At 35.4% G+C, this 72,089-nt stretch overlaps 2 protein-coding genes across 3 annotated transcripts; one reads left to right on the forward strand and one right to left on the reverse strand.

Annotated features, from left to right (window-relative positions):
- The first annotated feature begins 30,291 nt into the window (after positions 1-30,291).
- On the forward strand, positions 30,292-32,885 carry LOC112722461 (pectate lyase-like). Its single transcript, XM_025773485.3, has 4 exons — positions 30,292-30,549; positions 31,539-32,193; positions 32,274-32,516; positions 32,605-32,885. The coding sequence occupies exons 1-4, from the start codon at positions 30,371-30,373 to the stop codon at positions 32,821-32,823; spliced, it is 1,296 nt and encodes a 431-aa protein (XP_025629270.1). The 5' UTR covers positions 30,292-30,370; the 3' UTR covers positions 32,824-32,885.
- Positions 32,886-33,072: 187 nt separating this feature from the next.
- On the reverse strand, positions 33,073-42,601 carry LOC112722460 (uncharacterized). Of its 2 annotated transcripts, none has more exons than XM_025773483.3 (13): positions 41,574-42,601; positions 41,302-41,458; positions 39,777-39,889; positions 39,589-39,690; positions 38,916-38,985; positions 38,356-38,411; positions 37,481-37,531; positions 37,113-37,217; positions 36,932-36,976; positions 36,734-36,833; positions 35,745-35,950; positions 35,037-35,123; positions 33,073-33,556 (listed from the first exon to the last, which is right to left on the reverse strand). In XM_025773483.3, the coding sequence occupies exons 1-13, from the start codon at positions 42,450-42,452 to the stop codon at positions 33,392-33,394; spliced, it is 2,136 nt and encodes a 711-aa protein (XP_025629268.1). In that variant the 5' UTR covers positions 42,453-42,601; the 3' UTR covers positions 33,073-33,391. The 2 variants fall into 2 exon arrangements, with proteins under 2 accessions (XP_025629268.1, XP_025629269.1); XM_025773484.3 differs by having other exon boundaries at positions 35,828-35,950; positions 41,574-42,597.
- Between the last annotated feature and the right edge of the window lie 29,488 nt (positions 42,602-72,089).

The raw sequence follows: 72,089 nt of genomic DNA on the forward strand, positions 1-72,089 counted from the left end.
GGCCCCGGAAGTGGATTTATGCATCAATTACTTACTCATGTAAACCCTAGTAGCTAGTTTATTATAAATAGGACCTTTTACTATTGTATTTAAAATCTTTGGTCTCAGTTTTAATCCATTGTTCATCTTAGGAGACTATTGATCATGTTTTAGGGGGCTGGCCATCTCGGCCATGCCTGGACCGTCACTTATGTATTTTCAACGGTAGAGTTTCTACACTCCATAGATTAAGGTGTGGAGCTCTGCTGTTCCTCAAAGATTAATGCAAAGTACTACTGTTTTCTATTCAATTCATCTTATTTCGCTTCTAAGATATCCATTCGCACCCAAGAACGTGATGAAGGTGATGATTATGTGTGACGCTCATCACCATTCTCCCCTATGAACACGTGCCTGACAAACACTTCCGTTCTACATGAAATAAGCTAGAATGAATATCTCTTAGATCTCCTAACCAGAATCTTCGTGGCGTAAGCTAGAATGATGGCGGCATTCAAGAGAATCCGGAAAGTCTAAACCTTGTCTGTGGTATTCCGAGTAGGATTCAATGATTGAATGACTGTGACGAGCTTCAAACTCGCGAGTGCTGGGCGTTAGTGACAGACGCAAAAGGAGGGTGAATCCTATTCCAGCATGATCGAGAACCGACAGATGATTAGCCGTGCTGTGACAGAGCATGTGAGCATATTTTTCACTGAGAGGAGGGGATGTAGCCACTGACAACGGTGATGCCCTTGCATAAAGCCAGCCATGGAAAGGAGTAAGACTGATTGGATGAAGATAGCAGGAAAGCAGAGGTTCAGAGGAACGAAAGCATCTCCATTCGCTTATCTGAAATTCTCACCAATGAATTACATAAGTATTTCTATCCCTATTTTATTATATTAAATTCGAAAACACCATTATCAATTTATATCTGCCTAACTGAGATTTGCAAGGTGACCATAGCTTGCTTCATACCAACAATCTCCGTGGGATTCGACCCTTACTCACGTAAGGTATTACTTGGACGACCCAGTGCACTTGCTGGTTAGTTGTATCGAAGTTGTGAACCATGGTATTGACACCATGTTCTTGGCGCCATTGCCAGGGAAAGAAAGAGCCATGAATTTTACATCATTAAAGTGTAATCACGATTACGCGTACCAAGTTGCTCACATTGCCAGGGATTGTTCGAGCCTGGACATCACAATTTCGTGCACCATTGCCCTGACGCTAGGTGACGCGGTCGCGTGATCCACGCGGACGTGTCGCAGTGACGAAAAACCAGCGTGACAGATTTCGCAACCAGCGATTTCTGGGCTGTTTCTGACCCAGTTTTCGGCCCAGAAAGCACAGATTAGAGGCTATAAAGTGGGGAAATGCATCCATTCATAAACACAAGCTTTCACATTCACAATATTAGGATTTTGATATAGTTTTTAGAGAGAGAGGTTCTCTCCTCTCTCTTAGGATTAGGATTTAGGATTTCTTTTAGTTTTAGGAGTGCCTCTCAATCCCAGGTTCAATGTTCTTTAAATTTATATTTATCTCTTACTTTCAGATACTTTAATGCTTATATTAGTTATGTTGCCTATTTGGCTTATGCTACATTCATGTTATAATTTTCTAAATTAATATTAATTGAGGTATTTCAGATTTATGATTGTTCTTTCTTCTATTTATTATATAAATAATTTGCATTTTTCTCTTTTGGCTTTGGTTGAGTCATTGGAGACACTTGAGTTATCAAACTCATTGTTGATTGAAAATTGGAATTCTTCAAGAATTAATTCGGGTTCCAATAACTCTAACTTTTCCCAAGGAAAGACTAGGACTTTTTTTGAGGAATCAAAATTAATTCATCCACTTAACTTACCTTCATAGTTAAAGGTTAACAAAGTGGGAGAAAAATCCAATTCTCATCATAATTGATAAAGATAACCAGGATAGGACTTCCAGTTCTTCATACCTTGCCAAGAGATTTTATTATTGTTAATTTATTTTACTTGTTATTTAAATATACCTGTGCCCATTGCCTAAACTCCAAAACCCCAATTTACAAACTCATAACCAATAATAAGAACATACCTCCCTGCAATTCCTTGAGAAGACGACCCGATGTTTAAATACTCGGTTATCAATTTTAAAGGGGTTTGTTACTTGTGACAACCAAAACATTTGTACGAAGGGATTTCTATTGGTTTAGAGACTATATCTACAACGCGACTGTTTTTATAAAATTCTTTACTGGCAAAAATCCCAACGTCAACGGGCTCTGCAGCATCTCTTGGATGAGGCTTCTATTGTTGCCCCCTGGTTTGGTGCTGGCTAATTTTGAGAGTACATCAGCTCGAGCATTCTATTCTCGGGGTATGTGACGGACCTTATATTTCCCGAGTTGTCCGAGCTGTTCCTTGGTTTTGTCCAAGTACTTTTTCATGGTGGGATCCTTGACTTGGTAACTCCTTGCTATTTGTGAAGTGACCACCTGTGAGTCACTGAAGATGATAAGCTTTTGAGCTCTAACCTCCTTAGCCAGCTTCAAACCAGCTAGTAGCGCCTCATACTCAGCTTGGCTGTTTGAGGCAGGGAACCCGAATTTGAGGGAAAGTTCAATTTGGGTTCCCTGGTTGCTTTCAATTATCACACCCGTGCCACTTCTAGTTTTGTTTGAGGAACCGTCTACATAGAGATTTCATTCTGTAGGAATTTTCGGGATGTCTGTAAATTCTGCAATGAAGTCGGCCAAATATTGCGATTTGATGGCTGTCCTAGGTTCATATTGAAGGTTGAATTCGGACAACTCGACTGCCCATTGTAAGATTCTTCCTGCTAAATCTGTTTTCTGCAGAATGCCTTTTATGGGCTGGTTGGTCCGAACCTTGATAATGTGGTTTTGTAAATATGGACGAAGTCGCCGAGATGTTAATATGAGAGCATAGGCGAATTTTTCTATTTTTTGGTAGTTCAGTTCGGATCCTTGTAGTGCTTTACTGATGAAGTATATAGGTTGTTGCCCACTGTCATCTTTTCGGACCAGTGCTGAGGCTACTGCCCAACTTCCTACTGCGAGGTACAATACAAGTGGTTCTCCTTCCTGTAGCCGAGTTAGGATAGGTGGTTGTCCCAGGAATCTTTTGAAATTTTGGAAGGCCTGCTCGCACTCCGTTGTCCATTCGAACCTCTTTCCCTTCCTTAGAGTGATGTAGAAGGGTAGAGATCTTATTGCCGATCCGGCTAGGAATCTGGACAAGACTGCCAATCTTTCATTGAGTTGTTGTACCTCTTTTATGCAAGTCAGGCTTTTCATGTCGAGTATGGCCCGACATTTATCTGGATTTGCCTTGCTTCCTCTTTGTGTAAGCATAAAACCCAAGAATTTGCCAGCTTCTACTACGAAGGTTCATTTTGTAGGGTTAAGTCATATGCCATGCCTTCTTATAGTGTTGAATACTTGGGTGAGGTCGAACAGTAACGTCTCTTCACTTTGTGTCTTTATTAACATGTCGTCCACGTAGACTTCCATGATTTTCCCGATGTGGTCTGCAAAGACCTTATTCATTAATCTTTGATAAGTAGCTCCTGCGTTTTTGAGTCCGAAAGGCATGACGATGTAGCAGTAGTTTGCTTTTGAGGTTAAGAATGAAGTTTTTTATTGATCGGGTGGGTACATCAGGATTTGATTGTATCCCGAATAGGCATCCATAAATTAGAGGTATTTGTATCTGGAGGAGGCATCCACCAGAACGTCGATACTTGGGAGTGGATAAGGATCTTTTGGGTAGGCTTTTTTGAGATCAGTGTAGTCGGTGCACATCCGCCACTTCCCGTTTGATTTTTTCACCAAGACGACGTTAGCTAGCCATAGCGGGTACTTGACTTCTCTTATGAATCCTGCCTCTAGTAGAGCTTGTACCTGCTCTTCCACAGCCTGGGATCGTTCTGGTCTGAGCTTTCTACGTCTCTGCTGTACTGGCCGAGATCTTGGGTAAACTGCCAGCTTATGGCACATCAACTTAGGGTCTATGCCCGGCATGTCTGCGGCTTTCCATGCAAAGAGGTCGACATTGTCTCTTAAGAACCGTATGAGCGACTCTTTTATGTCTCCTTTTAGGATTGTGCCAATATTGGTTGTTTTGTCTGGGACATCTCCAATCTGGACTTTTTCTATTTCGCCTTCGGGTTGTGGATGGAGTTCTTCCCGCCCTCGAACTTCACCAAGCTCGATGGTGTGGAATTCTTCTTCTCTGCCTCTGAGGTTTAGACTTTCATTATAACAGCGGCGTGCCGTCTTCTGGTCTACTTTTATTGTAGCTATTCCTTCTGTGGTTGGGAACTCCATGCACAGGTGTGGAGTCGAGACTACCGCGCCGAACTGATTTAACGTTGTTCGACCTATTAGGGCATTGTAGGTTGAACTCACGTCGACCACGATGTAGTCTATATTGAGTGTCCTTGACCGGTTTCCTTTTCCAAAGGTTGTGTGTAGTGAGATGTACCCAAGTGGTTGGATTGGAGTGTCTCTTAGCCCGAACAAGCTGTTCGGATATGCTCTGAGTACTTTTTCATCCAGGCCGAGTTTGTCAAAGGAAGTTTTGAACAAGATGTCGGCTGAGCTTCCTTAGTCTACCAGCGTGCGGTAGAGATTTGTGTTGGCCAATATGATAGTGATGACTGATGAGCGGATATTTTATACGCTTTTTGGGGATAATTTCATATAGTTTTGAGTATGTTTTAGTTAGTTTTTAGTCTATTTTTATTAGTTTTTAGGAAAAATTCATATTTCTGGACTTTACTATGAGTTGTGTGTTTTTCTGTAATTTCAGGTATTTTTCTGGCTGAAATTGAAGGAGCTGAGCAAAAATCTGATTCAGGCTGAAAAAGGACTGCTGATGCTGTTGGATTCTGACCTCCCTGCACTCAAAGTGGATTTTCTGGAGCTACAGAACTCGAAATGGCGTGCTTCCAATTGCGTTGGAAAGTAAACATCCAGGGCTTTCCAGAAATATATAATAGTCCATACTTTGCATAAGAATAGACGACGTAAACTGGCGTTCAACGCCAGTCCTCTGCCCAAGTCTGGCGTCCAGCGCCAGAAAAGGATCAAAGACTGGAGTTGAACGCCCAAACTGGCACAAAAACTGGCGTTCAACTCCACAAATGGCCTCTGCACGTGAATTGCTTAAGTCTCAGCCCCAGCACACACCAAGTGGACCCCAGCACACAGAAGTGGGCCCCAGAAGTGAATTTCTGCATCATCCATCATAGTTTATCCAATTTTTGTAAACCTAGGCTACTAGTTTAGTATTTAAACAACTTTTAGAGACTTATTTTGCATCTCATGACAATTTTAGATCTAAACTTTGTATTCTCTGACGGCATGAGTCTCTAAACCCCATTGTTGGGGGTGAGGAGCTCTGCTGTGTCTCGATGAATTAATGCAAGTATTTCTGTTTTCCATTCAAACACGCTTGTTCCTATCTAAGATGGTCATTCGCGCTTAACTGTGATGAAGGTGATGATCTGTGACATTCATCACCTTCTTCAAACCACGAACGTGTGCCTAACAACCACCTCCGTTCTATATCCGATCGAATGAGTATCTCTTAGATTCTGTAATCAGAATCTCCGTGGTATAAGCTAGAACTGATGGTAGCATTCATGAGAATCCAGAAAGTCTAAACCTTGTCTGTGGTATTCCGAGTAGGGTTCAAGGATTGAATGACTGTGACGAGCTTCAAACTCTTGAAGGATGGGCGTTAGTGACAGACGCAAAAGGATAGTAAATCCTATTCCAACCGGATCGAGAACCAACCAGTGATTAGCCGTGCTGTGACAGAGCGCGAGCGTAGTTTTCACTGGAAGGATGGAAGGTAGCCATTGACAACGGTGATCCACCAACACACAGCTTGCCATAGGAGGACGTGCGTGCGTGAACAAGAAGACAGAGGAAAGCAGAGATTCAGAAGACAAAGCATCTCCAAAACTCTAACATATTCTCCATTACTGCATAACAAGTAACTTTTAATTCATGCTCTCCTGGTTATTCGCAATTCACTTGATAAACATAATTGACTTCCTGACTAAGATTTACAAGATAACCATAGATTGCTTCAAACCAACAATCTCCGTGGGATTCGACCCTTACTCACGTGAGGTATTACTTGGACGACCCAGTGCACTTGCTGGTTAGTGGTATGAGTTGTGAAAAGTGTGATTCACAATTCGTGCACCAAGTTTTTGGCGCCGTTGCCGGGGATTGTTCGTGTTTGAACAACTAACGGATTATTTTGTTGCTTAGATTAGGAAAAATCTTTCTTTTTTGGGTTAGAGTCTTTTATTATTTATCCCTTGTTGAAACACTTTAAATTTATAACTCAGTTAGTTAGAACGTGGTGTTTATGTTCATGGTAATTGGCTATCACATTTTTTAAACCTTTTTCAAAAATAATTTTCCTATTAGATCCTGTGCCAAACTTTAAGTTTGGTGTTTTCTTGATTGATTTTCCTTAAAATTTTCGAAAATTTTGGTTTGGTTTTCTAAAAATTTTAAGTTTGGTGTTCTTTCTTCGTGTTCTTGAGTTTTCCTTGTGACTTGATCTTAAAATTTTTAAGTTTGGTTTTCCTTGGTGTTTTCCCTCCAAAATTTTCGAAATTAGGGAACACTAGATCTAAAAATTTTAAATCTTGTGCTATCTTATTGTTTTTCTCTTTCCTCACTAAATTCAAAATTATCTTTTCTCTCTTCTCTTTTTTAAAAAAATAAATTTTCGAAAATTATATAAAAAAAAAAAATTTAAAATCTTTTCCAAATCATATCTTTTTCAAAACCTTCTAACCACTTTTTCTCTCCTCACTTTTTCGAAAATCATAATTTTTGTTATTTTTATTTTTGGTTAAGTTGTCCTCTTTCCATAAAATAAAATAATTAAAAAGGTAAATCAATCCAAGTTATATCCCTTTGTCCATCATGGACATAATTGGAAATGAACAGTCCAGGAGGACTCTGGGGTCATATTCTAACCCCTCTACTGCTTCATATGGGAGTAGCATATGCATACCCTCCATTGGAGTTAGTAGCTTTGAGTTGAATCCTCAACTCATTATCATGGTGCAGCAAAGTTGCCAGTATTCCGGTCTTCCACAGGAAGAACCTACAGAGTTTCTGGCACAATTTCTACAAATTGCTGACACAGTACATGATAAGGAAATAGATCAGGATGTCTACAGACTATTACTGTTTCCATTTGCTGTAAAAGATCAAGCTAAGAGGTGGTTAAATAACCAACCTAAGGCCAGCATAAGAACATGGAAACAGCTGACAGAAAAATTCCTGAATCAGTATTTTCCTTCAAAAAGGATGACACAGCTAAGGCTGGACATCCAAGGCTTTAAACAAGGAGATAATGAATCTCTTTATGATGCCTGGGAGAGATACAGAGAGATGCTACGAAAATGCCCCTCTGAAATGTTTTCAGAGTGGGTTCAGTTAGACATCTTCTACTATGGGCTTGCAGAAGGAGCTCAGATGTCTCTAGATTACTCAGCTGGTGGATCTATCCATATGAGAAAGACAATTGAAGAGGCTCAAGAGCTCATTGATACAGTTGCCAGGAATCAGCATCTGTATCTAAGCAGCAACCCTTCCATGAATGAAGAGGTTAAAACAGTAACTGCTGAATTCAGTACTGTAAAACAAGCTGCTGAATTCAATCAGCAATTGGATTTTCTAACAAAGCAGCTAGCTGAATTCAAAGACAGGCTACAGGAGACAAGGATAGCTAATATACATATGGACAAACAGTTTAAGCAAACAAAGCAGCAGCTATCAAGGCAAATAGCAGAAGAATGCCAAGTAGTTCAATTAAGAAGTGGGAAAACATTAAATACCCCACCTCAAGGCATCAAAAATTCAAGAAATGAGCGACCCTCTCTAAAAAGGCTTCTTTAACCACTAAGGTTGAGGAATATAAAGCCAAGATACCTTATCCTCAAAAACTCCGGAAAGAGGAGCAGGATAAGCAATTTGCTCGCTTTGCAGATTATCTAAGGACTCTTGAAATAAAGATTCCATTTGCAGAGGCACTTGAGCAAATACCTTCTTATGCCAAGTTCATGAAAGAGATCTTGAGTCATAAAAAGGAGTGGAGAGAAACAGAAAGAGTTCTCCTCACTGAAGAATGCAGTGCAGTCATTCTGAAAAGCTTTCCTGAAAAGCTTAAAGACCCTGGGAGTTTTCTGATACCATGCATATTAGAAGGTGATTGCACCAAGACAGCTTTATGCGATCTTGGAGCAAGCATCAACCTGATACCTGCATCCACTATCAGGAAGCTTGGCTTAACTGAAGAAGTTAAACCAACCCGGATATGTCTCCAACTTGCTGATGGTTCCACTAAATACCCATCAGGCGTGATTGAGGACATGATTGTTAGAGTTGGGCCATTCGCCTTTCCCACTGACTTTGTTGTGCTGGAAATGGAGGAGCACAAGAGTGCTACTCTCATTCTAGGAAGACCCTTCCTAGCAACTGGACGATCCCTCATTGACGTCCAACAGGGGGAAATAATCCTGAGAGTCAACGATGATGAGTTCAAGTTGAACGCTGTCAAAGCCATGCAGCATCCAGACACATCAACAGATTGCATGAAAGTTGATCTTATTGACTCTTTGGTAGAAGAGATCAACATGGCTGAGAGTCTCGAATCAGAGTTGGAAGACATCTTTAAAGATGTTCAGCCTGATTTGGAGGATTCAGGGGACATGAAAGAGCCTCTAAAATTTCTTCTGATAGAAGAAAAACCTCCCAATCCCGAGCTCAAGCCACTACCACCATCCTTGAAATATGCATTTCTGGGAGAAGGTGACACTTTTCCAGTGATCATAAGCTCTGCTTTAAATTCACAGGAAGAGGAGGCACTTATTCAAGTGCTAAGGACACACAAGACAGCTCTTGGGTGGTCCATAGGTAACCTTAAGGGCATAAGCCCAGCTAGATGCATGCACAAAATCCTATTGGAGGATAATGCCAAACCAGTGGTTCAACCACAGAGGCGGCTAAATCCTGCCATGAAGGAAGTGGTGCAGAAAGAGGTCACCAAGTTACTAGAGGCTGGGATTATTTATCCTATTTCTGATAGCCCCTGGGTGAGCCCTGTTCAAGTCGTCCCAAAAAAGGGAGGCATGACAGTGATTCATAATGAAAAAAATGAACTGGTTCCTACAAGAACAGTTACAGGGTGGCGCATGTGTATTGACTACAGAAGGCTCAATACATCCACCAGAAAGGATCATTTTCCTTTACCATTCATAGACCAGATGCTAGAGAGACTAGCAGGTCATGATTATTACTGCTTTTTGGATGGCTATTCAGGCTATAACCAGATTGCAGTGGATCCCCAGGATCAAGAGAAAACAGCATTCACATGTCCATCTGGAGTGTTTGCTTATAGAAGGATGCCCTTTGGGCTATGTAATGCGCCTGCAACCTTCCAGAGATGCATGCTCTCTATTTTCTCTGACATGGTGGAAAAATTTCTGGAAGTCTTCATGGATGACTTCTCAGTATATGGAGACTCATTCAGCTCCTGTCTTGATCACCTGAAACTTGTTCTGAAAAGATGCCAAGAAACCAACCTAGTTTTAAACTGGAAAAAGTGTCACTTCATGGTGACTGAAGGAATTGTTCTTGGGCATAAAATCTCAAACAAGGGAATAGAGGTGGATCAAGCAAAGATAGAGGTAATTGAGAAATTACCACCACCTGCCAATGTTAAGGCAATCAGAAGCTTTCTGGGGCATGCAGGATTCTACAGGAGGTTTATAAAGGATTTTTCAAAAATCGCAAAACCTCTAAGCAATCTGCTAGCTGCTGACACGCCATTTGTGTTTGACACAGCATGCCTGCAGGCGTTTGAAACACTGAAAGCTAAGCTGGTCACAGCACCAATTTTTCTGTACCAGACTGGACATTACCATTTGAGCTAATGTGTGATGTCAGTGATCATGCCATTGGTGCAGTATTGGGACAGAGGCATGACAAGCTTCTGCATGTCATTTATTATGCTAGTCGCGTTTTAAATGATGCCCAGAAAAATTACACAACCACAGAAAAGGAATTACTTGCAGTGGTTTACGCCATTGACAAGTTCAGATCCTACTTAGTAGGATCAAAGGTGATTGTGTACACTGACCATGCTGCTCTTAAGTATCTACTCACAAAGCAGGATTCAAAACCCAGGCTCATCAGATGGGTATTGCTTCTGCAAGAGTTTGATATAGAAATAAGAGACAGAAAAGGGACAGAGAACCAAGTAGCTGATCATCTGTCCCGGATAGAGCCAGTGGAAGGGACGTCCCTCCCCTTTCTTGAGATCTCTGAGACGTTCCCTGATGAGCATCTATTTGCCATTCAGGAAGCACCATGGTTTGCCGATATTGCAAACTATAAAGCTGCAAGGTTCATACCCAAGGAGTACAATAGAATACAAAAGAAGAAATTAGTTACTGACGCAAAGTACTACTTGTGGGATGAACCCTATCTCTTTAAGAGATGTGCAGACGGAATTATCCGCAGGTGTGTCCCCAGAGAGGAAGCACAGAGAATCCTATGGCATTGCCACGGATCTCAATATGGAGGCCATTTCGGAGGTGAGCGAACAGCCACCAAGGTCCTCCAATGTGGCTTCTATTGGCCCACACTCTATAAAGATTCCCGAGAGTTTGTACGTAATTGTGACAGTTGCCAAAGAGCTGGTAATCTGCCTCATGGTTACGCCATGCCTCAACAAGGAATCTTGGAAATTGAGTTGTTTGACGTATGGGGAATTGACTTCATGGGACCTTTTCCACCATCATATTCAAACACTTATATTCTGGTGGCAGTTGACTATGTATCAAAATGGGTTGAGGCTATTGCCACACCCACCAATGATACTAAAACAGTGCTGAAGTTCCTCCAAAAACATATCTTTAGCAGGTTTGGTGTCCCTAGAGTGTTAATCAGTGATGGGGGCACTCACTTCTGCAATAAACAGCTTTACTCTGCCATGGTTCGGTATGGAATTCGCCACAAAGTGGCCACTCCATATCATCCACAAACCAATGGGCAAGCTGAAGTCTCTAACAGAGAATTAAAGAGAATCCTGGAACGAACAGTAAATACCCGTAGAAAGGATTGGGCAAGGAGCTTGGATGATGCTCTGTGGGCTTACAGAACAGCATTCAAGACCCCTATAGGGACCTCTCCATACCAACTCGTGTATGGTAAGGCATGCCACTTGCCCGCGGAACTGGAACATAAGGCCTACTGGGCAACCAGATTCCTAAACTTTGATGCCAAATTAGCAGGAGAAAAACGATTGCTCCAGCTAAATGAGCTAGAGGAATTCAGATTCACAGCTTTCGAAAATGCCAAGCTTTATAAAGAAAAATCAAAAAATGGCATGACAGAAAGCTGTCATCTAGAATCTTTGAACCAGGACAGAAGGTCCTGTTGTTTAACTCTAGACTCAGGCTATTCCCCGGGAAACTGAAATCCCGGTGGAGGGGACCATACGTGATTACAAGTGTGTCACCATATGGTTATGTGGAGCTTCAAGATATTGATTCTGATAAGAAGTTCATTGTCAATGGACAGAGAATCAAGCATTATCTTGAAGGCAACATTGAGCAAGAATGCTCAAGGCTGAAGCTAGATTAAAAGCTCAGCAAGGTCCAGCTAAAGACAATAAAGAAGCGCTTGCTGGGAGGCAACCCAGCCATGGGGCATCAATCCTCTAAGCATTTTTGCCCTATTTTTATTTTTATTTTTATTTGTTTATATAAAGTTCACTGACACTAAGGTACAGAATCATTTGTATAAGTTTACAGGGTTACAGAAGGAATCTGCACACAAAACAGAGATAGGGAGCTCAATGGCAAGAAAACGCCAGTAAAGGGGCATTTGGGGCGTTCAGCGCCCAAAATGGGCATCCACTGGGCGCTGAACGCCAGTAAGGGCAGCAATCTGGGCGTTCAACGCCAGAAACAGGCACCCAATGGGCATTGAACGCCAGTAAGGGCAGCAACTGGGCGCTGAACGCCCAGGAGATCAGCATTTGGGCGTTGAACGCCCAAAACAAGCAGTGTTTGGGCGTTCAAACGCTAGGAAGACAGGGAGGAGCCAAATCCATTTATCCCACACGTATTTCCATTTTAATTTCAAATTTTATGCTTCAATGCATGATTTTTACATGAACATGTCAAGAACCCTGATTTCTAAAATCCTTAATTTCTAAAAATCCAACTCTTTTCAAAATCTTTTCTGAAAACAAATCTATCTTTTTCACTCAAAAATCTTTTCAACTAATCCATATCTTTTTCAAATATCCATATAATCCTTTTCAAAATTCAGAGTTATCTTTTTCAAAAATCCATCATATCTTTTCAAAATTAAACTCTATCTTCTATCTTATCTTTTTCAACTCAATCTTTTTATCTTATCTCTTCCAATTTTTCGAAAACCCACCCCCCACCCCTTTAAAATTGGGTTCGGCCTCCCCCCTCTTCCATCAACAACTGCACCTCGATCTCCTTCTATCCCTCTCCTTTCTTTTATTTTGCTTGAGGACAAGCAAACCTTTAAGTTTGGTGTGTTTATCCGAGATCACTAAGATCATGGCTCCCAAAGGAAAACAATCCACTCCAAGAGGCAAGAAAGAGAGCGTTCCAAAACCACTTTGGAATCAAGGGAAGTTCTTATCTAAAGAACATTCAGACCATTATCTTAAAGTAATGGGTCTGAGATCAGTGATCCCGGAAGTTAGATTCGATCTGAAAGAAGATGAATATCCGGAGATCCAGGAACAAATTTGAATCAGGAACTGGGAAGTCCTAGCTAATCCTGAAACGAAAGTAGGAAGGAACATGGTCCAGGAGTTCTATGCTAATATGTGGCAGACTGACAAGCAAAAACTATCTGGAACTGCCTACTATGAATTTCGGACCACGGTCAGGGGAAAGATTGTTCACACCACCCCTGACAAGATCAGAGAGATATTAAAGCTACCTCAGCTAAAGGATGATCCAGACTCCTTCAACAAGAGGATGATGAGAGCAGACATTGGCCTGGATAAAATTCTAGAGGACATATGTATCCCTGGAGCCAGGTGGACCACCAACACAAAGGGCGTCCCAAATCAACTCAAGAGAGAGGATCTCAAACCAGTTGCCAGAGGATGGCTGGACTTCATTGGGCGTTCTCTGTTGCCCACTAGCAACCGCTCTGAAGTCACAGTTAAAAGAGCAGTGATGATCCATTGCATCATGTTGGGAAAGGAAGTGGAGGTTCATCAGCTGATTTCAACTGAGCTCTATAAGATTGCTAACAAAAATTCAAAAGAGGCCAGGTTGGCTTATCCAAGCGTGATTTCTCTGCTCTGCAAGGACGCTGGAGTAAGGATGGGAATAACTGAATATATCCTAATTGAAAAGTCAATCACCAAAGCATCAATGGAGAGACAACAAGCACAGGAGGATCCTATCAAGAAGAGAGCACAGGAATTCCTCCCAGAGATTCCTCAAGCGGAATATTGGGAATATCTTGAGACGTCTGTCACCAAGATACAGGAAGCTATAGAGCAAATAATAAAACAACAGAAGGAACACAGTCAAATGCTGACCTATATGTTTAAAGAACAAGAGGAGCAGGGGCGTGACTTAAGGGAACTGAAGCGCCAAAAGTCTTCTCTTGTAGGACCAAGCATCCCAAGGATCAGAGGAACCCCCGTGCCCCCAGAATAAAGGTTGTTAATTTCCAATTTCTGCCTTAACTCTGTGACAGTGTCCTTATAAAAGTTTACCTTAGAAGTCATATAATAGTAATTAGTATCTATTTGATCTTATCTCCAATTAAGCTATAGTTTATTTTTCTCATCATCATTAAACATGAATAAAATAGTAGATCTCTTGAATAAGAAGCAATAAAATTTCGAGTTCAATAAAAGAAATTCTAATTGGTTAAATGTGGTGGCAATGCTTTCTATCTTCTGAATGAATGCTTGAACAGTGCATATGTCTTTTGAATTTGTTGTTTAAGACTGTTAAATATGTTGGCTCTTGAAAGAATGATGAACATGAGACATGTTATTGATAATCTGAAAAATCATAAAAATGATTCTTGAAGCAAGAAAAAGCAGCAAAGAACAAAGCTTGCAAATATATATATATATATATATATATATATATATATATATATATATATATATAGAAAGAAAAAGCAAGCAGAAAAAGCCAATAACCCTTAAAACCAAAAGGCAAGGGCAAATGAAAAGGATCCCAAGGCTTTGAGCATCAGTGGATAGGAGGGCCTAAAGGACTAAAATCCTGGTCTAAGCGGCTAAACCAAGCTGTCCCTAACCATGTGCTTGTGGCGTGAAGGTGTGAAGTGAAAACTTGAGACTGAGCGGTTAAAGTCAAGGTCCAACTCCAAAAAGAAGAGTGTGCTTAAGAACTCTGGACACCTCTAATTGGGGACTTTAGCAAAGCTGAGTCACAATCTGAAAAGGTTCACCCAGTTATGTGTCTGTGGCATTGATGTATCCGGTGGTAACACTGGAAAACAAAGTGCTTAGGGCCACGGCCAAGACTCATAAAATAGCTGTGTTCAAGAATCATCATACTGAAATAGGATACTCAATAACACTATCTGAATTCTAAGTTCCTATAGATGCCAATCACTCTGAGCTTCAATGGATAAAGTGAGATGCCAAAACTGTTCAGAAGCAAAAAGCTACTAGTCCCGCTCATCTAATTAGGATCTGAGCTTCAATAAAAAAACTCTGAGATATTATTGCTTCTCAACCTATTAGTCTTCTATTTTATTTGTCTAGTTGCTTGAGGACAAGCAACAGTTTAAGTTTGGTATTGTGATGAGCGGATATTTTATACGCTTTTTGGGGATAATTTCATATAGTTTTGAGTATGTTTTAGTTAGTTTTTAGTCTATTTTTATTAGTTTTTAGGAAAAATTCATATTTCTGGACTTTACTATGAGTTGTGTGTTTTTCTGTAATTTCAGGTATTTTTCTGGCTGAAATTGAAGGAGCTGAGCAAAAATCTGATTCAGGCTGAAAAAGGACTGCTGATGCTGTTGGATTCTGACCTCCCTGTACTCAAAGTGGATTTTCTGGAGCTACAGAACTCGAAATGGCGTGCTTCCAATTGCGTTGGAAAGTAGACATCCAGGGCTTTCCAGCAATATATAATAGTCCATACTTTGCATAAGAATAGATGACGTAAACTGGCGTTCAACGCCAGTCCTCTGCCCAAGTCTGGCGTCCAGCGCCAGAAAAGGATCAAAGACTGGAGTTGAACGCCCAAACTGGCACAAAAACTGGCGTTCAACTCCACAAATGGCCTCTGCACGTGAATTGCTTAAGTCTCAGCCCCAGCACACACCAAGTGGGCCCCAGCACACAGAAGTGGGCCCCAGAAGTGAATTTCTGCATCATCCATCATAGTTTATCCAATTTTTGTAAACCTAGGCTACTAGTTTAGTATTTAAACAACTTTTAGAGACTTATTTTGCATCTCATGACAATTTTAGATCTAAACTTTGTATTCTCTGACGGCATGAGTCTCTAAACCCCATTGTTGGGGGTGAGGAGCTCTGCTGTGTCTCGATGAATTAATGCAAGTATTTCTGTTTTCCATTCAAACACGCTTGTTCCTATCTAAGATGGTCATTCGTGCTTAACTGTGATGAAGGTGATGATCTGTGACATTCATCACCTTCCTCAAACCACGAATGTGTGCCTGACAACCACCTCCGTTCTATATCCGATCGAATGAGTATCTCTTAGATTCTGTAATCAGAATCTCCGTGGTATAAGCTAGAACTGATGGCAGCATTCATGAGAATCCGGAAAGTCTAAACCTTGTCTGTGGTATTCCGAGTAGGATTCAAGGATTGAATGACTGTGACGAGCTTCAAACTCTTGAAGGATGGGCGTTAGTGACAGACGCAAAAGGATAGTAAATCCTATTCCAACCGGATCGAGAACCAACCAGTGATTAGCCGTGCTGTGACAGAGCGCGTGAGCGTAGTTTTCACTGGAAGGATGGAAGGTAGCCATTGACAACGGTGATCCACCAACACACAGCTTGCCATAGGAGGACGTGCGTGCGTGAACAAGAAGACAGAGGAAAGCAGAGATTCAGAAGACAAAGCATCTCCAAAACTCCAACATATTCTCCATTACTGCATAACAAGTAACTTTTAATTCATGCTCTCCTGGTTATTCGCAATTCACTTAATAAACATAATTGACTTCCTGACTAATATTTACAAGATAACCATAGATTGCTTCAAACCAACAATTTCCGTGGGATTCGACCCTTACTCACGTGAGGTATTACTTGGACGACCCAGTGCACTTGCTGGTTAGTGGTACGAGTTGTGAAAAGTGTGATTCACAATTCGTGCACCAATGACCATGGGATCGCCATGTCCCGAGTTGATGCCGGCTGCGTCCTCTTTGGTAAAAGTGATTGTGGGGATATCGGGTGCTTCCTCTCTTCCCTCGACATGATATACATCTTTAAAATGTCTTTTACGAGATGATTTGAAGATCCTTCCTCCCGCAAATCCTCCGTGTATCATGTGGACATGTCTCTCAGGTGTACGAGGTGGTCATTCAGCCCGTCCGACATCTTCGTCCCTTCTTCTTTTTCTTGGTTCGTCTGCTCGGCTGGCTAAGTACCGATCTAACTTTTCCTCTCTTACCAGTTTTTCTATGACATTTTTTAAGTCGAAACATTTGTTGGTGGAATGTCCATAGATTCGATGGTATTCACAAGATTCAGCCCGATTTCCTCTTCCTTTTTTGCTTTTGAGTGGTCGAGCCAGGGTATCTTTTTAGTATGGCAGACTTCTCGGTAGACATCTACAAGAGATATCCGAAGAGGGGTGTAATTGTGGTATTTCTTGATATTTTCTCCATGCTGATCATCTTTTCTCTTGGACTCTTTATCCTTATCTCGGGAGGAGTAGGAGAATCCGGATTTTGAGGTCTCTCCTAGTCGAGAGTTTTTCTCCATGTTGATGTACTTCTCTGCTTGTTCTTACTCTTTGTTCAGAGATGTGGGATGTTTTTTTGATATAGAGTGGATAAAAGGTCCCTCTCGCAAGCCATTGATGAGACCCATAATGGCGGCCTCTGTTGGTAGACTTTGTATGTTCAGATATGCTTTGTTGAATCTTTCCATGTAACTGTGGAGACTTTTCTGATCTCCTTGCTTGATTCCTAATAGACTTGGGGAGTGCTTAGTTTTGTCTTTTTGGATGGAGAATCTGGCCAGAAACTTCTTGGCTAAGTCTTCGAAGCTTGAGATGGACCTAGGGGGCAGATTGTCGAACCATTTAATTGCTATCTTTGTTAAAGTAGTCGGGAAGGCTTTGCAGCGGACTGCATCTGAGGCGTCGGTGAGGTACATTCTACTTCTGAAATTACTGAGATGATGGCTGGGATCTGCTGTACCATCGTATACAGTCATGTCGGGAAGTTTAAAGTCTTTTGGGATTTTGGTCCTCATGATCTCTTTGGTGAATGGGTCTTGGTCCTTACGGGAGCTATCTTCGTGACCGGATCGAGTAGTTTTGACTTTGAGATCTGCTTCGAGTTTTAGGAGCTTGTCCTCTAACTCACGTCGTCGCCTAACTTCCCTTCGCAGGTCTCTCTCTCAGCTTCTCGTTGATGCTCCACCTTTTTTTCGAGGTGTTTTAGGCGGTCCTGAAGTGCTTCCATAGCTTCCGCGTTTGGCGAATTCTTGTCTTTGTTAGGTTAAGGAGTATCTTTTTGTGCAGTATCCGTGTTTTTGTGTGGCATCCTGTCTTCTAGATCAGAGTCGTGGTCGTTGTCAAGGTTGTCCACCATGGTGGTGGGATGACTTCCAGGTTCCCCAGCAATGGCACCCATGTTCCGAGGGTTACCTGAAACTGTAGGTCGATCTCAGATGAAATCTTCTGTGTTGGTCGGAGATGACGTGTCCGGCTGGAGGATGGTGGCTAGAGCTGTTACGTCTGACTTGTTGGACTGGCAATATTGTTGATCCTTTGTCACCGGAGGGTGGTGGTACCTGCAAGGGACTCCGATGCTTAAGTTAGCAAGGGTATTAAGCAGGTTTTTAGTAGAATCCGAGTATGAGTTATACCTGGGTGCTCCAGTGTATTTATAATGATGAGGAGTGACCTTTCTGGAGATAAGATAATTATCTTATCTTATCTTATCTTATCTTATCTTATCTTTGGGTGAGGTCATCTTATCTTCAAGGGAACCGCCCTTATCTCAATAGGCTTGGGTTGCCTTTGGATTTGGGTCGTGTTCCTCTGCTTTGGGCCCTTATTGGGCTTTTCTGGTGATTTGGCCAAGCTCTTTGAGAAGAGGTAAGATAGTCTGACCTGAAGAGGTCCGTTGTCTTGTCGCTATCCCGAGTCGGACAGCTCGGCCTAGGGTATGAACAGTACCTATCTACAAGAATAAAGGAGATATATAGAATTACAGAAACTATAGAGGAATCAAGCTCATGAACCATACCATTAAGTTATGAAAAAGGGTGATAGAACAGAGGTTGAGACAAGAGACACAAGTAACAGAGAATCACTTTAGTTTTATGCCAAATAGATCCACCACTGAAGCTATATACCTGTTAAGAATGATGATGGAGAGGTATCATAGTAATAAAAAGGATCTACATATGGTGTTTATTGATTTGGAAAAAGCGTACGCTAAGGTGCCAAGGGAGGTCTTATGGAAGGTTTTGGAAAGGAAGAGAGTAAGAATCACAAATATTTGTGCAGTTAAAGACATGTATGATGAGTTACAACTAGTATGAAGACTTAAGGTGGTGTGACAGAAAAATTTCTTATTGGTATAGGATTACACTAAGGATCATCCTTAAGTCTATACCTTTTCACATTAGTTTTGGAAGTACTCACAGAGCATATCCAAGAGTTTGTGCCATGGTGCATGCTTTTTGCCAATGATATCGTCCTTATAGGAGAGTCAATGATAGACCTAAATAAGAAGTTGTATTTATGGAAAAAAGCTCTAGAAGTGTATAGTCTGTATAGAAGTCGTAGCAAGACGGAATATATGGAATATAAGTTTGGCCACCGAAGGAAAATCCTAATACAGATGTGAATATTAGAGAAAATATCCTACAAAAAGTTTAAACTTTTAAGTATTTTGGGTATATCATACAAGATAATAGAGAGATTGAATAGGATGTAAATCATAAGATCCAAGTAGGTTGGTCAAAATGGTGAAGTGTGTCTGGTTTTATATGTGAAAAAAAGTGCCTTTAAAACTTAAGGTAAATTCTATCACACTGCTATCAGACTAGCTATGCTTTATGGTACAGAGTGTTAGGCGGCCAAAGAGGAGCATGAACATAAGTTAAGCATGGCAGAGATGAAGATGTTGAGATGGATAAGTTGTCATATGCAATTGGATAGAATAAGGAACAAAGATATAAGAGAGAGAGTTGGAATAGCACCTATTGTGGAAAAGATGATAAATCGCGTCTCAGGTGGTTTGGACATGTAAAAAGAAGCCCGACAGAGCACCCAGTCAGGAGGGTGGATGAGATAGAAGCTGGACAAGGGGTGAAAGACAGAGGAAGACCTAGGAAGACCATCCATGAGGTGTTTAAACGAGATCTACATGTAAATGGTCTCTCTATAGACATGATACATGATAGAGCTCAACGGCGTCATTTGATCCATGTAACCAACCCTACCTAGTGGGACAAGGCTTCGTTGGTGTTGTGATCCCTAAACTCATCTAAATATCCTAATCTAATTCCAATACTCTGTCAACCCACCACCCTCTATCATCGTAACCTCAACTCCTACCTCTTTCCTTTTCACTACCACCACCATACCACCTCTCAATTTAGTGCCTCAAAATCGAAGAAGCATCGGAGAAGGTCGATGGTAGCGAAGAGGATGATAACTAGGGTATATAGTGTGAAATCTACTTTGCAGAGCACCGCGCATCGATTGCCAGAGAAATTGACAACTGCAGCCATTACTTATTCTTTGCATGCATCCTAGAGGCTCCCCAAACATGGCATCACATATTTTTCTCGGGACATTAAGGTCCCTTTTAGCAAACCTAAATCATATGAAAGGCATTAGGGTGTTGAATCTTTTCTAATAGATCAATCACAACTACCATCGGCTTCTTCTTGAAACCCTCCCCCTATGTCTCCTTGATGAACTTGTAACCCTTTATGGGCTCAAAGTGAACTAGCACGAACCATGACATCTTAGATTTGAGGAGGTCAAACTTCTTCCGTAGGCACTGATTCTACTGCACTATTATTTGGACTCTCACAATTTTATACTGATTCTCTGTTGTTCTACTTCTTGTTTTATGAATTAGTTTGAGGATGTTGATTTTTTCTCTAGTGATGTCAAGGGTTGAAATGACCACGACTTTGAACACCTCTAATTCTTTGTGATTAGATTCTTATTCTTTTCTCTCTCTGCATTTTTTTATTTTTTTATTTTAGTTTTATGGAAGCTTAAGCATCTCAATCTTTAGGGTCTAAATGAGTTATTTACTCTTATGAAAATTTAAAATTTAAAGCTTTATTACGGTGGTAAAGGTAGGTGATAGTGATGGTTGAGTGCATGGTAAACAGACAATAAGAAAGAATGGGATAGGAATAAAGGTTACGGCGGCAGAGGGTGGTGGATTTGATAAAGGGGGGTTGGAATTAGATTAGGATATTTAGATGGATTTAGGGATTAAAATAAGATTTTTCATTAAGGGTAAAATTGGAGAGAAAAAATTTGACTAACAGTTGACTGGCCAAAAATTAATATTAGAGATATAATTGAAACTTATTTAAACGTTGAGGCTAAAACTGATTCATATTAAATATTAGAGATAATTTTAAAAATTAAAAAAATGTTAAAGACAAATACTTTACCCTTAATATTTCAAATAGTCAATTATCCACCGTCACATATTCGCATACCATAATAAAAAACCTTAAACATTTAATTCCAATTTCTTTTAGCCACGTACTCACGTAGCATTATTAAAAAAAATTATATATATGAGACATAACACAAAATAATTGTACGGAATTAAAAAAAACACATAAATCACAAGATAATTAATGAAAGAAATAACAAATATTTTAAGGGCAAAAATTGCAACGACAAAAGACAAAGACGACGATGGCAACGACGAAGAACGATTCTTCCTCTGCCAAAGACAAAGATGGCGAAAACATTCTGCTTCCGCCTAAAAGAGGAAGACAGCGACGGTGAATAACGCTTCTGCCTCTGCCGAAGATGATGGCGATGGTTCAAGCTCGTGGGGTGACCTTGAGAGTGAGAGATGAAAGTAGTGAGAGGGGACGAGAGTCGCGACTTTAATTATGTATACTTATTTTATTCTTGTCGTACTTGAACAAAATTATTATTGAGACAGAAAAATTTCACATTTTTATTTTTAATATTGGATTAACAATTGTATTTTCTTGAATTGTGAACTGTTGTGGTATTTTTCTAAGATGTCGGATGATTTAATTTAGGGAGTAGAAATCGGACCGTCTGATTTTTAAGAGGTATAGAAATTGGACCGTCCGATTTTTAGATACAAAAATCGGACCATCCAATTTTTAGATACAAAAATTGGACGATCCGATTTGTGTACTCGGACTCTTCGATTTGTGTTTAAAAAATTAAAAAAAAAATTGAAGTACACAAATCGAATTTCGAACTATATTTTTTGTATTTGTCTATTGTAATGGCCGAAGTTGTTGATCTCTCTAAATTTTTGGGAGGATTGCTAAATAAGAGTAATTATCATGTCGACCTTAATTTCTACTAATTTATTGATCAACCGTGCTACGTTACCAAGATAAAATTTGCCAATATCTGCCAAAGGTTATTGGGCTGCTTCACAAAGCTCACTTATTCAAAAAAACACATCCTAAATTAACCTAGTTAATCCTAATACCACTTGTTTACCGCTGTAACCTTACTTTACCCCTTTTTACTTGTTCTTACCGTTGAGACACACCCCCACTCCCCATCTCCACTTGCAACACCGCATAGCACTCCGGATTGCCGTCTTCGCCGGTCGCATTCGTCGACTGAGTCAACGCCGCCGGGAAACCAGTTGTCGCCACTAACAAGTACGGTCCCACATCCGCCAAAGTGTCACCCGGCGCGGTTGCATGTTGCCGTCATGGAGACGCATCCACACGTGAAAGCTTCATCGCGACGCCCTCCAGTAGCTCCGCCACAAGACACGCTGCGGCTGGACTCTTTCGGCCTCGTGGAGACATTAGCATCCTCGCAACTCGTTTTCCGCTGCATCGCCCTCCCAGCGTCGATCCCTGTCTCGAGTTCGAGACCCCCTTGCAGTGTCTCTTCCCTCCGACACCAGCACAACAACAACAGGTAAGTGGGTCTTCAAGGTTTTCACTAATTGTTGGTTCTCGGATGTGTCTAGTCTATATGGATGTGTCTTCTGCCACATGTGTCTTATAAGAATGTGTCTTTTTCGTGTTTGCATGTAATCTCATATGTGTCTTTCATGTTCTTGCCTAATTTCATCGTGACATCTTCGGAGTTGTCTCAGCATGGATGTGTCTTACATTGGAGGTGGCTATCATAGTCATGTGATGGTAACAGGTTTTTCTTTTCACGGATGTGTCTTCTATTTGGATGTGGCCTGTTAACCACAGATGTGTCTCTTCCACGGAAATGGTGATTGGTCCACTTGACTTCAATGGAGACACATATACCTTACCGGATAGGGTTGAGGAGAAGATGGTTGCTTGACACCTTGTACCACTGACATCACACTTCTATTCAAGGGGCCTGGTGGTGCAACAAGGTGGGATCAGAGTGATGGCACAATCACCGTATAAGGGTAATGATGGTGTGTCAATGACCTGAACAGTTCCACGAAGGAGAAGCAAGATCCGGGTGTAGGCGCAGTCACCGTTGAAGGGTAATGTCGGCGTCTCAGTGACTTGAAAAGTTCCACGAAGGAGAAGTGGCCTCCGGGTGAAGGTGCAGTCACCGTCGATGGAACAAATGGCGGCGTCCCTGTGAGATGAAAAGCAACCCGACGGAGACGCAACCAGCGAGAAGAATGAGTATTAGGTTTGCGTGACGGTGTGCCCTGCTGTGTTCGCAATTTGGCGTGAAAGTCTCATGTTACGTTAGTACGTTACATAATTTAATTAATTTTGATTAGTATTGATAATAGTTGGCAGATACAATTTTTGGTACCCTATACTTTTCTTTTATTGTTTGATTTAGAATTTCGACATAGTTACAATCATAGTTATCAAAACCGGACCCAATACTGATCCGGTCCAACCTTTGAACCGCTTAAGACATTGAACCGGTCAAACCCGATATGAACCGGTGAAAACCGGTCAAATCCGGTGAAAACCGGACCGAACCGAACCGGTCGGATCTGAAGGAGAGCCTATGACACACTAGCGTTGTGGAAGAACACCATACTCCATATGCTCTCCAGTGCTGCCATGTGTCAAACCTTGTGAATTTTTGGAAAATTTTTCAAAATGGCTAAGCCAAGGTTCAAGCTCCTCTACTCAAAGATGTAAGGAGGAAGGTTGTACCACCAAGCTGAGACGCTTCTTATTAATATATACACATATTATAATACATATACCAAGTTTTTATTTTATTTATATTCAATTTATTTTAATTTTAAAGCCACTCATTTTTAAATCAATTATATTTTATTTAATTATAAATTTTATTAAATATATACAAATTAAAAATATAAACAAAAAAATTTTATTAATCACAATTTATTTTTTCTTTTCATGATTATATGATATCTATTAATATTATTTTTTCAATAAATGCTTTTAGTATATAATAATAGGTAAAGACTCACATGCAGTTGTCTTCATATGAAGTTGATAGTTAAAAATCCTTAGATGATATTTAGTTAAACTTGTCAAATCATCTAACGGTTCTTAAATATCAACTTCACATGAAAACAACTGTACGTGAGTTTTTGCCTGTAATAATATATATATATACCGGGTTAACCGGTTCGACCAGTGACCCACCGGTTGAACCAATAATCTGACCGGTTCGATCACCGGTTCGGTTCTGATAACTATGGTTACAATTTTAGTTAGTGCAAGAGAAATCCTTACAATATAATTAATTATGCCTTTTAATTTATGCATATTATTAAATAATATATTCTAGAGAAAAAATACCCTTAAAGATTTAGTTGACTACAAACATAAGTCTGATCTAAAAGCAAAAATAATTTTTTTGTCGTTTTCATTTCTTGGAAGTATTTTTGTTGACAAATAAATTATTTGAAAAGAATTTTTGGTAGTTTGCTCATCATAGAGAAACCAATCATGAAAAAGCTTGAATCATTTGCATTACTACTAAAACTTTTTATTATTTATTTGAGTTTGATACTTGTTAGATTTAGAAACAAATATTGGATCATTACTTGATCCACTACGTTTTATATTTTTTTTATACATCTTTTAGTTTTGGTATTGAAATTAATTAATAAGATGTAAGATCGAGAGAAGATTAAAAAAAAATATATGTAAAAGATATGTGCACACAAAATAGTGCAAACATCGTTTTTCTTTAGATTTTAAATGAGTTAGATGATACTTTTTTTTTCTTCATATTTGCAGGAGAATATGCAACAGCAAGAGTTGCATCTGCTGAACAATCATGGTAAAAATTTCTTTTTTTTTTTATATTTATATTCCACGTAATTAGATATCTTGAACTAGAAGCATTGTTGTTGTTAATCACTAATTTTTCACCACATAAACAAAATTACATTCATAACCTTAATTTATCTTAATTTTTACACGTTGAACTATTAAAGTTCCAATAGAATTGCTGCAGTCTAATAAGTATGCTTTTAAAGGCAACTAATAATGAGTAAAAAATTTGTCAAGATTTTGGTAAACAGAAGACTAATAAAATAATATGTTTTAAAGGCATGGCTTGTTCTTCGAATTTTGAAAGTAACATATATATATATATATATATATATATATATATATATATATATATATATATATATATATATATATACGAAATACACATAAAAAATATGTGAAATAAGATATATTCATATATAAATATGATGATTTGGTAGTTGATTTTGGAATACATATTTTTTTTTATAATTTCTTGGCAAGTAATCTATTTTGTTTCGCATGCTTAAACTTTCACATAAATTTTATATCCGATTGAAATGGAGACATATTTACTCCTAGAAAGTAGAAAATATGAATACTCAAAAATACAATTTGTTTTGCATTGTTCACCAACTTTTTCATCATTCCTTGTAATGCAAACACTAATCCATATTATTTAGCATCAGATTAATTAGCATGGACATTGTAAATATGTTTTAAATTGTCACGTATAAAAAGTTAACGCAGCCTGTGTCTTTTAAAATTTGAATTAGAGCTAGTTTCGAAATGAATTTTAAGAAAAGCTTTAATTCGTTGAGAATGTAACAAATTCAGTGCACTATAATCGTAATAAAGTTCTATTTACCTTGCTACTTGCGAGGATGGATCCAGAACTTTAGAAAGATGACGAAAAATTAGTTGGATTAATTTTAAAACTAAATCAATTTTTTATCATTTTTTTTAAATATAAAAATATAAAAGTATTTGTAAATATGTTTTACACAAGATATTTGGTAGCTAAATGTATCTTAGTTCTAATTTTTTAAAAATTATTTTCGATCATTTTGCTCAATATTAACAAAGATTTTTAAAGATTAATTTATTAGCAAAATATATTTTTTTTTTTGAAATTGGTCTTTTAAAATTTCTTTTTGGTTTAAAAAAAGAAAAGCACACTAAATATAAATAGAAAAGTTAGACTCCACACCAAAGAAATAAGAAGTTAGAATCCAAAAAAGAGAAAATTTGAAATAGATCACAATTTTAAAGTGTCTTAGTTTTATAATTTCATAGTATCTTAGTAAAAAAGAGTAAAATTTAAAAATTCATAATATTACTATAATTATTTAAAAATTAGAATTTTTTATTTAAATAAATAAAATAAATATAAAATTTATAGATATAAGAGTGTTCATAGAACATTATTTTTTGTCAAGGTTTAAATTGTTCTAATTACTAGTTTACTAGTCTAACCAGTTTAACCGGGTTCAATTGGAAAAATTATTTTAATATAAAATAATAAATAAATTATAAATGGATAAAATACTAAATTGATCCTTTATATTTGGGTCTAATCATGTTTTGGTCCTTAAGGTTTAAAGTATCCTATTTGAATCCAAGAAAAATATTTATTTAGCTTCAATGTAATCCTGCGGTGAAGTCAATGTTAAATAATTAACAAAAGTCAGTTTTCAGAACTTATATAATCAAACTCTTTAGTTGTCGAGGGGAGTTCCCTACAGTAGAGGTGACGATAGCCTTGTCCTCATCGCCACCAGCAAACTTTTTCGCGAAAAGCGTGTTCTCGAAGATATTCTCCATGTGTTTGAACTAAGGCCATCAGTGGCTCGTGGTAATGCATCCGCGGCTGATCCTGTGCCTCTCTACTTCTTTTTTAGGGAAGGACATTAAGGTTTGGTAATTATTTAATATTGACTTCATAGAAAGACTATATTAAAATTAAATAAAATTTTTTGGATTCAAATAAGATACTTTAAATCTTAGAGACCAAAACAAGATTAGACCCAAACGTAAGGGACCAATTTAGTACTTTACCATTTTAAATAAACACCCTAAAACATAATTCTAGTCTAATACAAACTTTAAAATATCTTCCAAATTTAAAGCATTATATGAAATGTCATCAACCAAAGTCTTATAATCTTATCAAAGTATAAATTCAAAAGTCAAATAATAAAAGAAAATTTTTAAATATGAAATGCCAACACAAAAGTTTATCATCAATTATCAGAATCTACAAAAACTTACTACAGATTTAATGCTTTGCAATCATCTTCACCTTCATTTCCACCCTCTTGAGTAGAAGAATCAAAAGATGCAGCATAAAGGCCACTACTACCATTACCATTTCGATATAAATCAGCATTAATATCATCTAATAAAATACACATATTATCATTATGTTAACATTATGCCAATGAGTTATAGCTCAAATGGCATAGTCTCCCCATATTCTATTAAGAGGTTGCGGGTTCGAGTCTCCTATCTTTAGTAATAAAAAAAAACAACTAATAACATTCTAATAAATTATCAGAAAATAAACTATAATACTCACGTAATAAATCTTTTATATTATTAAAAAAATCAGGCTCTTTCTCTACAACCACTTCCATCACCCAAAAATCAATAAAATTAATACTTTCATAATTAATTGGATCATATTGTACCTTTTGTTTTCTTTTTTGTTTTTTCTTCTTAAAAAATTAAGATACAATATATATAAAAGATTAATAATTTACAAATTTGTTATCATAAAATTTGCATATGAAATGATATGATATAAAATGAAACATATATTATCTAGATTTAAGATGCAAATTATAAGTAACATACACAATATCATTTAATTTATCATGCTCCAATATATTTTTTTCTTTTTTGTATGAATTTGATAAAAAAAATTCCAATTTCTTTTACACCCAGAAAAAGTAGATGCTTGACTAAGAATATGAACAACTATCCTTTATAAATATGGAGCAGAACTACCAAACAACTTCCACCGTTCATCTATGAATTAAAAATCTATAACATACTATTAGTTATCAATTAAGAAAATGAAAACACAAAACAAATTATTAAACAAATATTCTTATCAAGCTTAAGTTTTCTTGCAGCTCGAATAACTTATGGTCTGTCAAAACTTTTCTTTCGATCGTTATATAAGTATATTTTTTTCAATGCTTCAACTGAATTCAAATTGTTACACTTGCAATACAAAATAACAAGATCAAGTAAATTTCGTATAATATTAGGTACTTCTTTATAATTTTCATAAAAAAAGAAAGCATAATTTAGGAAATAAGCTGTTGCATGAAGGACTTTCTTCAAATGTTTATCTCTTTGATTGCATCTTCCTTACTTAACATTTTTTCATATACATATCTCAAAAATGATTTATCATCAGCATCAACAATTTTCGACAATTTAATCAAAGGACTCACAAATTTACACACAGTAAAACAATCATTCCAAAATTTGCTATCCAAGATAATCACACTTACAGCTCTACCATTAATACTTCTTCCTAATTTGTGATCACTAAAGTATAAATCTACATCAATGCTTGTAAATCAGTTTTATGTTTAAAAATGCTCTTTAATGTGATGAACACAATAGCAAAACGAGTTGCACCATGATGAAAATCTCTTTTTAAGTAGGCCTTTTTCTAAGCCAATATAAAAAGACCACATAATTATATACAAATACTGTAATATTTGAAGTATGTGATGCAAGGTTAGAAATATGCACTATACTGCTTATATCTTTTAAAATAAGATTAAGGCAATGAATAACACATGGTGACCAATAGATATTCTCATATTTTTATATTGATAAGCCTACCAGTGGCAACATAATTAATCGCGTTATAGTCACAACATGCACAATATCATTAGGGTTAATCCATTCAATCACTTCAGAAAATAAATTACACAACTTTAAAGCATTATTTACCAGATTTAAAGTGTCTATAGATTTCATAGAGCACAAATTTTTAGAACAATACACTAAAAAATTAATCAATATTTTTTGTCTTTGGTCTATTCAACCATCAGCCATGAGAGTGCATTCAGTTTCTCCCTAAGCACTCTTATTACTATCAACTAACATCTAATATTTTCCTTTAGGATTAGTCAATAAGTAGACTCATAAGTTATCATAAGAAGGATCCATATAACCAGATTCAATACCAGCAACACCATCCGGTATATTTTGAAAAATGGTGACATAATTACATTGAAAAAAATTCTACAATCCAAAAGCTACCTAACAAACCCGCTTATCAACCTCATGTATCGCTTCTTTATTTTGAAAAACACTTTTAATACTTGATTGAGCTCCTAGAATTGTTCTTGGTGCAAACATAAAAGAAATGACTTTGGCTTTCTTTTTTTTATCGTCTCCAAATACTTTTTTATTAGATGGTAGCAAACTTGAAGTACATTGTTATTCTTCTTTTTACGCTATTTCTTCATCAATTACATTCGTCATGTTATTATCACTATCTTCACTAAAGCTCACTTTTGTTACTCTAGATTTCTTTCAATAAGCTTTTCTTCTGTTTTTTTTTTCACATTATATGAAACTTTAGAACATCTTTAACGTCTCCAATTATGTTCGCCAAGTATTTTTTTATTTTGTAAATCTCACCTCCTCCAAAAATTTATAGACAAAATAAGTATTGGTATTGTGATTTTTTATTCATTATAAGCAACATATTTTTAAATTGGATATGTTCTTTCTTATATATTGAAAGAAGTTTATGACTCACTTTCGTTGAAATAAGAAAGATCAAGATTAATAACATAGTTAAAAATAGAAAAATTAGCAGCCAAATTATTATATTAAATAAGTAAATAATTATTTTATTTAATATATTAAATCACCTTAACAATATCATTAAATAAATAAAAAATATTAAAATTATCCATTAATTTTTTCCTCTTAAAAAATTTGAGTCCTTTAAAAAAGGTCTAACTTTGCCCTGACATTGCAAACGAAATATGTTTATAACTATTTTATATGTACCGCCAACTTGATAGATAATAAATAGAAAAACTATAATTCTTTTAGTACGTCTAAATTCATAATTTTTATATTTATTTTATTTATTTAAAATAAAAATCACAATGATTGAAACGGTTAGCTATGTCAAATACCGATAGAGTGGGCGAAAAGGTCTCATTCGCTGATAAAATCTTATTTAATCAATCTTATGCAGTCAAAATTTCACTGAAAAAAAAAATTAGGTGCAGAAAGCAAAGAGAGCAAAAGGAAATCGCTCAAAGCAAAGGCTTTCCAAGCTTTCCTCATAACTATTCATTTTTGGATTTTTTGATCTTATTTTAGATTCATATGGCTGATGTATACAATTTGGAGGATTCAATGCTTTTATTCCTACCGTGCCTAAAAGGCTTATAATCACGCAAATATAGATCATATGAACCGAAACCCACGCACCTACTTCTATTGTTGTTGTAAGAACCAATCTCAAAAGGATCTATATAGTAAGGCCAATAAAGAAGTACAAGTTAAACATTGAAAGCTAAATAAATTATCAATTGAGAAACAAAGGGAAATGCACAAAGGACATTGAAGAGAAAAGAGTTAAGGGGGAAAAATTGTTCTAATGGAAGGTAAAATGCTTATATTGGTGTTGTTATGTGTGTTCCCTACCTTAAATGCTAATATAGCTGAATTCGACCAAGTATGGATGGAGCGATCTATAGAAGCCAAAAAAGCAGCTCGCAAGGCTTTCAAGCCAAACCCTGAGGCAGTCACTGATGAATTCAATCAACATGTCAACAAGTATGTCTAACTATTTTGTCTCATTTTTTGTATGAATCACATACATGTAACGATAAATTATCTACAGCACTATATATAAATCAGAATTTCTCATAAATCATATGTTTGAGTTCAAGTTCAAGCTTGCATTAGTTTGTTATAATAATGCAACAAATTCTTTATTCGGTATAATACTTTCTTTTCTCTCCTCCCTTTTTCATTTTTATTTTTCTAAAATGGTTGCCACACTAAAAACATGTGCAAACATTTGGTGAGCTTATTTATTTCTCTTGTGATAGCATTCATGTCTTTGTTTTCGTCAAACATCATTTCTGTTATTAAAAAGTGGATTTGGATCATCTCCAATAGTTGTTTCATTGTGTTGACAATCAGAATTCTAACACTAAGGAGACTAGGATTAAAAATATAGTTAATATTACTTTTTTCTAAAAAAATCTATTACATTTTTAGCTTTTAACTTTTTAAATTTAACTTGTTTTAAAAATAAAATTAAATATACTTATACCAAAATTATGTTTAATAAACACTTAACTAAAAATAAATAATATATATATGAGCATGGTCTATGCGGGCCTCCCTAAGTTCCGTCACTGAAAACATGAACACTATCATCTATCATTTATTATTAAATGAGTGTAAATCATACCTGAACCCCATTGACTCAGCGAGCCATGGATATTGGATAGTGGATACATTGGATGAAAAATAAGTTACCTAGTATAATTTTTTGAAAGAATTATTCTGTCGTAATTAATATTAGGTAAAAATTCAGGTAAAGTAGACTTCACGTGAAGTTGATACTTGAGAGTTGTTAGATGAAATCATCTAACGGTTCTCAGGTATCAACTTCACGTGAAGTCGACTTTACCTGAGTTTTTACCTTAATATTATTGAATTGTGTCAAAAGAAATTGTGATAGTATGTTATTTTAAACCTTTGTGTGTGTAGTGAGAATGTTTTGCACATGATAATAAATTGTTATGGAGCAGGGTCCTTAAAGGTTCCAATAAAACGAGAAGGGGTTTATCCGCCAAATACAAAGGTCCATGTATGGCTACAAATCCCATTGACCGTTGCTGGAGATGTGACCCCAATTGGGAGAAAAACCGCCAACGGTTAGCAGACTGTGCTATTGGTTTCGGCCATGGCACGACGGGCGGCAAAGGTGGCAAAATCTACGTTGTCAATGATCCCTCAGATCATGATCTCCTCAACCCGAAACCTGGGACTCTGCGATTCGCAGTGATTCAGAAGGAGCCATTGTGGATCATTTTTAAACATGACATGACCATCAAGCTTAGTAGTGAGCTTATAGTCACTAGTCACAAGACCATAGATGCACGTGGTGCCAATGTTCACATTGCCAATGGTGCCCAAATGACGCTACAGTTTGTGAAGAACATAATCGTTCATGGACTGCATATTCACGGCATCAGGAAACATGCCGGCGGCATGATAAGAGACTCGGTCGACCACTTTGGAATCCGCACTGAGAGCGATGGGGATGGGCTTTCATTGTTTGGAGCTACAAACATTTGGATTGATCATGTTTCTCTGTCAAATTGTGATGATGGACTTATTGATGCCGTTGCTGGATCAACAGCTATTACCATATCCAACTGCCACATGACTCGCCATAATGATGTAAATTACATCATCACTTTCTGTTACATCCTTTTTCTGCAGAAATATTGTTATATGCTTACATGTATTGTGTCATGCAGGTTATATTACTTGGTGCAAGTGATGCCTACTCAGGAGATCAAATCATGCAAGTAACATTGGCATTCAACCATTTTGGGCAAGGATTGGTGCAGAGGATGCCAAGGTGCAGATGGGGTTTCTTCCATATTGTCAACAATGACTACACTCACTGGCTTATGTATGCCGTCGGTGGTAGCCAACATCCCACCATCGTCAGCCAGGGCAACCGATTTATCGCACCTCCAAACCCAGCTGCAAAAGAGGTATATAAAGTGAAGAATTATTTGTTTCCATGTGAATATTCAAATTGCAAATAAGAAAACTATAACATTGCTGTGCTTGGTGATTTAGGTTACCAAGAGGGATTATGCTCCTCAAAGTGTGTGGAAAAATTGGAATTGGAGATCAGAGGGTGACTTAATGCTGAATGGAGCCTTCTTTGTTGAGTCTGGGACGAAGGTTACAAATTTTCCCAAATCAGGAGGTATTACTGCAAAGCCTGGGAGTTTCACATCAAGTCTCACTCGCTTTGCAGGTCCTCTCAAATGTGTAGTACACAAGCCATGCTGAGCAAAGTATCAGATCAGAGTTCTTGTGCTTATTTAGTGTTTTCTATTTTTCATTTATTTTCTCTTCCATTTTCCCTTTGATCATAATATAGGATTAGAGGAGAACAAGTTAAAGTGAGAGTTGTACATGTAAGTTAGAGCAAGCCTGTTATCTCTAGGCATGGAAGCACTTAGCAATCCATATATCAGTGTTCATATTGTAAAGAGTTCGATTTAATAATAGCAAGTATTCCTAATATATTCATCTATCTTCATCCAAGAAATATTTTCACTTTTTTTTTTCAATATATAAATATCAAATACGATACAATGTATAAGAAATGAAAGCCTAATATACAAAGGTACCGGAGTGACCTATCAGATTCAGATATATGTATACTTCGTATCAGCATTCTGATAAAAGTTTACAACATCATTCACAAAAAACTGACGCTGGGAAAACGTTCTTTTTCCAGCCAACCAACATATCAACTTTTCTTCTTACACAGTTACATGGACTTAGTCCAATAATAAGGTATAAATTCAATATGTTGTGCATGAATCATACTTGGTAAGCCAAAAATTCTGAATCAGTCCTCCTCCAAACTGAGTCCACCAATCCGATGCCGTCGTCTGTCAAAAACAGCTTTGAAAGACTCACGTTCAGCACGGATTTGTTCTTGAAATATGCTGCCCTTCTTCGGCTCCCTGCTATTATGGGTTAGGCTCTCCTCTTCATGCAATGGATTTGACTTCTGTACAAAACCAAAAACCCAAACCAAAAACTTAGTTGATATATATATATTCCAATCCTAGCAAGAAAAGGGGGGAAACGGATACTCAATTTCAAAGTGAGTAAACAGAATTCCATACTTGATCTCATATATATATATATATATATATATATATATATATATATATTTTCAGCAAATAGAATTCTTAACAAATTCTTAAACTTGGGTTTCTGATTATCTTTAGTGCTAGGGTGAAGCTAAGCACACACCCAATTTAAATAATGACATACCCTTTATTTTGTATGGACAAAAACATCCCTTACTGTTTTATTTTATTCCCTCTAACTCTTTTCTTTTGATTCAGAAAAATAGAATATCAAAAACTAAAAATTGAAGCACAGAAGTTGCCTAACAACAAGAAGGCATCAATAAACAACACAATCCTACCAAAAACAAAACAAAAGCACAGCACTACAGATAAGCATAAAATAGCAAATCCTAGACAAACAACCAGACAGAAGCATATCACAGAGGGAGTCCCGATATTGAGGTCTCATGTCAAGCGCAGACCAATTCTATCCTCATCATCCTGCCACTGCAAGGAATTCCAGCCGACATGCACATGTTAAAAACACTCCCAGAAGGCAGACCCCCCCCCCCCTCTTCTCTTATCTTTTAAACAACCTTACTCTCCTGCCCTCCTAAATTTTTAATCGATCACCTAAAGTTAGGACTTTGAAACCATCCTTACATCAACATTCCACTCCATGGAAACTGTGTTCATATTTCATACAATTCTCTTGTTTTTTCCCCTACCACCGGGATCCCACTCCAACACCACCCCATCAACCCCCATCCACGTCAAACCCCACCCTCATCCACCCCCACCCTACCTCCACCTTGCCTCTCATCTGTCACCTCACCAGCACCTCTTCTCTCACCCCACCAGCACCTCTTCTCTCACCCACATAAAATATTTTTAATTAAAGAAACGGATTCGAGGAAGTAGAAGGGGACCGAGTTAGAGAGGGAGAAGGCGACTGAGAAGGAGACGGATTTGCAAGTAGTGATGACCAGCAACAGTGGAGGCAACTACAGAGGGTGGAGATGTGACGATAATGCCGTTTATGCTCTGCGTCTTCATTTACAAAAAGCTTCCAAGAGAGAAATAGTTAGTGGGGGGAAAAAATAATATTTTTGTCCATACACAAAGGGTGTGTCATTAGTTAAATTGGGTGTGTGCTTATCTTCACCCTTAGTGTTATCATTTTTAAGATTTTGTTAAGGGAAAATATGAAAATGGGTAACTGAAGTGTAAAACACGAAAAATAAAAGCAAAAACCAAACAAAGCCTTAACTTTGTTGTAAAGAAAAGTAGGAAAATGGAAGTAGAAAACCGTGAAACCGAATATGTTGCACAGATATCAGAAAACACTGAATAGAAAGGAAAATCAAAGAACAGTAGTGAAATGAAAATGAAGATACAAAGCAAGAAACTAACCAGGTTGTATCCAGCACCAGGTCCAATCACTAAAGACAAACCATTTAACTTCCTTGCAGCTCCTATTGAGAACCCTGACTTGCCAGCCTGAAATGATAATTCAAGGCACAAGGGTGGGGGTGCTGAGATTAAGGAAACACGTACAATGGAAAAGCCTCAAAAGCTGTACCACTGTTATTGTTGTGGCCATATTTCGAACTTATATATAAATAATTGCAATATGTGCGACTCCCCTTTCTCAGAGACCTCAAGGGTAAAAATGAATCATGATAACAAAGCAGAAACCAAGGATGGGAATAAAACATGTATGTATAAATATAGAAAACAGAAAACTACAGAGATATTTTCTTTCCTGTGTACTTGATGTCATGGTTTAATCCCTGCACCATCCCCCTTCCCCTACCTCCTATTCAACCCAAAAAGAAAACCGGAAAAGAAAATATGCATTTTTTTGCTACAAAAGTATGAAACTAGAACAGTCTTCAAATGGAACTTCAAAGGGCCTGTTTGGTTTAAGAAAACATTTTCTGTTTTCATTTTCAGTGCTTTTTGTTTCTAAAATTTTGTGAAGAAAAAACAGTGAAACACTAAGATCCTATTTTTTGTTTCACTTCCTATTTTCACCTTTTCCTAAAATTAGAAAACATAAACACAATCCGAACAGGCCCAAGCTTTCAAATGTATCAAACATGATCATACGTATCATACCTGATCACCCCAATGTACAGATTTTCGTTCCTTGCCATATTGATGAATTAACCCAGATAGAGCATTAATATTGCCCCTCATACCTTCAGTTTGATCAGTGTCATCTTCACCAAAATCTTCTGACCATTTGCTTTTGCCCAATTCCCTGACTTCTGTTGGATGCTCCCCTTCAGCATCCCCTCCCTTCACATCCTCCTTAATTGAACCTATATTTTAAAGGGCTAACAACAATGAAAAGACATGCTAGACAAACAAGAAAAAGCATCCCATAAAACTTTACTCAAAACATTATGAAGATATTATGAAGTATAGCACAGAGAGTCATCAATATTGAAGAGGTGATACACCAGAAATCCTATTTACTATGCAATAAACCTCCATTATATATAATACAGTTTAAGATCCAAATCCAGGGAACAAAAAGTGATAATAAGAGAACTAAAGCAATTGTTTTTGGATGAAACATAGAGCCATGTAACCCAACCTAGTGAGATAAACCTGGTTTGCTTGTCATCATAGAAGATAACAACAGCAATATTTGTTTACTTCAATTAAAATAAATAAGAAAAGAAAGCAACCAAACAAAAAATTATGAATCTAATTTCCTTGAACTATGATTATGATGACTCGTTGCATAAAAATCTGTATTTAGTCAACAGTCTTCAGAAATTCTATATTACTCCCTTAAGTATATTGACTTTGCAATCAGACCAAGTCAAGCCAATGAAAATGGATTAACAGATACCAACTGGACTCAAATATTAGCCTGAATACTAATTTTTCAAGTTCCAAGTTAAACACTGGCATTCTTTTTTAGTTATTTATTGATAATTTAAAATAACTCTATGCTAGCATAAACTTTTACAACATTATAGAAGGAACCCAGCTACACTATGGTTGGGTAAGACTGATCCAATGCACCTAAAAAATGACACTAATAGCATAGGTGAAATACAACCATAAAACGGTAATGGGCTAAAGGACACTACTTGTGTCATCCCTGACAAGAGGGTCAACAACTTTCTCGGCTTCTCTTCCTTGTGCTGCAGGCAAAGCATCTCCAATATCATCTTCCATATCCATGTCTACCTGGAATATATGACATACGAACCAGTCACTCCAGAGTGTTATGTGAAAGAAGTTGGGATAGGCTTGCAAGATAAAATATATCAAGAAGTTACAAATACCTCCTGAATTCTACTTTCCTTTAGATCATCTCCATGAAATAATGACTGGGAAGCCAGTAAGAGACACAGTGAAGACAAAAGTAAGAAGCAATGAATAAAAAAAAAAAAAAAAGTTAACACCAGTATTGTTATGGCCTATAATCCCAAAACTTCAACCCAAATAATACTAAATACACCAAACCTTGACATCAAGCTGCAAATACAAGGAAGGAGCCTCTTCCCACTGCCTAGACATCTTTTCTATGTCTTCCTGTGTAAATCCATGGACATTCCTTGCTGCACAACCCTGAGTATAGGGAGAAAAGTGTAAAACACAGAACAAAGAAATTTGCGCAGATGGCCTAGTCAATGATTGATCAGCAACAAAACAGGCAAAACAAGAGAATCCATTATCTAAATGGCTAATCCCAAATTCTGAAAGGGCAAAAGGAAAGATGAAAATTCTTCTCTACCATTGAGCCACCAAACAAATATTACAATCATTAGTCCATTGAAACCCAGAAGCAAAACAAAATGATATTCAGTGTTGGAAAGAACAACTAAACTCACCACAGGATCCTTGTAAGTTGCCTCTAAAATGTACACTTCATAGCCCGACCTCTGAAAAGATGAGGAAATAATATGAAAAAAGGAAACATATTGAAGCAACAGATATTGGGCACCTGCTATTTAATTTGTAGATTTATTTAGGGAAAAAATAAGTATTAATGATCATAACAGTTGATCAGTCACTGGCATTCAAGCATGCAATTCAAATGACCAAATCTTTTAATTCAGAAAAATGATAGCTTGAACTTCAGTTGCAAGCACCTCACTTCATAATGAGCAAGTGATACACAAGAAGTAGCACCATCCCTCCCAATTAAATAGAACTTTTTGCAGAAATCCATTGCATTCAGTGCACTAGACTAAACATTTTTTGACATGTCAATATTTAATATGAGTAAACTACTATAGTTATGGAAGATTAACTATAATGAATAAAAACATCTCAATAATTTATTGTCCTATGCACCTAAGTTTATGCAAGAATCCCTTTGTTAACATTTAGATATCAATCTTCCATGGCATCCTTATGCATAAAATGGGTATACAAAGTCTGGAATTAAACCAGATAAACAACATGAGAGTGTTCAGAACATATAGAGGATTTTCAACTATTCAGCTTGGTTGTTCACAATTAATAATACTATTTGTATAAACTAGTTCTCCCTCAACTTTATCTACTGTTTCACATAAAAATCATAATGAGAATTAAGAAATCTTATAAACACAAGGCACATGAAACATGTCTTTGCCTAAACCACTTCATCACCTATTTTTGAGGGGAAATTGAAAGATTGGAAAGAGTATTACATAAAAATTTTGGGTCGTCTTGAGCACACATTGCAGATGTTGCGAGAAAGAAAGAATTAAGGATATACCTTTGCAGTTGCCCAAAATTGAGCAAAATCAGCAACCCGCAGATTGCGGTCATCCACTAAGACGAGGCACAAATACCACCAAGAAAAGGGTCAATTGTCGAACAAAACTGCATCTGTAGTTAGTGAACAAATAGGCAGTGCATGGGCACTGCATCTCTATTGAATCTAAAACGAAACTAGATCATTAAACTTATCACATTCCACAGCAAGCCAGAACAGACTACCTGACCACTTTGTCTTCTATGCTTAAAACTTTTGTAATTCACCTAAATACTTCCGTTTTATTCCTTTCAGTTTCCTTAAGAAGTCATTATTATTTAGGAGAAGTTCAAATAAATTCATTCTCTGGAAGATATTAAGTCTAAGTCAGCACTTAGTGCAATGCAGTCAAGACAAAATATACAAAGACATTGTCACAGAAATGAGTGCGGAACTTACAACACAATGCAGAATTTTCAAACAAGACTATAATTATGACATATAATTATATTAAAACCATTAAATGTGGAATCATTTGTTTAAAGAGTAGCTTCAATACATAATTTTTCTTTTATGCATACCAATGACAAATGTGAAAGATCCCTCCTCAACAGTTTTCTTGAATGCTTTCAACATGCTTGACCGATAAGCCTGCAATTACGGAAAATAGAAGGAAAATGTCGATCTGGTAAATAAGTCCTTGTCAAGTCAACTGGTATTCACAGAGGACTTGAACAGAAGTCATCTATGACAAACAAGTGTAGAATGTTGTAGACTACAAATATACTGAGATTTTCTATCACGATTAAGAAACATATGTAAAGATTACAACAACCACTAAGCCCTGTCAGTAGATGGGATTGATTATATGGATAACATGACACCACAAAATGATTTTTATTGATGAGAAGTATCTAAAATAAAGGAATGAAAGAAAAAGAAAAAATTCTCCTGCAACAAGGCTGCCATGGCCTAATTCTCAATTTGCAACCATATTACATCCAAGGTTAGCTCAATTTGTGGTGTAAAAAGTTAAGTTTCACTGTCCAGTGCATACCAATTCTGTCAAAGAATGTCAAACATAGCATCTCTGTCCCGCACAGGACAAGCTCCACAGCCCCCCAACCAACACACAAAAAAACCCAACCCAAGCTAACCCAACCCAAAGAAGAAGAAGCAATCATTTCACCAGCACTTCAACAAAAGTCATGTTCTAAGAATGAATGTGAAATGTCCATGAAATGAAACAGCTACCTCTTCCATTTCAGGTTCATAACAATACTCCATGACCTTCTTTGTTGCCAGTTTCTTGCTTCTGCCGGAACTTGAAGACTTTGAAGTATCACTATCCTCAACCTGTTTAAAAAAAAAGTGTTGATACAGTCTCCATCAGACCTAATCAAAACAAACATAGGAAGGACAGTGTGTGTGTAAGCACAAACCTTTTCAACCTCAGTCATGAAATAATCATCCATTGAATGAATCCGTGGAGCATCACCACCATTTTCAACCTCAAGATCACGCAACATCTTTGCTAAATAGCTCTTACCACTACCTGAAAGGGCACCAACACACAGCAAAGATATCAACAGAAGGACCTATCGAAATCACATGTAAAATGGCCATGAAATTCAGTGCCCAGGGCCAAAAAGAAGCATAAAATTCTGTTCATAGGCAAAGAAGATGCAAAAGGAGAAGCTTTCATGAAGATCAGCAACAGAAATACTCTGGAAATGACTAACACTTTTACCTTCCACTAAATCAAAAACTTATAAGATCCATCACTAAGGCTTGGTTTGGTAAAGCTTTTACTTTCTTTTTAAAGTAGCTTACGAAAACTGTCTTTTAAAAGACAGCTTTTTAAGAGCTGCAGCACTTGCATTTGGTAAAATCAAATTAAAAATGACTTTTAATAAGCACAAGCACCACAATTGTGTTTGGTATAACAGCTTTTAAAACTTAAAAAAATTATAATAAACACGTTTATAATGAAGAATAATTTCTTTTTTTAAATTCTTTAAAATTTCATATAATATTTTAAAATAAAATAATTTTAAATATTTATGAATCAAATTTCATGAATCAATAATTGAATCAATTGAAACTTTATTTTGATACTAACTCAAATTTTAGAGACTAATAGTTTAAATATTTACTTGATTTACTCTCTGTACTAATATATATAGAGTTATCATTAGTCAATAATAAAATTTGTATGTAATTCAATGTTAGTACTAGGTACGTCCATTACCCACCTATATATATTGTGGCTCACCTTTACGGATCACAAAAAATGGGACACATATCTCTAATAAACTACTCTTATGATTATATATCTATATTTACATATGTATATACATGTTATTATAATTTTGACTAATGTTCATGTAGGGAAAATTTTATGATTGGTTTTCATAAACCAAGTCAACCTCTTCACGCTTCAAAGAACAGAAAAAAAAACAAACATAATAGATCTACTAAAAAAATACAAAAACAACACACAAAAAAATAATATAAATAGATAGAAGTTTATACCTAATATGTGATAGAGATGTATGTGTTGAAATTTATGAAGATTAGGTTGGTAAATAAAAAATATATGAAGACTGTGTTAGAATTTGTGAAGGTTAGGATGAGAAGTTAGAAATATACGAGGATTTCCGGGAAAATAAATAAAATTTGGTAAGCACAAGACAAGACAGCTTTAAAAAGCTCCCGCTTAGGTGCTTTCAAAAGCACCCCTAACTTTTAAAACCGCAAGCACAAGCACTTGGACTTTTAATTTACCAAACGCAAAATGAGGTGATTGTAAAAGCACAAGCACCTCTTGGAAAAGCTTTACCAAACAAGCCTAGGAGGCTTTCATAAAAATAGCAATTCAATAAATAAAGATATTTTTCATGAACTTTTCCAATCCAAAATAAGCAAATGCTAAACAATCAATGATACACCATCATGAAAACACACCTGGAAGACCTCGAAGGATGATCACAAAATGATCAGGACGGGAAGCTCGATGTGGATGCATAAACAAGTGTGACGCATCAGTGACTTTAGGTTTATCAGCAGGCAATTGCTTTAGTGAAAAAGGTTGAGCATCCCCCAAGAACCGCCTAGATGGTTCCTGCTCATAATGCAAGTCAAAACTAAAAACCTGGCGCATACTACAACCCCCCCCCCCCCCCCCCCAAAAAAAAAATCTGTAACTTGTTTATTCAATCATGAAGCATGAAGCATACCTCAGGAGGAAAACTAGTGGAAAATTCTGGAACTTGTTTATTCTGAAAATAAGGCCGGGGCAACGCATGAGCTTCAGGAACCTGTGAATACGATGAGGGAGAGGGAGCCACAGAAGCAGGGGAACTTCCATGAACAGGAAAAAGAAACCCCGGTTTCTTGGGTGGGGAAAAGTAAGAAGCATTCAACTGCAAAGAATGATTAATAGGCGGATCAGCTGGAGGAAGAGGAGGCGGCGGAGAAGAAGGAAGAGGAGGCTGGCCCCTGAAGAATCTGGATGCTTCCCCATGAGCCACATTATCAGAATGGGCATAAGGGTAAGGGTACTGCACAACTCTCCCATTCAATTGACCCTGATTCCCTTCGAGATTTCGAAAATCATGAGGTGGTGGCGGAGGAGTGTGAGCCTGGTAATGGTAGCTACCGCTAGAAGAATCGTGAGCATAAGAACCGTTACTGAATTGACCGTTTTGCGGAAAATTTGGGAACCCGTTTTGGTGAACATGTGTAGTGTAGTTACTGTGGTTGCGAAGCTCTTCGGGTGGTTGTTGGTGGTGCTGCTGCTGCGAAGCTAGGGCAACACCGTGATCGCGAATCAGCTTGAGCCTTCGCTCATCTTCCAAGAAATTGGAGTGAGGATCATCGATTCTCTGTCTCTTGAAGGTTCTGTCGGAGTCGGGGGGCCAATAAGAGGGCGCGTGGGGAGGTGGTGGCTGGAACGGTGGCGCGTGAAGTGGTGGAGGGTGGGTGTAATAGGAGGAAGTGGGTGGAGGAGGGGGGCAGAAGGGGAAGTGTGGGATGAAGCAAGAAGGGCAAACATTGGGTTGGATTGGTCTGTGGTTCAGGTTAGGGTTAGGGTTAGGATACCATTGACGGTCCATGGTTGTTAGCAGACGATGGAAAGTAAGAGGCCTAATAACAATTAAGGCAATGGAAACTGGAAAGACTGATTCTTTTCGGAGAAGAAGGGGGCAACATCACTCACCGCCACCTGCGATGCGTCCCGTCCAATAATTTCTATATCTCGGCTTATTATTATTATTATTATTATTATTATTATTATTATTATTATTATTATTATTATAAAAAAAAATAAGATAACTGCTACACATATAAGTTTTTTTGGTACATGAATAAGAATTTATTTGGGTGAACTTTTAAAAAAATATTTTTTTTCAAGTTATCTTATTTTAAAAGATCTTATAAAAAAGTAAAAATAATTTTATGTTTGGTATCTTATACAAAAAGATCTTTTTATCTATCAATTATGATCTTGTTTGGGTACGCTTATAAGAAAAGATCTTTTTTCGAGTTATCTTTTTTTAAAAGATCTTATAGAAAAGTAAAAGTAATTTTATATTTGCATATCTCATTTAAAAAAAGATCTTTTTATTTATTAATTATGTTTGGGTATAACAATATAAAAGTACTTTTTTGTTTATTTATTACATGAAAAACATCTTTTTTTTTTAGAAAAAAATTCTTTTAAAAAAAAGATGTAAATTACAACTTCTCAAAAAATATGTTTTTTTATTTTTCTAGTGCTTTTACTTTTATTATTAGAAATTTGCCAAACACGTTAAAAAAAGATCTTTTTTCATTAAAAAAAATATTTTTTTTTATCAAAATAATGACACCCAAACAAGCACTATATTTGGGTATAATATATAAAAATATTTTTTTTATTTATTTATTATATAAAAATATTTTTTTTAAAGAAAAAATCTTTAAAAAAAAAATATAAATTACAACTTTTCAAAAAAGATATTTTTTTATTTTTTAGTGCTTTTACTTTTACTACTAGAAATTTGCCAAACACGCTAAAAAAAAGATCTTTTTCCATTGAAAAAAGATTTTTTTTATCAAAAAAATGGCGCCCAAATAAGTACTAAATACTAACCCAACAAAATTCACTTGCATAACGTGCATGTGAAATCACGTTCCTCTTTGTATCCCGCGTTCCTCTTCCTCCTCCTAAATTTTTTGAAAATTTAGCTGTCGAGGGTATATTTGATGCAAATCGAAAACTTTTGGGACAAAATTGAAATAAAATAAAATTTAGGGGTATTTTTGAAACTTTTGCCAAATTTTCGGGACAAAAAATATATTTTATCCGAGGGTAAAAAGAGTAAAACAAAAAGAAATTTGACAAGATAAAACAAAAAAGAAAAAGAATCAGAGAAAAAGGAGAAGATGCTGATGATGATAAAAAAAAAAAAGAAGTAGTAGAAGATGAGGAAGAGGAAGAAGGAGAGTTTTGAATTATTTAAAACTTATCAGCACACATACACCAAAAATTATTAAACAATACACTCAAATATCTTCGTGTTATACCCAAATTTACTGCAAATACAGAAAAATATTTCCTCTAATACTGCATTTTTTTCTTCTTCTTTTTTTCCTTATTTCTTTCTTTCTTTTAGTTGAATGAATATAAGTTCATCATCTTCCAAGTAAATTTCCAGTATTATGTATTTCTTCATCTTCTTTGTTTGATTTTTTTTATTTTTATTCTTGTTAAAATAATAAAACAAGAAGAAACTTGAGAAAATAAAACAAGAAAAAAAGATGAATAAGAAAAAAGAAGAAGAAGAAGAAGAAGATGACGATGATGATAATGATGATGAGTTTTAAATTATGCAGAACTTATCAGCAAATATACATAGAAAATTCTTAAATAATACACCCAAATATCTTCGTATTACATCCAAATATCTTCGTGTTACATCCAAATTTGCTGCAAATACAGAAAAATATTTTTTTAATGCAGAACTTTTATATTACATTCAATTCAAGTCATTAACGATGAACAACAATTTTCACAAACAAAAACAACATTATTTACCTACAGAATCATAAACTACTAACGAAAACTGATGATAGAGGAGAAGGAGGAAAATGAAGGAGGAGAAGAAATTCCGATGAAAAAAGAAGGAGAAAGAGGAGGATGAGAAGGAGGTGGTATTGGTGACGACGATAACGAAAGAAGAAAAATAATGAAGAGAAGAAGAAGAACGTTCAGTAACGACACAAAGAAGAACGTGTGCGCGTGAATATAAATGACTTGTAACGACTTGTTTGGAAAAATCGCTTATATGTGGAGAATAATACAAAGAATTAATAGGTTGTTGACTTTTTGACCAGCCAATATTTAAGTTTTTGAATATTTGAAAATACATGTAAATTTCTGATTTTCTCAAAATTTAGACACATTAATCTTGCATATATAGGAGAGTTTTTAAAATTGAACAAATTAGATTCAGAAATCGATGTATCCAAATTTTAAAGATGTCAGAAACTTAAATGTATTTTCAAATTTTAAAAAATTTAAATATTTATTAATCACAAAATCAAAGATCAATTTGTCATTATTATTATTATTATTATTAGAGTTTAGCTATAGCTAACATGTAGGATATAGTTATTAAATTTTTATTTTAATAATTAATGATAATTAAAATTTTATATTTTTTATATAAAAATAATTAATAACTTTAAATGTCTTTTATATTAACTAGACACTTATTATTTGACAAGACAATTATTAAATACAAGTTAGCATTTTCTAATGATGTTGCCTATAATTAAAATATTAAAAAATACTAATTTAACTAGAAAAAATTATCCAACAACAAACAGCTTCATTTTTGTGAAAAAAAAAAAAAAATTAGAAAGGAAGATGATAATAGAAAAAACATTTTTAATTACATATTGCAACGGTTGATTGTTAACGAAATAAATTCTCATAATGATCTTTGAGATTCATGCAATTATTTAAAATTATCTTTAAGATCCAAAATTTTTTATAATAGTCCTTCAGATAGAACTTTGAGTACCATCATAATTTCTGTTACATTTTCGATGCTGAGTTAGCTGTCGGAGTATTAATATGACCATCTTTTACCACGCTAAACATTCTCAATGGCTAGATGACGTTGATTCATTTCAATTTGGTCCTTCACTCAATTAATAACCTTAATCCCAAATGTGCAGAATTTTTTCAGTATTTTTTATGATCTTCTACATCTCTTCTTTTGTTTTTTTCGTCTTCTTCATCCCAACTTAATCATCACTCAGTAATAACAACAACCACCTTTAAGCTCGATTCGCCAATTATTAGTCCATTATAGACCAGGAATGGACCTACATTTAATAGAGAGGGGCATTTGCCCCACAAAATTAAAAAAAAAACTAACACTTATATATATATATATATATATATATATATATATATATATATATATATATACCTTTTACTATATTATATTTATCTCAAAATAAAATATAAATAAATTTTTTGTCATTTATATTAAAAAATATTTTGTTAAACTTAACATTTAATAATAATTATATTGTTAAATTTGATTTAGTATAAAAATAATAAATAAATAAATAAATAGTGATAATTAATTTTATTATATTAGTTAATTAGTTGATAATTAAATTAAAATTTAGTTTTCTAATTAAATAAACTTAAATTATTAGTGACTTTTAAAAAATACTTAAGATAAAAAAATATATTATCTATATATTAATATACTCTATTAATATTTATTATTAAAATGTCTTGATTATAGTTATTATTTCGGTTAAAAAATTAATTTATATCATAAAAACTATAATAAATAGATTTCATAATTAAATATGAGATAATAAAAAATAAAATAATTGTTTAAGAATATATATATATAATATTTATTCATGTTAAAAATAAAAAAAATCACTATAAATTATTTTTTATTATTTTAAATATTATATTATGTGTGAAATTATTTTTTTATTATTTTAAATATTATAATAAGTGATTGTGTGTATATTTTTAGTTCTTATTAATATGTATAGCTTAGATAGTTCTAATTTAAAATTTTAAATATATCTAAACAAATTTGGATTGGTCGAGTGATTAATTTAATTGTCTGCTTAAGCAAGTGTTGGGAGTTCGAATTTCGTCTCGTATGTGTAGCAACTCATTGACCCTCTTAAATGAAACTCAAATTCACGATAAATTGTTAACTTGTTGGATATGGTGGGAAGTAAAAAAAATATATCTATACTTAAATTTATTATATTTTTGCCCCACGGCTAAATTTTTCTGGGTTCGTCACTGTTATAGACTATTCCAATAACACTCAATTTGAAAGTGCCGCTACCATTACCAAAGTTACCTCTTTTCCTCCTCCTAACAACAATGACAATGGCAGTGTTACTTCTTTGATGGACTTTTCCGCTGCCCCTTCAGCGACGAATTCTTGAACGGAGGAGAGATCTTTGTTAGCCAGAATCATAATCAACAACAAAGTGTTGGTTGTTTATCATCATCTTCGGGTGGTTCAATTCTATTCCATTCGCAACGCCAATATTTTCCTTCAATAGCAATAATAATTAATTATGAGAAGTGAATTGGGCCAACATTATACATATTCCAAGCTCATGCAAAATCCAATCTCTTTCAAATGCCAATATAATGATGAGAGAATGAGAATTTTTGCATAATATAATAATGAAATTCTACAAAGAACACTGATGATGGCGTTTCGTTGATTGAAAGAAAGAAAGAAAGAAAGAGAGAGAGAGAAAGAGAGAAGAACAAGTGTATAGAGTTGGATTTAGGTACTGACGAATAATTTGCTATAATTTTGTTTATGAACAAGACGAAGAAAAAAAGAGATAAAAAAGAAGATGAAAACACAAGAGAAATGCTTTGCATATTTTGGGACTAGGGTTATAAATTGTGGGAGGGACCAAATTGGGTCTAAATTAGAATGAATCCATGCCTCTTAGCCAATAAAATTGTCCAGTATGACAAAAGATGTCCACATTAGCACCCCAATAACTGACTAAGCACTGAAAATGACAAAGAGACTACTATAGTGTCCGAAATTTTATTTAGAGAACCACTATAAAAAAAATTGGATCTTGAAGATCATTTCAGATAATTGCATGAATCTCAGAGACCATTTTAAAAATTTAGTCATTGTTAGCTATTGAATGACTTTCAAGTTATTAAATTAGCATTTTCATAAAATGTTAGAACAACACTAGTTAATTAACTGAGTGTTCTTTTATCAAATAATTATAATTTATAAGTATATAGTTAAAAATCTAATTTATTTGATTAAAAAACATCACTACAAAAAAATAGTATTTTGTAATAATAATTTGTGATTGTTACAAAAGAATAATGTTTTGTAACAACCCGTTTTATTTTATTACAAATTATGTTAGTTTTTGTAACGAGATGGTGTTTTATTACAAAATATTGTAATATTTTGTAACAAAAAAAAAAGTCGTTGCAAAAATTTAAAATATTTTGTAACAAAATTCAACATTGTTTGTAACAAGTTACTTAGTTTGTCACAAAATGTAAGTATATTTTATAACAAAAAAAATTATTTCAAAATGTTAAACACTTTGAGAGTAAAAAAAATTGTTTATATAATTCTTTTTAGAATAATTTTATTTTGTTTCAAAAAGTAAAATATTTTACATAATGTAAGATACAAAACTTTTGAAAAAGGACTATCATGAGCCAATTTCAAATTCAATATTTTTGTAGTTTTAATTTTAGAAATTTCTTTATTAAAAATAATTAAAGTAAGTTTTGATTAATTGAATTTGAAATAAATTAAGATCTTTTTTCAATTTTATAATTATTGAATTATTTTCTATATTTAAATTAGGGTAAAAAACAAAAATAAGCCAAGGGAGAAAATAATTTACGTGAATAAGCCAAAACGAAAATTGCTTCATGAATCCATCAATGCACGTTTATATGTAGTTCGAACCAGCTTGGTTCGAACTCCATTTCTACATAATTCGAACTAGTTTGGTTCGAATTATACACAAACACATGCAGACACATAATTCGAATCAGCTTGGTTCGAATTACACACAAACACACGCACACACATAATTCGAACCAGCTTGGTTCGAATTACACACAAAATAATTCATGGTATAATTCGAATTATACTGTTAAAAAATTAATAATTTATTAAAAAAAATTATTAAAAAAATTAATAATTTAAAAATTAAAAAATATATATTTTTATTTCATACGTTAAAAAAAAGCTAACAAAATATTTAATTACGAGACTTCTTTAAAATATTAATGAGCTATCAATTCGAATTCCATACAATACTTTTCTGTCCATTTTTAATAGTTCATGAATATTTTTTAATAATTTTTTTTAAATTATACTACAAAAAATATTTTATCCTATGCAAAACAATTTTAAAAAAATGGCTTAAAAAATGTTAGGAGTACTATAAAATTTGTAATGTTATAATAACTTAGGTAAATACATGCATGTACTCAAATTTTAAATAAAATACTTTACATAGTCAATAATAATTTAGAAATGAAAGAAAATATTTTATTCCATACAAAATAATTAAAAATATATTTTATTCTATACAAAATAATTTTAAAAAATGGCTTAAAAGATGTTATGAGTACTATAAAAGTTTGTAATATTCTAGTGATTTAGGTAAATACATGATAAAAATACTTTTTCTTTAATTTCTAAATTATTAGTGACTATGTGGAGTATTTCTTTAATGTCCTAAGTCATTAGGACATTACAAATTTTTATAGTACTTCTAACATCTTTTAAGCTATTTTTTAAATTATTTTGCATAGAATAAAATATTTTTTTGTGGTATAATTTAAATAAATTTATTAAAAATATTTATGATAATTTTTTAATAAAATTATTTAAATTATATAGTGAGATATTACATGATTCGAATTACGCATAGGGAAGTTCGAATTACTCTGATTCAAATTATATGGTGAGCAATTCGAATTCTATATAATACTCTTCCGCCCATTCTTGATAGCTCATGAATATTTTTTAATAAATTTATTTAAATTATACCACAAAAAAATATTTTATTCTATGCAAAATAATTTAAAAAATGGCTTAAAAGATGTTAGAAGTACTATAAAAATTTGTAATGTCCTAATGACTTAGGACATTAAAGAAATACTCCACATAGTCACTAATAATTTAGAAATTAAAGACAAAAAATTTTTTATCATGTATTTACCTAAATCACTAGAATATTACAAACTTTTATAATACTCATAACATCTTTTAAGCCATTTTTTAAAATTATTTTGTATAGAATAAAATATATTTTTTAATTATTTTGTATGGAATAAAATATTTTCTTTCATTTCTAAATTATTATTGACTATGTAGAGTATTTTATTTAAAATTTGAGTACATGCATGTATTTACCTAAGTTATTATAACATTACAAATTTTTATAGTACTCCTAACATTTTTTAAGCCATTTTTAAAAATTGTTTTGCATAGGATAAAATATTTTTTGTAGTATAATTTAAAAAAATTTATTAAAAAAATTTATTAAAAAATATTCATGAACTATTAAAAATGGACAGAAAAGTATTGTATAGAATTCGAATTGATAGCTCATTAATATTTTAAAGAAGTCTCGTAATTAAATATTTTGTTAGTTTTTTTTAACGTATGAAATAAAAATATATATTTTTTAATAAATTATTAATTTTTAAACAGTATAATTCGAATTATACCATGAATTATTGTGTGTGTAATTCGAACCAAGCTGGTTCGAATTAGTGTGTGCGTGTGTTTGTGTGTAATTCGAACCAAGCTGGTTCGAATTATGTGTGTGCATGTGTTTGTGTATAATTTGAACCAAACTGGTTCGTAGAAATAGAGTTCGAACCAAGCTGGTTCGAACTACATATAAACGTGCATTGGTGGATTTATGAAGCAATTTTCGTTTTGGCTTATTCACGTAAATTATTTTCTCCCTTGGCTTATTTTTGTTTTTTACCCTTTAAATTATAACGTTAGTAGTTATGAAATAATAAAAATTTTATAACTTAATTTAAATAGTTAGTATTTTTATAATTCAATACTTTAATTTTTAAAAATAAAAAAATTAATCTTATTATCTGGTAAACTCAATTAAAATATTTAATTTTAAATTAATTAGTACTTTGGTACAACAAATAATGTTTTAAAATAATTTTTAAGGATTTAATTAGAGTTTAAATTAATATCCTATACCCCAATTTTATTCAAATTATTCTCCTCTAATTAAACCCAAAAATCCCCAAATCAAACCCTATTTTCCAACTAACCCTAATTTTAATTTAACCTAATCCTACCACTAGGGCTGGAAGTGAGCCGAGCTGAGTCGAGCTAGACCAAGCTCAAGCTCGGCTCACGAAAATTGAGCTTGACTCACGGCTCGGGTCATTAACAATCGAGCTTATTTCTTAAGCTCAAGCTCGGCTCACCAAAAGCTCACGAGCTGGCTCGAGCTCACGAGCTGGCTCAAATAAGAAAAACATAGATACATAATCTATAATTTTATATCAATAAATTATAACTTATATATTTTTAAAAATATTTGAAAAGATCAATTTTATATATTGTTTATCTATCAATAAATTATAAATTTTTTATTTATGTCCTATATTAAAATTATATGTAAAAAATAAATATAAATATTAAATAATTAAGATTGTTATAATATATATATAATCGAGTTAGCTCATGAGCTAATGAGCTGAGCTTATCCAAGCTCAAGCTCGGCTCATTTAATTTATGAGCTCAATTTCAGGCTCAAGCTTGGCTCACCAGCTCACGAGCTTAGCTTATCGAGCTGTTAACGAGTCGAGCTCAAGTTGGCTCATGAGCTGGCTTGACTCACTTCCAGCCCTACCTACCACGCAACAACCGCAACCCTTTTCCTAAACACACACACACGGTTATCTGAAAGAAAGAAACAAACGAAGGAAGAGAAGGGAAAGCAGAATCAGGGAAGGGGAAGAGAGGGGGAGACTGCGCCTGTTGCTGCCGTTGGAGAACAGAACCGTGGCGGAGGGAGCACCAGGGGAGGAGGAGCTCGCCGCCGCCACTGCGCCTTGATGCATACGCCGCCGCTGTCGTCCAGGGAGCCGCCACCTCTGTTCGTCGTCGCTATTCGTCCTCACCACGTCGCCGCCATCCTTGAGTTCACGAAGAGGGAGACTGACGGGAGGAAGTGGTGCGCACGGGAGAGGAAGAAACTACCTCTGCGCCGCCATCGTCCACAAGCTCAGCCGCCTCGCCATTGTCGTCGCCGAGCTTCCATAGCCGCCGCGTTTCACCGCGGTTGAGGGTGTCTCCACCACCGAACCTTGGTCGATGATACTGCCGTTGCGCGCGAGAGGAAGAGGAGCGATGAGACAGAACACGACTGGGAGAGAAAGGGGGTCGTTGTCGCCGCTGGGATTCTTGGGCGCCGCCGTCGTTCTTGTTTGTCCTCAGAGAGAGCAAGATGCCGCCACCATATTTCACCTTGGCCAGCAGCATCCTCCTTGTTATGATTTTAATTTCCCCAATTTTGAAACTGTAACCCCTTTCACTCTTGTTCTGTTTTAAATTTTGTTCTCTGCTATGTTACTGTTTCACTCATGGTAGCATGTATCTCTGATTTAATTCAGCCCCTTTGCTTCACCTGTTTGTCTACTACAATCATCTGGAATACTGACGTTGGTGCTATTACTGATCTGCTAGAGTTGTTGTGGTGAGTCCGATGCTACTTCTTTATTTCTAGAGTGATCTTTTCCTTGATTACGGTCTATTTGCATGTTTTATTGTCACTGTTATGCTTGTTCTGAGTCGATTATGACATATACCTTGTTTTGAAATCCGGGGCAGTAATTGCTTTTAAATTCCTATCCAATTTAGATCCTCTGTTTTGCTGCATTACCATCCTTCTTGTCTTGGTCTCAATCCAGTTTGGTTCGGCCGTGCTTCCTCTGCTGCTGGTCTGGTCCGATTGCTTCTCAACTGAACGTAAGTGCAGTTTATTTGAGTATGGTTGCCTATATTGTTAGTTCATAATCTGCTGATGTTAGCTAAAATATTGTTGCCTATATTGTTAATTGATTCTGCTGATGTTGTTGTGGTTGAAAAGAGAGAGCTCGCACAGAGAGGGAGAACTTGAAAAGAGAGAGCTCACCACCATTTCTTCCTGTCCCCTTTCCCCTGTTCTGCTTCTACATTCCCAGGTCATTTACTGCATTTTTCTTTCAATTCTGTTAAGTTCATTTAATTCTGTTAATTTTGCTTAGTTAGACTTAGTTAGATATGCATGTTGTAGTGGATTCTAGGTTGTTAGGTAGGTTGAACATAGTTTGTAGAGGAATTAGGTCTAGAAAAATTTTGCTGTTTTGAATGTGTTTGGAATAAATTTTTGTTAATTGTTTGTTGAATGATCATGAATGTTGTTTGAATTTTTGTGAATCTGTGATTGGATGATAATGATTTTCTTCTTTTCTGAATCGAATTGTGACCTGCTGCTGTTATGTGAATTTAGTTTGTGCAATGATGATGATGAATTTAGATTGTGCACTCAAGTTGTTTGTTGCTTATTTCATATGGATGAATATGTGAATTTTGTTTAATTGTTATTGTATTCATATGGATATTGATTTGATTGAGTGAATTTGGGAAATATGCTAAATTGCTGCTGAAATGCTGCCGGAATTTGTTTAAATTTGTTTCACTATTAGTTTTTCATTTAAGTTAAATTTCCTCATCTTTCTATGGAATTCAATTACGCTGAAATTGAGAATTGAGACTTGTGAGTGTTCTGATTAGTCATGACTGGTAAACAAATTATGCAAAACTACTGTGTTAAGGAAAAGGGAGAAAAACTCCATCAATAGAGACAATACAGACCTGCTTTCATTTCAGCTGGAAGCTTAGAGTATTGCTGTTTACACAACTAATTGTGATGTAATTTAACACATGCATTATGCTTTTATTTTCAGTTTTTTTTGCTATGTCACCCTGATCATCATATTGGTCCTCTGGTTTTCAAACCACACCATGGTTCTTTAGGCCACTTTTTACTCTTGTATGTATTTATTTACATATTTCTTTCTTCTTTTTGCATAATTAACGATCCTTATTTTGTGTTATTCAGTGCATGGCGAACCCTTCTTGGGAGTTATCAGAGTATGCTACAATATTGCACTAAATATGTATTACTCATTTCTATGATATTGCAGTAACAAGGTATTACTCATTTCTATGTTGTCTTTAATGCTTATAGTTAATTAGTTATTAATCTATAGTACTCAGATTCATTCTTTGCCTTTGTAGCAAGAATCCTACAAACCAATCAACATCAAAGGCTATGCTGACCCAGATGATCAGCATTATCTTTAGGAGAATGGAAACCAATCCGGTGGGGGCTTATTTTTATTCTTTATTATTAACTGTATGAGTTTATCAATGACTAAAAATATGACTTTTTTTCTGTTATGAATTTTTTAATTTGTTATTTGTTAATTGTTACTTTCCTTTTGTAACTACATAATCTTCTTGTCTATCACTTGTTTGGTAGAATATTTCAGCTCAGGCAGATGGTGAAGAGCAAGAAATTGTAAGTACTCATTCTAGTCCAGGGCCATCTAGTCATGGAACTAATGGAAGAGCTGTATCAGTTTATGTTTATTACTCTATATATACACCTATATACAGAAAGGTATTCGTAACTATTAATTTATCATGCAACTGGTTTTGGGGTGATTTATTAAGTAGTAATATAGAGCATGTTGTCATTCTAATGCTGGACAAAATGAGTTACTAGAAGTCATGGGGTTAGGAAAGGACATGGTAAGAATTTTAGAGTTCGTATTGTTGAATAATATGACTATAGTTTTTTGTTTTTCCAGTGCATTTTTAAAGAAAAACAAATCTTGTTTCTTAAACTAGTGTTTTCTGGTTGGTGGTCTTTTCATGTATGTGGCACTTATTAGAAGCTTCTCCATGAGAAAGGAGCTGAATGAACATGATAGAGTTTGTAATTTGTAGTTTACATTTTGGAGATTTATAATTTCTTGTTTTTCTTGTCCTATATATCTATCTAGTTCATTAGGGTTCTTCAGTGTGTTTTGTTAGTTTGTACTTTAAAGTTTATATGTTGAAAGATTTATAAAACAATCTTAGTTAAATGAAAGATATTTGAACTATCTATGTTATTATATATTATATAAATGTTGACTTGTTGAGTAAATTAGTTAATATATTACTTAATTAAGAAACTAATATAATTTGGCAAATTATGTGTGTAATTTGTATTTAAAAAAATTATTACAAAATAAATAGTGTTTTGTAACTAAAGAAAAAAAATGTTACAAAATCAAGTTATATTTTGTAACAAAATTTTATGATAGGAAAAAATATATTGTCACCAAAAATATTTTGAAGATCAATTTGTTATCACTTTTGTAACGACTTTTGGTTTTTTTATCAGAAAAATTTGTTACAAAATGTCACTTTGAATTGTAACAGTTCCGTTTTTTGTTACAAATTTTTTTTGTAATGGGACATACTGTAATGGCTACTTCTTTTGTTACAAATATTATTTTTTTGGTAGTGCATGTAGGTTTTCAATGAATTTTTTTATTTAAATTAAATAATATAATATTTATCAAAATATATAATATATAAAAATTACAATTTTAAATACATGTTTACATATTTTGGGTACAGAGGCGAAAAAAATCAATAATTCAAATTGGATACTTTGTACCCGAAATATGATAAATTAAAAAAAAAAACTGGATGTACTTAAAATATGACACAAGTGCGAAATTGTGCATAAATCCAATATCGAGTACTCGAGATATAGACGTACTAAATTTAGTGTCAGTGTATCCAGAGTACTCGAGATATAGACGTACTAAATTTAGTGTCAGTGTATCCAGAATACATGTATCATTATTTAGAGTTCGTGCACTCTAGATAACTACATCCAATAAAAAAAACTATGTAAAAAAATTCTTAACTTAACTATTAGTCACATTACATTCATCTCACTAGGTAGCTATTACAGTACTCCTCTAATGTTTGGAATTTTAAAATTCCATGACATTTAAATTTAAAAATGGGTAAAGTATATTTTTTGTTCTTGAAATTTGATAAAAATTTTAAAAATATCCCTGTGTTTTATTTTATTTTAATATTGTCTCAAAAGTTTTCGATTTGCATCAAATATACCCCTGACAGTTAACTTTTTAAAAAAATTTAAGACCGATTCAACAATTTCATAAGAACAACCCTTAACACAAGCAAATCAAGCATACTTTTCATGCATTATTGTTAGATTGGTCTTAAATTTTTTGAAAATTTAGCCGTCGAGGGTATATTTAATGCAAATCGAAAATTTTTGGGACAAAATTGAAACAAAATAAAACTTAAGGGTATTTTTGAAACTTTTGTCAAACTTTATGGACAAAAAGTATATTTTACCCTTTAAAAAATTTATTTTTAATTTTTTTTATTTTAATTCTTTTTATTTATTTATTTAAAATAACCTAAGAATTTTTTTAAATAAATAAAATAAATATTTTAATTACGAATATATATTAATTTGAGGGCATTTACCGATTTTTATCAAGTGTCTTATCTCGTTTAGAGTGTAAATAAGATAATTTTTGCTAGTGTAAACGAGATAAGACACGGACACATGGCAACGTATCACGTTTACAAACATCATACGTGGAAAACAGCTTTTAGTCACTGTAAACGAGATATGGCCAAAGTTATCTCATTTACCATTTTACAATGCAAACAAGATGCGTGGGAGCGAAAAATATTTACACAATAAACGAAATAGAATAGGACAAAAATCAAACCCTTATAAACTTATAATAGTTTATAGCTCATATTTATTAACCATATTGGCCATAACATATTCAAACCCACTGCCAATATGGACTTTAACAACACTCAGTGCATTATTTTTTCATATATATTAACTGAATATATATCTTATGGGTAAGTTATACTACTTTTTTTAGTCATTATGGATGAATAAATTACTATAAGGTATTCAATACCTAGTGTAAACTTGGTTCACTCCTCCGTAGAAAATATTAGTGAAAATGGGTGAGCAAATTGTCACTAAGAGAGATTTGCGTACTCTCATTCTAGGCAATAAGATTGCTGAAAAGGTTGCTAATTAAGACCCTTTCCTTATCACATTTTATGACTCCTTATATTATAGTTTATTTTAATATTACCAATTAGAGATATACTCACTTGTCGAAGCTTGGTTTGCTAAATATTTTCCTTAGCATTCTAAAGATGTTACAAGAGTTGTTGTAACACAAAAAAAAGAAGAAAATTTTTTTATTAATATATTTGCCAACTTAATAAATCTTGCAAACTAGGTGCTTGAGTTGATGACGATGAATATTGTCTTTTCACTATTGTTCTACCCTGACCCAAGTGTGTGGTGTCTATTTCTGTCTTTCGTGATAAATATCAAATCTTTTTACTTGTTTTAATTTTTTTCCGCACAAGACTAGGCACTCCATGAGATTCATCTAATAGCATTTAAAACTCGTAATAGGATGATGTATTCCACAAAAAAAAAATTCAAGAGCTTGAAGTAAAGTATCTCGAAAATTGGTTGAAACCTACATGCCGTCTTGCTTATGTAAGCACACCCCAAATTATGTATTTAACTAGATGCTTGTATATAATGTCTTGTTTCCATCATTATTCATCATCTTTTTTATCCAATCTATGTTTTTTTTTTCACATATTTATGTCCCGATGGAAGATATATGAGGCCATTGGTTTGTTATGGTCATAAGTATACACGAAGAGACGCTCTTTCGACTGGATTCTCATATTAATTTGTTCATGATAAGAGACTGTGATCAAATTATGCGAGATACAGTTAGTGACTCCTTTGTTCTAATTAAACGAAATCATTTATTATAGTTTAAAAAAATTAGAATAGAATAACATGTTGGGCAAAGTTAATTCCACAAACATTGAAAATCATAAAAAAATATCTGATTAGTGCTACCACATTGTATAACTCTATTTTGAAGGCTAAGAAGTTTTGCAACATAGTTAACATATACTACCATAATGAGAAAATAAAGCTACCAGTAGACCTTTCGGAATGGCCAATCGTAGATGCCAACGAAATTTCTAATTGTGGTAGCCACGATAACTCTACGGATGGGTCCTTTCATGGTTGCAACTCGAGGATGAGTTCAAGATCAACATGTCTGGTGTGGTGAGTATATAATTAATCTTGTCAATGCCATTTAGGTGCCTAACAAAATAAATTGTTAATTGGTATGTTATTAATTCCTCACATACATCGTTAATTGAGACATGGTCAAAAAATATAAATTTGGATATATTTTATAATAATGATTAGAGTCTTATTGAACTCTTGCATAGATAAAATAATGTGCTTAAATATTGTTACTAATTCCTGCCGAGTTAGATGATGCTATTATGAGGGCAAAAGCACCAGTCTCTTTAGTGACTTTTCCATTCAACATATTGATGAAGCACATTTTTTATGATGCTATGTCCTGACAAGCACGTTAGGCACACCAAGAACCACGCCAAGAATCCTAGGATAAATTTGAAAGTGTCAAAGAATGCTACTGAACATTTCATTGCAGCACTATTTTCATCTTTTTGCGTGTCCTTTCCGACACCAGTGCTCCTATTGAATGGTATTGTAACTTAGGCAAAAATTTTATTTATTATTGTTAATGTTTTTATCTTGATCTAATCATCAACTCTAATTATGTAGTTAGTGAAAAATTATTTTTTTTATTTCTCACGGTATCTCCCAACCCAACAGGCTAAAGACTAATCCACCACGGTACTAAGCTCTATTTAAGGGTTTGCCGTTGGTCAATGGATTGCAGCATGCAAAAGGTGGGATTCGAACCCCCGACAATTAATTAAGTAGGATAGTGAGCTAATTATTAGACCAACCCAATTTGGTTAGTGAAAAATTGTTATGTTCTTTATTTCTCTACCTTTTGTGATGGACATGGGATTTGTTTTAGTTGCTTTGTAAAATATCTATTATTGTCTACAATATTTTATAATATCCATTACATTTGCTCATGCTATTTATTTGTTAATCATTATCTCTCAACGAAATCCTTTATTTTTGAATGGTAGAAATTACCTTTGGTACCTGAACTCATATGACGATACACAAAAAAAATTATGCATTTTAATTAATCATGAATCTCCAAATACAATTAGTAATAACAATTCGTCAAAATTTGGGTTATACAAATTATCTAAGTTGTTGTAGCTAAAAATTATCATTCGCATAAAAATACGTTCGCAAGCCTCTAAAAAGAATAATCTACAAAAAAAAAAAATAAATAAAAGACCAAAATAAAGACCAAGCACTCAAAGTACATTAGAGTACACGAAATAATATAAAGGACTAGTCTATTAAATTAAATCACAATTTCAATAAATCTCTTTGATACAACAAAATTGCTTTCTCAAATTATTGAACAATAATACATTAAACTATCCTAGGGCAAGAAGTGCAAATTAAAATAAGTTTGTGTTGATAATAATTCAATCAAATATTACCAAATACATTGAACTCTTCTAAAATGCCGTCCAATAAAATTAGCGGTATCCAGTATTACAATGCTACCAAAATTGAGAAAAATATAGAATAGGTCAAATCTTTTTAGATAGAGGAATCGGAGGGTGTGTAGGAAGCTATTCTCTTTGTCGACAAACAAAATATTCCCCAGACTTTTAAATTTTGTAATAGGCTAGGAAACTCCAAGATCAGTTACACCTTCAAACTCGCTCATTTGCATGGTTAAAAGAAATTAGCCACAACATTAACCATTACAACAAAAACCTTGGCAAAAAAGAAAAAGCAAGCTCAATTGCACACCGTTGCATCTATAATTTCTCTCATGTATTTATGTTCCTCTGCAATGTATGTCAGGTCATAGTTGTTAACCGTTTGTGTGTTATTAGTAGATTGTTGTGCTGTCTGTTGTTGTTGCAGCTGCTTTTATTTCGGACAAGTTGTCTTGTTGTGTTTTAAGCCTTTACAAATGGTGCAGTATTGTAAAACCCAACTACTTTTATGACTAGAGATCGACCCTTGGTCTTGCACACAGGTGGGTCTCTTGGAGCACATGATGTAGATCCATGGACATTTGATGTAGTATTTGTTGCTGTCGTTGCATCACGACCTGCATCCTCAGCATCCCATGCTTTTAGTATTTCTATTACCCAATCACGAGCAATAACAAATCTTGCACCATTCTCTATGCTTCTGGCAGAAACCTCCCTGAACCAATCCATAAGGCATCCATGGAGAATAACTCGAAAGGAATCCCAATCTGTAGAAAATGAATTATACATCCCTTCTTTTGCATCCTTTCTCCACTGAGAACTCTGACTATGTGCTCACATGGTATGCCTGGAGATTCCATTCTCATGCACAAGGAGCTGAAAAGTAATGGATCATCAGAAACAAAATCTTCCAACAACATTGTACATTAAGATACCTAGCTACCACATAAATAGTACAAGAAAGTGTCTCTTTTGTTGAAACAACCATCAGTGAAGTTGCCCTTTGTAGTAGTAGTCTGAATAGTAAGAATACTTCAAGTGAAAAAACCTCTGCTGCAGACTTCTCCAATGGTTCAAATGTTGCTTGTCTAAATTGTTTGCATAACAGGCATTCCTTTGATGGACTTAAAGTCAGCTTGGTATTCTCTAAAACGTATATGCTCAACACAATGATGAAAGTGATGAACAAATTCAGACAAGGTGAACCTCTAGGTAACATACTTCGAGATGATTGAATGCAAGTTCTCGCACCTAGAAGTTGTACGAAAACTTGCAAAAAACTTCTCCCGTATCAATGTTGTTGCAAACACCGACCTCAGTAGTCACCCAAAACTAGCCTCTTAAATTGAGAGGTTAAGAATGGATTGACTATATTACTAGTGGCATTTCTAAGAAGGTGCCAAGCACACAACTTGTGATGGGATTTAGGGAACACTGCTGTAATAATATTTTTCATAGCCAAGTCACCGTCTATTATAACAGAAATTGGGCTTTTCCCATCCATTGCCTCCAAAAGTTGCTCTAAAAGCCAAGTGTATGTAGGTTTACCCTCAATATAGACTATGCCAACACCAAAGACAATCGACTGGTTATGGTGGTTTACCCTAGAAAATATAATGACAGGGTAATAGCAGCAGCTCTTTTTATATGTTGCATCAAATGCAATAACATCTCCAAAAATTTTGTACTTTTCTCTACTTCGCCCATCACACCACTATAGATTTGTCAATTAGTTTTTATTTTCCTTCAAGTGCCTATAAAAAAGAATTAGGTCCTTCTTCTTCATTTTTTCAAACATAGTAAGAACTGTGGCTGCATCACCAAGACTTTGGCAGCTTTTCTTTGAAATTTTATTATGGATGTCTTGTAACTTGACATCCAAAATAAATTTTAGAAGGTCCTAAACCACCATCCCTGAAGTTGTTGATCTGTGCCATATCTACATTAGGAACTCTCTTATGGCCACTCAACATTCTAGTCATCTGAGGAACAAAACATTTATGGTTGTGTCGATCACAAAAATAGGAAACAACCCATCTGGAACTATCAGCATGGAATCATACCTACACACGAGCGTTGCAGCCACAATATGTTTCTAGTCATGCTCTTGCTTGCAATTCTCCCTACTATAATATTTTTTCTCTCTGACTCCCTCTCTGTAACAAACACATATTTTCATCATGAGTTGGCCGCTCTTCAATCGTCTACTTTTGCTTTTCCTTGCATAAAAACTCTGAGACTTTGCATATTTGTTATAAAATTTGAAAGCCAAATTCAAATCACAGAATATATGCTTCGCAAAATCATGTGTTGTCAAGTTATCGAAACTAGTATCCGGGATTTGCTGCTTCGACATAATGCACAGGCGTTCATCTAAAATTTCTTCTTACTTTAATACGATTGCATCTACAGAATTACCTTGTATAGAAATTTCCATTTCCATCAAACCGGGTTCATTTTCATAGAGATAATGTAACATCCTACCACACAGAACTTTACGTTTAAGTCGTAAAAAGAGGTGGTGTGATATTACGACCTCTAAAATAAAATATATATACATATAATAATTGAAGGGAGGTAATATACGAGGAGTCTTGAAAGATAGGTAAAGCAAAATTGCAGAATTAAAAGCACAACGCTCAAGAAATAACATAACATGCATACTAAGAAAGCTAGAGCTCATAAACATAAACATATAGAAGGTAAGAACAGAGGGTCAAGAGTACAAAATAACAAGCTTCTAACTCAGCCTGCAAAGCTAAGGCTGGCCGGAGAATATTTACATACATATATACTTAACCCCAAAACTCGAAATACATATATTATAAATCCTTGTTCTCCATAAACCTCTAAGAGGTGCAAAATAAAACAAGTTATTAGGAGAGTTATATACCTATGATCATATATAAACTATACTTCAAAATAAAGCCCCAAAATCCACTTCGCTGCAGAACTCCAGACGCATAGCGAGGTGCCTCTCGACCTAGATCTGAAAAATACAGATATCGTATGGGGTAAGAACTGGGGGTTCTCAGCATAGTAAAGGTGCCACATACATAAGATATAAGGCCCTGAGAATGCCAAAGGCAATCCTAGAACACCCACACTCAGATTATAAAACTTAAAGAGCTAAAACAAAAACCATAAACGGATGGTCCTCTAATGTTCTAACTTAACCAAATCTGAACTAAAACCCTCAAAATTCTCTGCCTTTCCTCCGTTCCTCCAACTCCGATGAAATTGCACAAACAGACAAGTAGACAATGGCAAACACCGGTAGAATACAAGTAATACAGATAGCAAATATAACAAATAGCATATTATAATCACTTAGGCAATCCCAATTAATGCACAAGCAAGCAATTCAAACAATATGCATATGATGCATGCCTGCCCTATGGCTGATGAGCCTCATCTGTCAGTTATCAAGCCAACCCGACAAGTCCAGCTGCTAAACCCTGGACTGTCCCTTGACGCGCATCGCCAAGAGTCTATGCATAGCTTTTTCTCATATATATAAAATTGCTCAATGGGGTTAACCTTCTTGGGAATTTATAAGTGCCCGGTCACCTCTTACGTCGTAGGGTCAATAGAGTATCGAGTCTCAACCTGGAACACGTGGTAGCAAGCCACGGTGCTTTACCCAGGGAAACTCGTATCTCAAATAAAATAAGTACATAAGCCATTTAAGCATTCATATCCGTTCATAAATATTTCATTATCATTCATTATAGCCATAACATCATTTATACATCATGTCTTTGCACTTTTTATACATCATTTATCATAATCCGGAGCAAGTGGGGGCAAACCACACCCTTGCATCTACCCGGAGAGCCTCTATACTAACCAACCTGGAGCAAGTGGGATGAAACCACAACCCTTGCGTCTACCCAGGAGGTATGTTCTCACATGCCCAGCAGGAACAAAGGAGGGGATCCTAACCTCCCACCATCTCGCTGGGGGCAATTTTACAATACCAGGAGAAACAAAGAAGGGGATTCTCACCATCCACCATCTCCTGGGGTCACACTTTCAAGAAAGAGTACTCATATGTAATATTTATTCCTTTCTTTAGCCAGTTTCATAATTTAAAAAACATATATACATATATTTATGCCTCCTATCCTCCCATACCTAATTCATCACTTATTCAACCTTACTTCATTCCCAAGATACCTTCTTTCCCCTAGCTTCATCCTATTACTAGGCTTATGATGAATCCATATTTTACGATAATTTTTTGTTCAAATTGAGTGAATTTCATCATATAAACCTACACTTATTCCACGAAATAGCATGCTTGATGCGTGGCAGAAGTTAGGCCAATTAAGAGATTTTAAATAAGAGAATAGCGTTACAAGTATAGCCCTTAACCAACTAAAATCTGCCTCACCAATTTAAAAGGGTGTCACAAAAATTTAGAATAAAAATACTGGGAGTATGAATCCCAGGTCGTCTCCCAACGAGTTGCAGGAAAGGGTGCTATTTTATTAATTAGGAATTTTCCGAGAGTTTTGAGAGTTGAATAATGAGCAATTAAATAATTGTAAATTTAAGCAATAAAAATAAACTAAGAATGATTATTGGTATTCTAAATAAAAATCCTTGACTGGGGGAATGATTAATTGGAAGTTCTATCCTTGTTGGGATCTCTTAAGTGTAGTATTCAAAAGATTGTTGTTTTCACTTAGTTAACCCTTACTAAATAAAGGAAAGTCAAGTGATTAAGCTAACCCTTATTCGCAAATCCTAGTCCTCTCCTTTAGGAAGGTCTAGCGTTAGTAAATACAGAACTAGCCAACAACGTCCAGATTAATCAACACTTAAGCCTTCCAACTCAAGTGTCTCCTTTTAATCAACCCCCATGTCAAGTATGGAGTCTACTCCATTGACATAGATATAATACTCAGAAAAATATAAGAAGACATAATAAATTAATTAAAATAAAATAGAGACTGAATTAATTAAAAATAAAAGTAATCCTCTTTATCAACAATCCATGAAAATAATCCAATTAGAACTTAAAATAAAATAAATAAGGATATGGAAGAGTAAGGGACAAAGTAAACAAACTAGAATGATGTCTTCAACGGAGGTAATGACTTCTTCAATATCCAAAAGCATAAGCTAATTAACTATGAATGTAAAGAGAACCTAGAGGGGAAGTAATCCTCTCTAAATTCAGATCTAAAAACCTAAAACTATCCTAATGAGAATATGTGAATGTATCTAAAGTTGTGTAAAGAGGTGTGTTGAGTCTCTGCATGTTCCCTGGCTTTATTCTGTGTTTTGGGCCAAAAGCTAAGTCAAAACGCGGCCTGAACTCGCCCTCAGTGTTTTCTGTTAATTATGCAGATCGCACAGGTCACGCGTACGCGTCGTCCACGCGTTCGCATCATTCAGCGATTTTTTTCGTCACGCGAGCGCGTCGTCCACGCGTTCGCGTCATTCGTGCAGATCCCAATCCACGCGTACGCGTCAAGCATGCGTTTACGTCGCTGCGATTTTCTCCATTCCGTGCGTTCATGTGAGCCATGCGCGCGCGTCAGTGTTCGCTGGTCATCTCCTTAGTTTCTTGTGTTCCTTTCATTTTTGCAAGCTTCCTCTTCATTCTCTAAGCCATTCCTGCCCTATAAAGCCTGAAACACTTAACACACGGATCACGTCATCGAATGGTATAAGGGAGAATTAAAATATACTAATTAAAGGTTTCTAGGAAGCAAGTTTTCAACCATAAAACAATACTAGGAAGGAAAATGTAAAATCATGCAATTAGTATGAATAAGTGGGTGAAGACTTGATGAAACCACTCAATTAAACACAAGATAAACCATAAAATAGTGGTTTATCAACCTCCCCACCCTTAAACATTAGCATGTCCTCATGCTTAGCTTAAGGAGATAAAACAAATGAGTAGGGAAAAGTAAGACTCATGCAATGCAATGCAATGCAATGCAACCTATATATATGAATGCAACTATATGATAAAATGATTTTGTCTACTTAGTTAAAAATAAATAAATTCTTTCAAGACAAAAATAAATCAAATTCCACTAACTCAATTTATACAATAAAAGCAAGTTAACTCGTAGAAAGACAGCTCATTAAAGCAGGGAACATAGTATTAAGCATTGAATCCTCACTGATGGTGTATGTGCACTCTAGTCTCTCTAGTGTATAGGATAATCACTCTACTCTTCTCTAATCATGCTTTGTAGATCTTGTTCTTCACCTAACCAATCAACAAGTATTTAATGCACCAATACAAACATCATGAGGTCTTTTAAAGGTTGTAATGGGGTCAAGATAAAGGTGGGAGTATATATATGGCTAAGTGAGCTATATAATTGAATCTTTGATTATCTTAAGCTATCACCTAACATACATACTCTATTTTCTTCTTAGATCATCCTTAACTACCCAAAATTCTCCCATTTTTTATTTTACATATTTATGCATCAACTTTTTCTCTTAACTTGTATCACATATCCATTGATTTTTGAACTTAATTTAGCATTGGGGTAATTTTGTCTCCTTATTCATTTATCTAATTACTTAATTATTTGAATATTTTCAGATTATTATTATTTTTTTGAAGCATAAACATAACATTGCCAATGCACATGGATTTATCATTTTTCTTAGTTTCACATGAGTAGGTACCCAAATTCCCAACATTGTATCATGACACATTCTCTTATTAACCAATGTTCCCACAATTTCCCATACTTAATTGATACACACTTTCTATCTTAAACTAACCAAAGATTCAATTTGGGATATTGCTTGTTTTTCTGCTTAAGGCTAGTAATGTGGTAAAATATAGAACAAATGGGATTTAAAAGGCTCAAAGTGGCTAACAAAGGTAAATGGAAGGGTAGGCTATTTGGGGTAAGTGAGTTAATAAAATAATGGTCTCAATCATATGCATGCATATAACACATTAAATATTGGACATATAGGATGGAACAAAATATAGATTACAATCATAGAGAAGCAAACACACAAGAATAACTTTTTTTATGGTTAAATATTGTAACCATTTCATTAAGCTCAAGTCTCACAGGTTGTGTGTTCTAGCTTTTAACTATGTTCCAAATACAACTTTCCAAATAAGTTTAACACAAAAATTTTGGTTTAAATTAGTGAAAATTTTTAAAAATAGGGTCTTAAAAAGAAACTTATTATTTTTAACCAATTAGAACATGCATGCAACTAACCTATTACTATGCAATTTTATTCTATTCTAATTTATTAAAAATTAAATAAATATCCTATTCTACTGGTGTTTAAGGAAGCGAAATTACCTCTGGAAGTCAGGTACTGACCGACCTCCCCACACTTAAAGCTTGGCACCGTCCTCGGTGCCATCTGTCAGGAACAACAGGGGACTGGTAGCAGCATCTCCACAATCGGGACCGTCATGGCTCCCTGTGCTGGTAAATGAAGTGGAGTCCGGGGTGTCTGGGTCTTCTTTAGGTGGGTGGTTACCAACAAGCAGCTCCTTGAGGTATGTAAATCTGCGCTTGTTACGGTGCTATCTTTGCTTTCCTTTCTGGTCAAGCTGGTCTAGCCTCTCAAGTATCTGATGGAGCAGTTGGTTTGTTAAAGGTGCTTGTGATGTGGAAGGAGAAGGAATATATTCGGTCGGTTCTGCAGGCCAGCTAGGAGTGCCTGCTGGAGGTCTGATATATTTCCCATTAGGGACTATCTGATCATCTCGTAGAATCATGGCCTTGGTATCCCCAGCTCTGTAGGAGACTCCGGCTGCCGAGACTAGATCTAAAACTAAGGTGGAAAAAGGTAGATTGCCCGCAATCTGTACATGTCCCATAGCATGCCAAATGTGTCTTAGTAAATTTAGGTGCTGGTCTGTAAGGATACACCAGAGTAAAGCTGCCATGTCTGCGGTGAAGGAGGACTCGTGAGTGCTTAGAAAGACGTAATGGGATATAATCTGTGCCCATACTCGAGCCTCTATGGTGAGTGCAGAAGCCAATATACTCTTAGGTCGAGATCGATGGTATCCATAGATCCATCTGCTGCCAGGTTGTGCTATAACTCTGAGAACGACGTCCCAGTCAAATTGGTATGTCTGGCGTTTGAATGAGGCTTCTTGGAATGCGTCCAATCCTTCTGGAGCAGAGGGAAGATCTAAAACTCGTTGAATGGCCTCTTCTATTATGGGAACTTGCTTCTGACGGACATAGATAGACTGCATGGTTGGCATGTGAAAATTGGAGTAGAATTCAACTACCCATGAAGGATTAACCTGCCTTGGCTGTCTTCGTAGGAATCTGTATTATCTTCGTTCAATTCGCGGCTCAACAAATTCAACAATGTTGGTCGGGAGGATGAGAAGGTATTCGTTATTATAATTCCTCTAAGCCAGGATAGGGAACATCTGCTCACAGTAGCGGTTAGGAAACCATGTAGTGTCTTGCTGGGAAAGCTTTCTCTTTTTCATCGACCTTAATTATCCTCTTGATTCGTTTTGTTAAGGGCTTTACTGCTGTTGAAGATGGCTCTGCCACTAGTGCTCTTTTGGTTCCTTTCCTTGCTGGTGGTTTGGGAGTAGCTTTCTCTTTACCCTTCTTGGTGGCCATCCTGAAAAGGAAAAAGAAAGTAATACGTAAATCTAAGGGTTTGAGCAAGGGAGTTGATAGTATAGGTGATAATCAACGCACAGTAAAGAAGGATGTCGTTAACACATGGTCATGACTACATGTGAAAAGTTCATCAATGGAAATATAGCAAGTGCATATGATGGTTATTTAATGTAAGATGTTTATTGGCATGCCGGCAAAGGCATGAGTAGCATAGATCAAGCATTCAATGTCCAAGTTAGATTACCAACCCTTTCAAACTAACAACCTATTTGTATTGACAATTATATTTAATCAATAAAATATAAAAGGGGTTTTGTGAAAAACAGGCATTAGAGTAGTAGAATAGAGTAATAAAAATAATATGCAATGCCATACGGGCTTTTTCACAAACACATAGCATGCATGGTAAATATGTTATTGGAAGTATTAAATTGAACATGCAAGCAACCCTTTAAGAAGTAATAGTAATTGTCAAACAATTCCACAGTAACTCACAAGCAAAATATAGAAGAAAACAATCATCCAATTAAATTTCTAACACCAATTAAAGGAATAAAAAGAAAAAGAAAGAAAAAGAAAATATAGATAATGAAAGTGAAAAGAAAAAGAAGAAAAAATAATAAAGGAAAAGTAAAAAGTAAAGAAAGAAATAAAAGAACCTTGATAATGGATGTGAAAAATAAGGAAGGAAAAAGTAAAAAGTGAGAAAGAATAAAGAAGGAAGAAGAGAGAAGAAAGAAATAAGAAAGGAAAAGAAAAGATTTAGATTTGAGAAGGAAAAGATAATATAGTTGGCTGATTTGGATAAGTTGTGCGTCGCATGTGACGCGGACGCGTGGGTCACGCGATCACGTGGTGAGCGCTAAGTTCAGGTGACGCGGACGCATGATTTGTGCCATTGGCGCGAGTGCAGCCTTACGTTCGTGCAACTCTCTGTTTTAAATGCACATTATCAAAAATCTGGGTGACGCGTTCGCGTGGTTGACGCGATCGCGTGAATGGCCTGATTTTGTAAAACGACGCGGCCGCGTGGGGCACGCAGTCGCATGATAGGGCTGGTGCTTCCAGCACCATTCCAACCCCACTCCATCATAACTTACTGCCATATACCTCTTTTACGTCGATTTTTAGGGCCACGCATTTGCGTGGGTGACGCGGACGCGTGGGCATATTTGTGCCTAAGGCACACCTCCAGCCACGCTTTCGCGTGACTCTCTGCTTCTTTTCTTCTTTTTGCGATAGCACCTATGACGCGAACGCGTCAGCGACGCTGGCGCGTTGCGTGCTTTTCTTTCTTTTTCTTTTTTTTTTATATGCAGAATGCAAATGCAAATGCAGGCTATATGCAGAGGTTATAAGAAGAGTCATTAACAAAAACAAAATAGAATAAAGTAAAATAAACTAAGACTTAAACTGAACGATCATACCATGGTGGGTTATCTCCCACCTAGCACTTTGCTTTTACGTCCTTAAGTTGGACGTCTTCAGGCTTATTCTGCTTCTGTTGGTGGGTCTTCCAAGAGAAAAACCTCTAGTTCTTTGTGATCCTTCATCTTCTCTCCATGATAAAGCTTCAGGCGATGTCCATTGACCTTTAGGAATTTGGAGCTAGAAGGATGACGCAGGTGGAAAACTCCGTATGGCTCTGCCTTTTCTACTCTGTAGGGACCTTCCCATCTTGATCTTAGTTTTCCTGGCATAAACCTCAGTCTGGAGTTATAAAGAAGAACTAACTCCCCTGGTCTGAATTCTCTCCTTTTAATGTGCTCGTCATGGACAGCCTTCATCTTCTCCTTGTATCGCCTGGAGTTATCATATGCTTCTAGGCGAAGATTCTCTAACTCTGCTATTTGCAGCTTTCTTTCAGCACCAGATTCTTCAAAATTCATATTGCATTCCCTTACAGCCCAGAAGGCCTTGTGTTCCACCTCCACTGGAAAGTGGAAAGTTTTTTCGTACACTAAGCGGAAGGGGCTCATCCTGATAGGTGTTTTGTATGCTGTTCTGTATGCCCAAAGTGCATCTTGTAGCCTTGCACTCCAGTCTTTCCTATGGGGCTTTACTATTTTCTCCAGAATACATTTAATTTCTCTGTTAGACACTTCTGCTTGTCCATTGGTCTGGGGATGATAAGCGGTTGCTACTTTGTGAACTATCCCATGCTTCTTCAGTAATCCTGTCAGTCTCTTGTTACAAAAGTGAGTGCCTTGATTGCTCACGATTGCTCATGGTGATCCAAAGCGACAGATAATATGGTTTCTAACAAAAGAAACAACAGTGTTAGCGTCATCAGTACGGGTAGGAATTGCTTCCACCCATTTAGAAACATAATCTACAGCTAACAGTATATAAAGATAACCATTAGAGTTTGGAAATGGACCCATGAAATCAATGCCCCAAACATAAAAAATTTCACAGAAAAGCATAATCTGTTGAGGCATCTCATCCCTCTTGGATATATTACCAAATCTTTGGCATGGGGAACAAGATTTACAAAATTCAGTAGCATCTTTAAAAAGAGTAGGCCACCAGAATCCACAGTCTAATATTTTTCTAGCTGTTCTTTGAGGGCCAAAATGTCCTCCACTCTTAGAAAAGTGGCATGCCTCTAAAATGGACTGGAATTCTGATTGAGGCACACACTTTCTAATTACCTGGTCAGCACCACACCTCCATAAATATGGGTCATCCCATATATAATATCTAGACTCGCTTTTCAGCTTGTCCATTTGATGTTTAGTAAAATTGGGAGGAAAAGTATGGCTAACTAGATAATTAGCTACAGGTGCATACCAAGGAACTACTTCAGATACTGCTTGCAAACTATCAAATGAAAAAGCATCATTTATAGGAGTGGAGTCATCCTTAATGTGCTCAAGGCGACTCAAGTATTCTGCCACTAAGTTCTGGTTACCACTCCTATCCTTAATTTCTAAATCAAATTCTTGCAGCAGCAGTATCCAACGTATCAACCGTGGTTTGGACTCTTTTTTAGCTAATAAATATTTTAGAGCTGCATGGTCTGAGTATACTACTACCTTAGTACCAAGTAAATAGGCTCGAAATTTATCCAGAGCAAAAATAATAGCAAGAAGCTCTTTTTCAATAGTAGTATAATTAGATTGAGTAGCATCTAATGTTTTAGACGCATAAGCGATTACGAAGGGGTCCTTACCTTCGCGCTGAGCTAGCGTTGCTCCTACTGCATGGTTGGAAGCATCACACATAATTTCAAATTGCTGGCTCCAGTCTGGTCCTCTCACAATTGGAGCTTTAGTTAGGGCGATCTTTAGCTTATCGAACGCTTTCATATAATCCTCATTGAATTCGAACTCAATATCTTTCTGCAGCAGTCTGGATAAAGGTAATGCTACCTTACTGAAATCTTTAATGAATCTCCTATAAAAATCTGCATGGCCAAGGAACGAACGGACTTCCCTCACGGAGGAGGGGTAAGGTAAACTAGAAATAACATCCACCTTTGCTGGATCTACTGAAATACCAGTTTTAGAGACAACATGTCCTAGAACAATCCCTTGTTTTTACCATAAAATGACATTTTTCAAAATTTAATACAAGGTTTGAACTAACACATCTGTCTAATACTTTAGCTAAACTATCCAAGCAGAGGTCAAATGAATCGCCATATACGCTAAAATCATCCATAAATACTTCCATACAGTTCTCAATAAGATCTGAAACGATACTCATCATACATCTTTGGAAAGTAGCAGGTGCATTACACAAGCCAAAAGGCATTCTTTTATAAGCATACGTTCCAAAGGGGCATGTAAAAGTGGTATTCTCCTGATCTTCAGGAGCTATATGAATTTGAAAATATCCTGTATAACCATTTAAAAAGCAATAATGGCATTTACCTGACAGGCGATCAAACATCTGATCAATAAATGGCAAGGGGTAATGATCCTTGCGAGTAGCTTGGTTGAGACACCTATAGTCAATGCAAACCCTCCATGAATTCTGCACTCTAGTTATCAGGAGCTCTCCATGCTTATTCTTTATTGTTGTGACTCCAGATTTTTTGGGCACCACTTGTATTGGACTGACCCATTCACTGTCTGAGATGGGATAAATGATATCTGCTTCAAGTAGCCTGGTCACTTCCTTCTTGACAACTTCTAAGATGGTTGTATTCAATCTTCTTTGGGGTTGACGGACAGGTTTTGATTCCTCTTTTAAATATATTCTGTGCTCATAAACTTGAGAACTGATGCCTACTATATCTGCCAAGCTCCATCCAATTGCTTTCTTATGCTTTCTCATCACACTGAGCAGTTGCTCCTCCTGTTGAGAAGTGAGTTCCCTTGCAATGATAACTGGAAACTTCTGATTATCCTCAAGATAAGCATACTTGAGGTGTGGAGGGAGGGGCTTCAATTCCAATTTCTGCTCATGGCTAGGTTCTGGATCATCCGGGGCTAGTGGTAATGGT

The sequence above is a fragment of the Arachis hypogaea genome, chromosome 11, assembly GCF_003086295.3.
Source record: "Arachis hypogaea cultivar Tifrunner chromosome 11, arahy.Tifrunner.gnm2.J5K5, whole genome shotgun sequence".
NCBI lineage: Eukaryota > Viridiplantae > Streptophyta > Magnoliopsida > Fabales > Fabaceae > Arachis > Arachis hypogaea.

Excerpts from the sequence above, each read along its gene's own strand:
- LOC112722461 (XM_025773485.3), top strand. The coding sequence starts at position 30,371 with ATGGAAGGTAAAATGCTTATATTGGTGTTGTTATGTGTGTTCCCTACC. Across the intron at positions 32,194-32,273 it reads ACATGACTCGCCATAATGAT|GTTATATTACTTGGTGCAAG; the intron begins GTAAATTACATC and ends TGTGTCATGCAG. Across the intron at positions 32,517-32,604 it reads CAAACCCAGCTGCAAAAGAG|GTTACCAAGAGGGATTATGC; the intron begins GTATATAAAGTG and ends TTGGTGATTTAG.
- LOC112722460 (XM_025773483.3), bottom strand. The coding sequence starts at position 42,452 with ATGGACCGTCAATGGTATCCTAACCCTAACCCTAACCTGAACCACAGA. Across the intron at positions 39,890-41,301 it reads CATCCTTCGAGGTCTTCCAG|GTAGTGGTAAGAGCTATTTA; the intron begins GTGTGTTTTCAT and ends GTGCCCTTTCAG. Across the intron at positions 37,532-38,355 it reads AATTTTGGGCAACTGCAAAG|AGGTCGGGCTATGAAGTGTA; the intron begins GTATATCCTTAA and ends TCATCTTTTCAG.